Source organism: Caretta caretta, chromosome 20 (assembly GCF_965140235.1).
Source record: "Caretta caretta isolate rCarCar2 chromosome 20, rCarCar1.hap1, whole genome shotgun sequence".
NCBI lineage: Eukaryota > Metazoa > Chordata > Testudines > Cheloniidae > Caretta > Caretta caretta.
Genome location: NC_134225.1, coordinates 6,028,653 through 6,100,741, shown reverse-complemented (window position 1 = coordinate 6,100,741; position 72,089 = coordinate 6,028,653). Strand labels below are relative to the sequence as shown.

The following is a 72,089-nucleotide window of genomic DNA, read 5'->3' as shown; positions in this document are numbered from 1 at the left end:
CAATCCAGGGAAGGGAGCACAGTTCAGGGCCTGTTTGCAAACTTGGTCAGTCACTTAAATCTGTACCAAGACCCCCTAAATATCCATTTGGGGCACCTACAGGAAGTGCTGGCACTTACCACCGCAAAAGGCTTGTCTCATCCTGCTGTCCTTGACTAACGCCAACATGGAGATCATGTCCTTCAGGATCATTCCCACAAAAGGGATACACTTAAGTGCTGCAGAGAAAGGCCAGAAGAGAAGGAAGACAGACAATCAGCTGCTCTCTGCCTTCTTACAACACACGTAGAAACACTGTGGGGCAGGATGCTATGGGTTCCGAGGCCATTGGCGCTGCGTAAGCAGAGCAGAATGGCTTTAAAGCAGCCATTGAAAGCCAGTGGGGGATTCACCCTGAAGAGGGGAATCCTCCACAGGTGTACAGCTGTGCCCAATGCCCAACTCACTCCCAGAGCAAGGGGAGAGAGCACTGGGGCGGGATGGCAAGTGGGGTGGAGAAGAGCTCCACTAGACCTGATCTTCCACTCATTCCCATCCTTAAGGTACTTCACTCAGGGGCATAGGTTAGAGCTTGCACCTCCAGCTGGATCGCTCATGATCTGGAGGCCAGAACTAGCAACAGCAGTTAATCTTGTGTTTCTACACACACACACTCAAACAGAGCTCTGTTTAGCGGTAACATTTTTAGGTCGAGAGATAATCCCCTGTCCTTAAATGAAAAACAATCACTTTGAAAGAAAAGAGGGAAGTGACCATACCATAGGCGGATGACAGGTTGCCCAATGTCATGAAAATAAACTCTTCAGGCAGCTCCAGATGATACACCAGCTCTAACATGACATCACTGAAATAGCAGCGTGCCAGAGTCACTAAGGTGTTGCTAGCTGCCACTTTTACTTCATTTCTTGCTTCCTAAAACCAAAAACCAAAAGAGAGAGACTGAGGTGACTGAAGCCGGTTGCACTAGCCAGAGTTGTTTACATGAGTCAAGTCCTTATTTCTGTGCACGAGTTGTGAATGAACCAACCCAACTTTCTGAGGGTAGAGTCATTCGTCATAAATATTCCTTGAGTCACTTGAGTCACTTGGCTAAACAGTTTTCAGCCTTTGAGTTGCTTGCAAGCTGCTTCGTCAGCACATGTGTAACTTTCAGCATGTGAGTCGTCCCATCTTATGCATGTGCACAAGTGCTGTCTAGGACCTGGGCTTTGGTCTGGAGGAAGGTGTGGACCTCTAACAGAAGAATACATTTTCATTTCAGTATATAGTTTATCCCCCCAAAAGAGAGTTTGAATGAGTTAAAGCTTTGGATCCTTTGATTGGTATCTCGGGAGAACTAACTTACCTGAGTCTCTGTCATGTGGTTTGAGGCTAGGGTTATTATTTTCTTCAGAAGCCGTCTCTCTAGGCCCTGGGTGTCCTGCTGTAAGAGTTTCTCCAGGACATAGTAAATGTCTATTCTGTTTTGCTGGGGACAAAACATAAAGGAGAAGAATTGGGAAAAGTTTTTCTTGCCGACCAGACAGTACTGTAGCTAATCAGCCCCTGCCCTAATTGGTGGCTTAATTGGCGTAAAACATGCCCTGCCCTCCACAAGCACCGCATTCAGCAGCGCTTCAGAAGCAGCCGAGCAACTGACATTGTTTAATCTTCCTGGAGAGAAAAGAGCCAGAGGAAGCGCCCTTCACTGCCCCCTTCTCTAGTTTCATTTATTCAGAACAAACAATAAAAATGAGCACCTTGCCCTTGCTCTAGCCACTCCAGGCAGAATTTGTAAATGTGGAATATAAAATACCCAACTCCTGCAGTGAGTCCTCAACCGCTCCCGGGGGCAATGAGCTCAGCCCTTAGATCTACACGGACAGTAGCACGCGCGAAGGTGTCTTTTATGTGGCCCATCAGTGTAGAACTTCACAGATGAGACAACTATGGAGGAGTTGTAGGATCAGTTGGGACCGAGAAAAAATAAAGCGGGACACTGAGAAATTAAAAGCCTGAGGAGAGACCAAGATTCATTTCAGAAAACTGCAAACTAGCACCCCTGGAAAGGAGGTAGAAGTAACTGACAGAATGGGAGGGAGAAAAGTGGGAAGCAACAAGTGCCCTGGGGGTGACAGTGGAAAACAAAGTCAAGAGGTATATGCAAGGTGTGATGGCTACCACAAAGAGCCATGTGGGTCGGGTCTTTTACACACAGGGATTATGGCACAAAGCAGGAAGATAACAGTTCCTCTCTGTTCAGCTGAGCTGTGACTGCAAAAGTAGGAGTAATGGGATTAAGCTAAAAAAGGACATTCAATTTAGACTTTGATAACAGGAAAAATGCCCCAACTGTAAGACAGGGCTATTAGGTTATGACATAGTCTTCCTAGGAAAGAGGCGGAAGTTCGGTCCTTAGGGGCTTTTCAAATTAGTTTGGCCAAAACAGTGGAAAATGGCTGCTGGGAATGCTCCTGCATTAGCAGGGAAATGGACTGGATGATCCAATAGGTCTTTTCCGTCTCGGTCTCCTGTGAGTCTAGACATCTGTGTGACCTGCATGCCAAGGTCATAACCCACTTTGGAAGGTTCAAAGCCAATCAGATCTCTGAATGGGAGAGCTTAGGGGTCAGACGGGGTCTGCATCAGATCTCTTGATTGGCTATACGTTCCAGTGGTTCTGCTTTAAAAGGCATGCTTCTGCAAACTGCAATCATAACAGACAGCTCCACTGGGGAGAAGCCCCTTCCATTCATTTTTAAATGTAAGGAGGATTTTTTTAATTGAAAATTGTCACTGACAACTTATCAATACATAAGCACTACATAATTCAAGTAATTCAAGTAATTAATCACATGAATTAACATAATTAATCACTCTCCTTACAGTGAGTATGATAACACCCATTTTTTCATGTTCTGTGTGTATCTAAATCTCCTCACTGTATTTTCCACTGAATGAATCCGACGAAGTGAGCTGTAGCTCATGAAAGCTTACGCTCAAATAAATTGGTTAGTCTCTAAGGTGCCACAAGTACTCCTTTTCTTTTTATAATTAATCAAGTAATTCAAATAATTAAAGGAGTCGGAGGCCAAGACAAGCGGTTCAGTTGGCCTCCTAGTACTTTAATGGAAACTAAAATGCCTTCTGTGTTGGCCCTTAATAGGGAAATGGACTTTGTTGGATGCAAGTATTAATCAATGGAAAAAAAGGGGTCTGAATATTCCTCCTGGGGCAATTCTGCACTACTGCACACGTGCATAATTAATGAGCCCCGCATAGTTTTATTTTTTTGCACAGTAAAAAGCTTCTGCTGAAATGCTGCTGCCGTTCCATCTCTTGCCCACCAAAGGGTGCTGTGGCAATAGAACAAAGCAGCAACTCCCTATCAGCGAAGGAAGAGAGAGCGCCTGTCTTCTTCACAGCAGGCCAGGTCAGGAGACAGGGGCTATGGGGAGACAGACAGTGTGGGATGCTGGGGTGAGGTCAGTCAGGGGCTCATAAGGGCTAGTGGGGGAGGACAGACTGGGGCAGGGGCTGAATGGGAGTGGAGGCACAGAGTTAGAGGAGGAGGGAGGTTCAGGGCCCCATAGTGATGGGGGAGGAGGTGCAGAGCTACATAAGGACAGGGGCTGGTTGGCTGGGGTCACAGATACACATGGGGACAGGGGGAGGGGGTACAGGGACACATTGTTAGGATATAGATGTTCAGGCCTGTCTGTAAAGGCCTATCAGCTAAGAATTTAGGTGTATTCTTATCACTTGGCTAGTTCTAGAGGTATAAAAGAAAGAATGAAAATCACTGTCTGCCAGTGTAAGGTCCTTCTCTTACTGTGACAGTCTGAGGCCCTGTTCTTAAGCTAAGGCCTCTGGCTAAGCAGCAGAGGCAGCCATAAGCTGGGAAGCGACCAGTCACCTCTTCACATTCCCAACTAGTCACATTGAAATAAGGTGCTATTTGGCTGTTCGGAACACAATCCTGTCCTGATAATGCCTATTGCCTCCAGAGAAAGGGAAGGGCCTAGAAGATGTAAAAGGAAACTTAGTTTGATAGCATCCTGTCTGGCAAGAACTCACTTATCACTAGCAGGGATGTGAAATCCTCATTTCTGGGTTTGTTCTATCACTGTAGTCCCCATTTCCCCATTGTTTGTCTGTATAATCTCTGTCTGGTTCTGTGATTGTTTCTCTCTGCTGTATAATTAATTTTGCTGGCTGTAAACTAATTAAGGTGGTGGGATATAATTGGTTACATAATCATGTTACAATATGTTAGGATTGGTTAGTTAAATTTCAGGAAAAGGATTGGTTAAGGTACAGCTAAGCAGAAGTCAAGTTTTACTATATAGTCTGCAGTCAATCAGGAAGTGAGGGGGTGGGTGTGCGGGTGGGGGAAATGGGAACAGGGAATGGGGCTGGGGAAATTGGAATCATGTTTGGCTAAGGGCAGGAATGGGAACAGGGACACAGCTGTAAGGCTCTGTGGTGTCAGAGCTGGGAAGGGGGACACTAAGGAAGGAAACTGAAATCATGCTTGCTGGAAGTTCACCCAATAAACATGGAATTGTTTGCACCTTTGGACTTCGGGTATTGTTGCTCTCTGTTCATGCGAGAAGGACCAGGGAAGTGAGTGGGTGAAGGAATAAGCCCCCTAACACACATGGGGATGGGGGGAGTGGGTTTCTGAGTGGGGGTGGAGGGACACATGTGGACGGGGGTGCAAGGACCCATGGGTGTGCAGGAACACATGGAGACAGGGGCAGATGTGCCTTATTGAATGGGAGAGGTTAGGGGTCAGACAGGGTCTGCATGGGGGGAGCTGCCTAACAATTCCTCCCTGCCCCTCCCAAAAAAACTGTTCCATACTTTTCCCACCCATACCCACCAATGCTCCAAGTTCACACCCAGGCTCCTTCCCAGCAATTTACTTCCCTCCATTACCCCTGACTCTACCAAGCCTTTGCACTGCGCCTAAGGGGTGCTAGAAATATGGTTCTGTATTGAGTTTAAATGAATTATTACTCTGAGTTCTGTATTAACATGCAGAGTAAGGAACTGGTTTGTCAAAAAACATTTCCTGAATCCTTTTTGTTGACTGTATTCATACAGACATACTTGCTGACAGGTATTTTGAAATAAATAACCAAAAATCATTTTAACGGGTGTAATTATATTGTATTATTTTGACAAACAAAATATGCAGAATTTTGCAGAACTTCTAAAATATTGTACGCATCATTTTTATTTTTTTCTTGCAGAATTCCCCCAGTAGAAAATATATATAGATAAGGGTCCCTTCAATGCTATAATCTCAATAATATGTCATCATAACAAAGGAGTGTTGGCTTGGATTTAGAGCAGGGAGTCAGTTCACTTGGGTTTTATTCACATTCTTTGACTAACTTGCTAAGTGGTGTTGAGCAAGTTACTTAATTCCCTGTGACACAAGTCATCCGTAAATGGGGATCATGCTTCCCATTCTCACAAGGGTGCTGTGAGTCTTAATTCATTAATATTAGGGAAGTGCTTTGAGATTTTTGGACGAAGATGCTAAAGAAGGGCAAAGTATTATTAGAAGAGATTACTGCTAGTCCGATGGTGTACTTTTACTGTCTACAGCCCATGTACTCCACTGTGTGTAAAAGGACAATGCTCTCTTTATAGAGCATTGTATCATCCTGATCTGTAAGAACAGCATTTTGCATGATGAGTTTACGCCTGAGGAAAGAAGGGCGAATACTGATTCTCCTGATGGTGCGCCAGGCCAAGTTCTACACTGAATTACCCCCGTGCAGTCCCTTGTACCCCCATGAAGTCAGGCAGAATTTGGTGTGGACACCTGGAAAGCGGATGTAATTTCATGAAACTGCCCTACCTCATCCTTTTGCAGTTTCTCGAGCAGAACTGTCAGAACGATAGCCAACTTGGTCTCGGCTATAAAGGCAATCCTGAGGGCAATTTTGCCCTTATCTTGGTCATCCATATGTGCCAGGAGGGAAACAACCTCATTATAAACACCTGAAATTAAATAAAAGGATTCAGCTGGTTACCACTGATAGCAGAAATTGGTGCTGGCCTCTTTAATTCACTATCCAGTCAAGATTCTGCAGGAGCCCAAACACTGTGAGAAGTAGACCTGGGAATCCTGGAAATCCTCTTCCTTCCTCCTCATGACCAGGTTTGTTTGCTGAACTCCCCAGTGTGCTTGGGGGGAAATCATAATGAAGCAAATTTGCTCCTTTCAAGTAGGTCCCCACGTAAAATAATCTTCCTTTCCCTCTTTACTGTCAATTGATGAGTTTTGATAGCATACAGAATAATAATGTAACTCTAAGCCAAGAAATAGAGCTAAAGTTAAGCACATGCTGAAGAGTTTTGCTTAGTCAGGGCCTCATTTTCAAAAATCCTGAGCACCCAGATGTACCTGTTAGCTATGCTGGGAACTTTTGGGGCTTGGTATCTCTTGAAAATCAGGCCACTGTTGGAGACCTCAGTATGAATTTAGAAGCTTAACTTTAGGCCCCTTGTTTTGAAGAAAGCCTTTAATCTTCTTTTATTGTCGTTTAAATACTTGCAGAGAAGACTCATGGAACGGAGTTCATCCAGTTCATAGAATATCAGGGTTGGAAGGGACCTCAGGAGGTCATCTAGTCCGACCCCCTGCTTTGACTCAGGAGGTCATCTAGTCCGACCCCCTGCTCAAAGCAGGACCAATCCCCAACTTTTTCCCCAGATCCCTAAATGGCCCCCTCAAGGATTGAACTCACAACCCTGGGTTTAGCAGGCCAATGCTCAAACCACTGAGCTATCCCTCCCCCCTGTACAGTTGCCTGTAGAGGTCATAAAGGAATTCCCCCGCCCCCCAAGCCCCACCCCCACCCCCATGCACAATTGGCGAGGTGTACGCTGTGAGTGGGGTGGGGTGGGGTGGGGTGGGTCCCTCCAACCTTCATCTGAAGCATCAGGGATTGACCATAGCAGGAGATGGGACACCTGGTAGGGTGGACCAGTGCTCTAAAATGGTTCAGAGAATCTGTTTCCTTAGCTGTCCTGCTCACATGCTCAGGGTCCAACTGATCTCCAGAGTTGTGGGTGGGAAGGAATTTCCCCCTGGTCGGATTGGCAGGGACCTTTGAGTGGCAGGATGGGGCACTGATCACCTGCTAGGATAATCTGAGTATATCTGACCCAATCAATTCTCGGCCATTGCAAGGGCCTCAGGCATTGGTGGAACCTCAGTCTCTCCTGTCCTCTGCTGACGGCACACAACAGTTTTGTCTCCTACAGACTGAAATGTTTTTGTCCAAGACAAGTTTTGGGGTTCAGTGTAGGGTTGCTAGGTGAAATTTAGTGGCCTGTGAAATACAGGAAGTCAGACTAGATGATCTAATGGTCCCTTCTGGCCTTAAACTCTAGGAAACAATGAAATAGCTGGTGTATGAAAAAAACCAGGATTTGATCTCCCATGTATCTCTTCCCTCAGGGCAGAAATTCTCCAGGAGACTTAATATTTCACAAGAAATCTGAAATGCCGTATTTATCTGTCTCCATTGTAACAGCATTCCAAGCATGAAGGAGGAACTAACAAGATTTCCCCTTCCCAGGAAAGACTACTTGAGGTTAGGTGATTGCCCATCCGTTATGCAAATTGCATCCTTCAGTTGTAACACCCAGATGCAAACGGAATCATGACTGTAACCTACTCTGCCCATCTGTGTGGGATGAGGAGCACTAGTGTTGCTAAGAAATGTGACCCCATGCTTTGTTCTCTTGCATTTAAGATAGTAGCAGAGCTTCATTTAGACAGCTAGAGGAGAAGTCCTTCTGCCTTTTTAGTTCTAATTTCCCCTATCGCTGATGGAGTTGGCTCCATGGATGCAGAAGACACAAAATGAGGACCCATAACAAACATAAAACAACTGGGAGAAAAGAAGGAAGACCTCCCCCATAACATTCCCTAGAAACTCAGATTCTCAGGAAAGTTTCCAGGTCCAGAGGCTGTAGGCCAACTCCTCAACTGGTGTAAATCAACACAGCTACAAGGAAGTCAAAGGAGGGACACTGGTTTACAGCAGCTGAGGTTCTGCTCACACAAATGGAGAACATTACAGCTCATCTGTATGCCTATGCTTTCTAAATGTGTGTGTGAATATAGAATGGATATAGAGAATACAATGCTGACCCTTACCTCTGTCGGTTACCTCCTGATCACTCACAAATTTATTCATGTTTTAATCTTTCCTCAACACTTCCTCCAGTCCTTTCTCCAAAGAGCTCCAGTACTGATAGGCAGCTGGCCTCTCAGGCTGTCCTGTCCGGAATAGCCAGTTAAGATTATGCAAGCACTATTATGACATCGCTGTGACTGTGACATAGCACATAAACTGCTGCTGACCAGGTAGGTGCTGTGATGACATGGACAAGAGTCTCAAAGGTATTTAGGCTCCTAACTCGCACTGAAATCAATAGATGTGAGGAACCTAAATACATTTCAATATCTGGGCCCATCCATGTACGCAGTCCAATAGGTGGCTAAATTTGCTCCAGTGTAGAATTTCTCATTCGCTCGAAATCGTTTTGAATTTTGGTCCCGTCCCTCTCTCAGTTTGCCACACTTTCCAATATTGGTTTTACTGGAAAATCTGCTCCTGGTTGAATGGATAGAAAATAAAAGCACCGAACAAAGAAAGAGAAGAAACTGCCTTGGAGAATGCACAGTGACACTTGAGTGTGGGTGGTTGGTTGGAATGCACAGTGACACTTGAGTGTGGGTGGTTGGTTTCTTTTGCTTTTTAATTTGGTTGATTAAAAAGCTTGATGAAATCTTATTGGACTGTATTACAAATCTTGATTTTTATATTGTTTTACAATGAATTGAAATTTATTCTTCATTTCCATGTCCTGCCAAACAAATCAACTAAATTATTTTTTGTTGTGTTTAATACAGTGTGGTGTCATATGTATGGCCATATGTAGAGCCCACACTTGATTTTGGAGATGATGTTGCCTTTAAAGCATTCAGAGTGATGACACTCTTTGCAGTAAACCATGTGGAAAAAGAATTCCAATGACATGTGTCCTTTGCTATGTATAACTGATTTGGTGCCTTACCCTTTCTGATTTTGCCCTTACACGGACACACTATTCTTTTGTACTCCTCCTTAGTAATTCGTCCATGTTTCCCCATTTTGTAGGATTTCTTTTTGATTTTCAGGTCATTACAAAACTTCTGATGGAGCCCTTGGCCTCTTACTATTCTTCCTCTCTTTCCTTTGCATTGGCAGTTGTGCCTTTAATATTGTCTCCTGGAGAAACTGCCAGCTTTCCTGAACTCCTTTATGCCTTAGACGTTTTCCCCATGGGTCGCTACCTACCAATTCTCTGAGGATGTTAAAGTCTGCTTTTGGCAGTCCTTCTCCTGTCATTCTCATTCCTTCCTTTCCTTAGAATCATGAAATCTATCCTTCATGATCCCTTTCACCCAAATCACCTTCCACCTTCACATTCACAACCAGCTCCTCCCTGCTGGTCAGAATCAAGTCTACAGTGGCTGTCCCCCCAGTTTCTTCCTCCATTTTCTGAAACAAAGCATTGTCCCCAGTACATTCCAGAAACTTATTGGGTAATTTGGGGTTTTACCATTTCCTTTTTCAGCAGATGTCTGGGTAGGTAAAGTCCCCCATTACAATCAGGATTTGTGTTTTGCATATTTCTGTTGTTTGTTCTAGAAATGCCTCCTCTCCCTCCTCTTCCTGATTTGGTGGTCTGTAATAGACCCCTACCAGGACCTCACCCCTGTTTATTCCCTCTTTTATCTTTACTCAGAGACTTTCAACTGCTCTGCTTCTCACCTCCTTCTGGACCTCTGTAGCCAGACAGCCAGCCCCCCCCCCCCCTCAGACCAGCATTGCTGGAAACACAGGAGGAAGCAGGAACAGGGCACTTAACATATATTCCAGCACAGCTTTTGAAGCTGTGAAAGCACAGGTGTGCTGCTACAATGTGCCTCTGGGAGCAGATACAAGGATTAAGCTCACAGCAGGCAGAGGCCCTGTGACAGACATGGCTCTTAGCCCCTACTAAATAGCGTGATGCACACACACCAACATCCTAGGTGGGAAAATATTTACCCTGATAAAAGAAATGTCCAGTAGTCGAAACTTATTGTTTCTCTCCCTTGCAAGTGTAAACTACTCTTGCAAAAGCTGGCGTCACCCCGACAGACCAGCCTCAATTTGGCATAAGAAAGGAGAAAGAGAATAAAGGAGTACAGAGGTATAAGTAGGGGACCTACAGCACCATGATTTTTGAGTGCTTTTCACTATCTATCTGCTGGTCAGATAAGTGACAGCCTCCCAAGGCTTCTGCAGCTAAGAGGGTCCCTACGCCTTGTCCCTTATTCGTCTTTCCGCGGAACTGAGTGACCGATCCTGGCTTGGCACCGCTGGAATCGAGAGATGCAAGGAGGGTAAGAAGCACCCACACCTGATCTCCTATCTTTAGTGTACACGTATTTTGAAATAGAGCTCTGTACTTTGTTTTCTTTCTTTGGGATTGTGGCTTCAGTTTTGTAACTTGTTTGTGTGTGTAACATCTCTACATTTAAATAAGTAGGCACTAGCAATTTTGTAACCACATGATTAGAATCTAGCTTAATAAATTTTGGTAACCATTTATGCATAAGCCTGACTTGTTTTCTCTGGTTTACTGTAAAGCAGCCAACACAATTAAAGAACCTCAGCCGTTTTGGCTCTAAAGCCTGGCCATTAGGTGAGAGTACTAAGAGCCTAGCGTTGAGTTGTGCCGCCTCCACGGGGCAAACTCTTGGGGCACCTGTCAGTCAATCCTGGCTGCCCGCTGCGAAGGAGCTCTGAGCTCTAGCAGTTAAAGTCACGGGTGTGGAGAGGCTCTTAGTGCTGCCATTGGGGCACCTGTCAGTCAGTATTGACTGCCCGCTGCGAAGGAGCTCTGAGCTCTAGCAGTTAAAGTCACGGGTGGTTAGGACCTTGGGGCATCCGTCAGCCTAGCCCGGGCTGCCCGCCGCGAAGGGACAGTGCGTCCTAGCGGTTAAAGTCACGGATGGTATAAACGGGCATAGCTGGCACCTCACCAAACATCCTTGGCCGTCGGCTAACAACCTCAGAACAGGTTTACAATGCAATATGTCCTCTCTTTTTTTCCCTGCCTGTGCTTCCTCAACAAGCTATAGCCCTCTATACCAATAGTCCAGTCATGAGATTTATCCCATCAAGTATCTGTGATGCAGTTAAGCTCAGTTAAGATTTATGTTCTAAAACTCCCAGTTCTTACTGTTTATTCCCCATTAGTATTCCTCCTTGCTTGTGTGTACAGACATCTAAGATGTTAAGCAGATGCCCCCATGGATTTCCCTCTTGTTTCTCCTATAATTCTACTGCAATTTTCCACATCTACTTCTCCCCACACAGCTAGTCCTCTATTAAGGCCACCTTTTTTTACCTGGTGGCTTTTTTCACCTGCCCCCTCTGAACTTAGTTTTAAGCTCTTCTCCTAAGGTTGGTGAGTCAGTGCATGAAGATGTTCTTCTCCTTCTTGGTCAGACGGACCCCATCTCTTCCCAGCAAACCTCCTTCCTGCAATAGCATCCCATGGTAGAGGAAGTCAAAGCCTCCCAGAGACCCATCTTCATAACCCTATTCTGTGGGCATGCCTACCATTGAGTGTGTATTGAGCAGAAAGAACACTCAGTGCAGGAGACAAGGGGACTGAGTTAAACTGCAGATGTCAGGTTCACAAACTTCCATTTTCCGTGACTAATCTCTTAAGCTAGTGAGGATGGCCACGGTATAAAAATATTTCTGGAGATCAGCATGTGATTATTTGTATTGCAGTACTGCCTCACAGTCCCAGTCACAGAGTAGGATCCCATTGCGCTCGGACCAGCAGAAACAGAGAACAAGATGGTCCTTAACTGTCATTAATTAATTAACACATCTTAACAGCACAACAAACAGACAAGAGGATAATAAAGCAAGCAAAAAAGCCCCCTTTGACCAGGTACCAGCAGATAACTAATATAGAGCTACCTATTTCGGGAACTTTCTTCCTGATTCAGGGTTTGATGTGACTCAGCCCCTGTTCCATGCCATTGTGTAAACTGGGGACTCGTACATTTGCACAAGATGGAAAGTATCCAGTGGCACACCGTTGAGGCCTACTCCAGTTTTAGTACATAAACAGCAGGCCACTCTGCAAGAAGCTAAGGGCATGGTCAGCACAGAGAGTTTGCCTGTCTCTGTGCTGGTGTTCTGCACCCCTCACTGTCTACACCTGGCTCCATAAAGTCGGGCCTTTCAAAAATGCAGCATCAGGTAGGAGCACAGGTAATTGTAAGAATGCTTGCTCATTGCAGCTGTTACCATCCGGGCAAGGCATCCACATATAAGTCCACTACGGATGGACCAGTGATGGGAAGAGTGTTCATGCATGTGACAAGTAACACCATGAACTATGTAATGCCACAGAATAAATTAAGATCAAGACCAGAACAAGAGTATGTGTGGCAAAGCCATGACAAACACTGTGCAGGCATCAAGGAGCTCATAAATTAGCACATCATCACCCCAACACTGCCTCAGCTTGACTTAGAGCTTGGGCAACAGTAGACCCTCAAAAGAAGGAGGCCACAGCTTTACACCCGTGGTCACTGTGATGTTAACTGGCTGAATTTGACAAGAGCTGGATCAGAGGTTGACTTTGAGTGTATTTACAGGGGGCAAGGTTTTCACAACACAAGCCTTGTGCACACACACAAATAGTGTTCTGCAGCAGTGCAAGTTGAGCTGCAGCAATGAGCAGCGGGATCCTGCTTGGGCTCGTAATTCATACACTTCTCTCACTAATGAGGATCAACAGATCAACCCATACTGAATGCAGCTTGACAATATACCATCACTTAAAACACATTACAGTCAGAGAGGATGATAAATATTCCATTTATACACATTATGTACAAGGCCCAAAATGACTGAGGGTGCAAGAAAACAAAGCTGGTAAATACAGAAAATGCATTTGTCATAAATATAAAGGGAAGGGTAAACCCCTTTAAAATCCCTCCTGGCCAGAGGAAACATCCTCTCATCCGCAAAGGGTTAAGAAGCTAAAGGTAACCTCGTTGGCACCTGACCAAAATGACCAATGAGGAGACAAGATCCTTTCAAAAGCTGGGAGGAGGGAGAAAAAACAAAGGGTCTGTGTCTCTGTCTCTGTCTGCTGCTTGTGCTGGGGACAGAACAGGACTGGAGTCTGAGAACTTTTAGTAAGTAATCTAGCTAGGTATGTGTTAGATTATGATTTCTTTAAATGGCTGAGAAGAGTTGTGCTGAATAGAATGACTATTCTTGTCTGTGTGTCTTTTTTGTAACTTAAGGTTTTGCCTAGAGGGATTCTCTATGTTTTGAATCTAATTACCCTGTAAGGTATCTACCATCCTGATTTTACAGAGCTATTCCTTTCCTTCTATTAAAAGTCTTCTTGTAAGAAAACTGAAAGCTTTTTCATTGTTCTAAGATCCAAGGGTGTGGGTCTGTGGTCACCTATGCAAATTGGTGAGGATTTTTACCAAACCTTCCCCAGGAAGTGGGGTGCAAGAGTTGGGAGGATTTGGGGGGGAAAGACGTATCCAAACTACGTTTCCCAGTAAACCCAGTTAAAGTTTGGTGGTGGCAGTGGAAATTCCAAGGGCAAAGGGTCAAATTAATTTGTACCTTGGGGAAGTTTTAACCTAAGCTGGTAAAAGTAAGCTTAGGAGGTTTTCATGCAGGTCCCCACATCTGTACCCTAGAGTTCAGAGTGGGGAAGGAACCTTGACAGCATTACTGAAAAAACAGCTGCAGATTGACTCCTGCTAGCAAGAAGCTTCTGTACAATGTACAGTAAGATATTGGGCTTAACCCAACGCAGGGCTAGCCTGAATTAAAGTCAGTCAAAGTTTTGTCTGAGTAGGGTATGAGGCCCAGCTCCTCAAAGGTCTTTAGACTCCTAACTTCCACTGAAATCAGTCTAAATACCTACTGTAGAATTTGACCCAATAACAACAATAATAATAACAGTTTGCATTTCTAGAGAGATTTTCTTCTTCAAAGCATTTTACACACATGTTTTCTCACTCTCTGCTTCAAATAAAAGCCATTATTGACAGACAATTATATTTTTCCATCACAGCACAGACAAATAGGAGAGTGAAGAGAACACAGTTCATTAATGGGATTTTAAGCAGGTTCTCGTATGGAAAAAAAATTAAAGATCCAGCACTCAGAAGATGACTCTGCTTAGCTGTGTGCCTTGTGGCTTAAAGCAGAATTCCAAGAACATGACTTCGCTTTTTGAAATGGTTTCTCAATTAATGACAACTCAAAATATCTGCTTCCACCTAGTGGTGCGAGTTTGAATAACATGTGTTGTTTGTATTCCCTGTTTTCGATATCTTTGCCTAAAAGATAAAATACATCCGAATCTACTGAGACAATTCACACTTCTGCACAAAGCCACAACAGCACTAAGAATGTATATCTTTGTTAGCAAATAGGGAGAAGGAAAATTGTTAGCAAATTAGGGAGAAGGAAAAGGATAATCTCAGAAAGAGGCTCTCTCTTTCTCCTTCACTTTATTCTATCTAGGTTTTTCTATGGTTCTCATCAATGAAGTATCTGAGCAGCTTCCTCTAGTACATTAATAATATGACTCACATCTGTCATGGTAATATCTTTTATTGGACTAACTTCTGTTGGTGAAAGGACTGCACAGAGTTCTTCCAGAGTGAAGTCCCGGATGACTGGAAAAGGGCTAATGTAGTGCCAATCTTTAAAAAAGGGAAGAAGGAGGATCCTGGGAACTAAAGGCCAGTCAGCCTCACCTCAGTCCCTGGAAAAATCATGGAGCAGGTCCTCAAAGAATCAATCCTGAAGCACTTGCATGAGAGGAAAGTGATCAGGAACAGCCAGCATGGATTCACCAAGGGAAGGTCACGCCTGACTAATCTAATCGCCTTTTATGATGAGATGACTGGTTCTGTGGATGAAGGGAAAGCAGTGTCATGTTGAGGGAGCATTGAGGGAGCTGGGATTGTTTAGCCTGCAGAAGAGAAGAATGAGGGGGGATTTGATAGCTGCTTTCAACTACCTGAAAGGGGGTTCCAAAGAGGATGGCTCTAGACTGTTCTCAATGGTAGCAGATGACAGAACGAGGAGTAATGGTCTCAAGTTGCAGTGGGGGAGGTTTAGATTGGATATTAGGAAAAACTTTTTCACTAAGAGGGTGGTGAAAGACTGGAATGCGTTACCTAGGGAGGTGGTAGAATCTCCTTCCTTAGAGGTTTTTAAGGTCAGGCTTGACAAAGCCCTGGCTGGGATGATTTAACTGGGAATTGGTCCTGCTTCGAGCAGGGGGTTGGACTAGATGACCTTCTGGGGTCCCTTCCAACCCTGATATTCTATGATTCTATGATTCTATGATTCCTTCAGGTCCTTGAAAGGTTATTTCTTTCACCAACAGACGTTGGTCCAACAGAAGATATTACCTCAGCTAGGGTGACCAGATGTCCTAAGTTTATAGGGACAGTCCAGATATTCGGGGTTTAGGCGCCTATCAATCCCACCCCACCCCCATCATGATTTTTCATACTTACTATCTGGTCACCCTCTCCCTCACCCACCTTGTCTCTCTAATAGCCTCGGAATGACATGGGAGTTTGTTCTCCTGTCACAGACTGTCCCCTGAGAAAGCTCTATCTACTGCACAGACAAGCCTCCTCCTTTGAGTAGAAAACTTCATGGTGCCTGAGAAATAGGCCCTGTCAGCCACAACCCTAATCCCAGGGATTTACCTGATATTTTAGATATACTGGGCCCTGGCCACTGAGCCCCTGGAAGAGAAGGACTGCGACCTGGAACCTGACTTGATGTGTTCACGTTGCAGAAGTATGTACACAGCATCTGAAGGCAAGCAACAAACAACACTTCAATGGTCACTGAATGAGGGGCCTGTGGGAAAAAAAATAGTACAATTGTGCAATTAAAGACTGTGTCAAAATGCACGTGCACAGGACTCAGACTCCCTGAATCCTGGCATTTCCAAACTTTCCATTGCTCAGTTTTGCAAACTTACTAATTGTTATTTTAATGCAGATTTTTGTATATTTGTTGGGCGTCTAAAGATATAAAAATACAGACATGGATTCATATCATTGTCGTGCAAACATCCCCATTTCATTGTTTGTTTTTAAAGAAAAAAGTACAGGACTAGGTTCTGGCAATTTCTGTATTGAGCTGTAAAGAAAGGTATTTTTAAGGGGTTTGAACTATCGAAACAGAGGCACAGAGATTGTCTCACATAGGGAGGAGTGGGTGATGCAGTGCACACTTTCCCAAGCCAGCAGAGTTGCTGGACCCCAAGAGATTCCCCCTCTATTCCTGAGCCAACCTTGGCCAGAAGCAAGCAGACAGAAGGACAAAAGTAGCTCTCCATTTTAATAAAGGCTCTTGTAACTTCCTGGGTCAGCTGGTCCCTTCCATTCTTTAGCTGACTATTACTCAGGCTCTTTTCTTACTGGCGAACTTGAATTTTGATTTTTCTACGTCATGGCCAGTCTTTATCGTCTCTCTTGTAAACTTGAATATGCCAATCCCTGAGAGGACGTACTTTCTTGTTTTTTCCTGATTCGGCAATCCTAGCTCTGGGGATTGAGCTCCCATTTAAGGTACTTTTAATGATGACCCCCAGTCCTTTATTTCATCTATCAGGATGTTCAAAGAGAGCAGCTACCCTTCACTGAATGCCACTGCTCTGACTTTGGATTCCCTTGTAGAATGTGTGGGGCTGGGGTAGTTGTCTCAGCTGGATTCTTAATCCAGAGGAAAGACGCTCTCCCCTGTTCAATCAAGATCAGGAATGGCACATAGATTTGGGAGAAAAAGTACATTTTACTTTTACTCTATTTTCTTATTTCTCAAAAGGAACAATCAATATAGGTATTGATGTATCTTGTCTGAAATGGGACAGCTGCTCTTCTACTCTCGGGATGGATGCTATATCAATAGATAAGATAAAAAGACAGGCCTAACTGAGAGACTGAACCCATAGGAGGGCCAAATTCTGCTGCTCGGTTACATGAGTACGTCGCTCCCCGACTAGGGCCCAAATCTGTGTAAAGAAGAGTAAATCTGGTCCCGAGAGTGTATCGAACAACTTCCAAACTGTATAAGGAGGGTGGTTGAGTCTACACTATAAAGACAGTTCCAAATATGGACCGCAGTTCAGGAAAGCAGCCTTATTCATCCAAGCATATGAATGATGTAAGAAAATTCTGAAAATGTGGATCTTAGATCATGGTCATAATTTAAAAAAATTAATGGACACAGCGGACACCATTCACATTTGAAACATAAAGTAGCTTAAAACTGTCCTAGCTTGAAGTGGTTTGAAACTGCTTCAGGAAATGTGGTCCTCTTAGAAGTGTAGATGTGAGGTTGCACATATGGTAAAGCCATGTATACAGAATACATGCTGATTTTAATCCTACAAATGTCCTAAACACTATACAGAATATCTAATTGCTTATTTTTGAATCCTAATCAGAGAAAAATTAAAATGATTTGTGCAAATAATTGAATTCTAAGGATTGTATAACAACAAACACTCTTATTTTCTAGATCTACTGAGAGCTAGCTCTGAGAGAACAAAACAGTATTTTCAGTGTTTATGGTTCTTTACTGAAGCAGGTCTATTCTTTATCTAAGAACAGGAAAACAAAAGAATTCACAATATTGTTATCCCTTTTGACCTGAGCAATTAGTGAATATTTTGGGTCTTGTGAGTTGTTTCCATTAGGGGGAGAAATGGATGATGGAGTCAGGCATTTTTTTGACACAATCCTGCTTATTTACAAAGAATGTACACAAAGTTCTATTTCCCTAACGACAGCACGAATAGTTTCTTGGCTCACAATTCCAAGCCTCTTTCTATCCAGCAGTCTCCCATAAAGCGCGCACGCTCTCTCTCTCTCTCTCTCTCTCAACTTTTTCTGAGATCACACTACAAATACTTCCCTGGGGCTCCTTTGTGCTTCTGCGGTGTCACACTCCCTCTCTTCCTCCCCCCTCTGCCCCGAACTCCATACACCTGCATTTGCATTCAGACCCCAGTGAAAGCCCCTTCCACTGTACTGCTCAACTCCTATTCCAGCTTTACTTGATGGTGACTTCTATTAAGTCAGCCATCTATTCCACAAAAGAGCTTGATTGTTTTTACATTGATCGTGAATAAAGGACAACTGGTATGCCCAACAGCTTCAATAAGGCTTCCCCTTTCCCTGTTTTCATGTTGTTTTTATAAATCTGTATCTTGTACATGTCCACAAAACCCACAGCATTCTTTTATTTTTACTAACCTGAAACAGGATATTGAATGCATAATTTCAGTTACACCAATGTAAATCTGTGGTAATTCATTAGAATTATTTATCCTGGTGACAAAATATGTTAGCACGTCACTAGAGAAAACATGACACTTTTTGCCGGCATTGTTGCATTGTTGCCGGCACCGAGTGCCGAGAGGTTGGTTCGTTACCCGGTGTGCTACACCCAATAATCACAACGGGGTGAAGAAGCAGAAAAGTTTATTTGCAGCTGCAAAAAGGTACAGGGAGAATAAAATCTCCAATCCTGCACCCAGAGCAGGAAGTTACACAGGCTTTTATACATCCTTTTTCCCAGCATACCTATCCAACAGCAAGCTGCCCTAAGTATCCATATAGCCAGCCAATCCAGTTCCCAGCTAGTTCCCTTGTTCTCTGTATCATTTGTTAAACCATACATAAAGCTGCTTTATTCAGCATTGGTCTTCCATATCTGCCCTGTTTGGCCTTGTTTAGTTTCAGGCAGTCTGACTCTGCAACATATTGTTGCAGATCCTCAGCATAACTGCTGCGAGTGCCTCCAGGCCGGGGCCCAAGGACACTTGGGCCTAGTACACAGAGCTGCTGCGAGTGCCTCCAGGCCGGAGGGGGGGGCAAGGACACCTGGGCGTAGTGCGAGGGGGCTTCATCAACACTCGTGGTCTTCCATCCCCTCGAGATACCTAGTGGCCATGCCCCAGTGTCCCCACTGACCTCCCACATCTGAACTCCCAGCCAGAGCCCGTACCTGCTCCACCACTAGAGGCCCTGATGCAGCAAGCCACCCCATACAGCAAAACAAAACCACTTCCCACATGGCATTAGGATGGCAAACGCTAATAGAGAAAGAGGAGAACTTGCTGTAACAGGGGTTCTCAAACTTCATTGCACCACGACCCCCTTCTGACAACAAAAATTACTACGCGACCCCAGGAGGGAGAACCAAACCCTGAGCCCGCCCAAGCCCTAGCTCCCCCGGGCCAGAAGGGGCCAAAGTCAAAACCCAAGGGCTTCAGGCCCAGGCAGGGGGTGGGGGGAGCTGTAACCTGATCCCAGGGCTGAAGCCCAAGTCTCAGCCCTGCTGCCCAGGGCTCAGGCTTGGGCTTCAGCCCTGGGCCCAGGCAAGTCTAACTCCAGCCCTGGTGACCCTATTAAAAAGGGATCCCGACCCACAGTTTGAGAATCGCTGTGCAGTAACATGCACTGATTATTGGTGATACTTGGTTTCCTCACAAAGACATGCACAAGGTTACATGGAACTCATCAGATGGTTAAACCACAAACCAGACTGAGCACATGTCAGGAGACCGCGTTGTAGGTGGTCAGGCATAGTGGTCAGACTGGGAGTCATGCCTCGTGGTGAGTGTCCAAATGCCAAAGGCCAAAACCAAGAAGCAGGTCCAAAGATTAGAACTAGAGTCAGAATCCAAATGCCAGAGCCAAGAATCAAGTAGGGTGACCAGACAGCAAATGTGAACAATTGGGATGGGGGTGGGGTAATAGGAACCTATATAAGAAAAAGACCCCCAGATCAGGACTGTTCCGATCAAATCGGGATACCTGGTCACTCTAGAATCAAGAGAGAGTCGGAGTCAGGAATCAGAGCCAAGGGTCAGAACCGGATCACCGGGGGCAGGGAAGAAGGGAGCAGGGCTGGTTCTGAGGCAGGAGCAAGGCTGGGTGTAGGACAGGATCTGGGCTGAAGCTGTGGAGGAACAGAGCAGAAGCAGGGCTTGGCAAGAGCTGAGCCCAGGGAGGCAGAGAATCACTGAGCACCCAGCGAGCGACTGCTGCTGCTGAGTTTAAGAACCAGACAGCTAACTTCTTCAGCCAATCTGGCAGGGTGGTCCAAGCAGGACAGTGTTGGAGGATGGTGCCGTGGGGAAGGCGAGCAGAGCTTCATCATCATGGGCTTGCTTCTGGACGGCGCCGTGCCTTGTGGTGCCGGAGGTCTATCTTGCCTGGTGGGAAACTGCGGTGCCATCATGGCAATCAAGTCCTTGGCCACCTCAAACGTGTCCAGGATGGAAGGGAGCTCCTGCTCCTCCACCTGGCACTCTCTAGCAGGAGGGTCCAGTGGCACCAGACTTGACGGATCCCTCTGCAGGCCCAAAGTCGACAGTGCTGATCCCTGCATAGGACGCATACCGCTTATGCTGTCAGACTCAGTGCTCTGACCATGGGTGAGTGCCCTCTAGTCGTCTTCTTGTGCTGCTTAGGTGGCACCAGTGAGTGCGAGCCGTAGTTTCTCTAACAGAGGCCAGAGCGCTGCGCACAGAGGTGCTTAATGCCAAGTCCTGCTCGCCCAGAGCCGGCAGGGGACGGAGGGCTGCCTCCATAAGGAGTTCTTTGAGCCTGAAGTCCCTTTCTTTCTTTGTTCTCGGGCGGAGAACTTTGCAGCTCTTGAAGCGAGCTGTTTGATGTGCCTCCCCCAGACACTTTAGGCAGGAGTCATGGGGGTCACCCATTGACATGAGCTTGTAGCAGGTCCCGCACGGCTTAAACTCTTGGGATGGAGGCATGTGCCGAACCCCAAGAGGGCAGGGAACTGGGCTTGGGGGAACCCCCCACTTCTATCAAACTAATTACTGAAAACTAACACTAACTAATTAACTATTTACAGGTTAACAGAAAGTCCAATCACTGGGGAAACTGCTTGCGGAGGCAAGAGAGACACACAGCTCCAACGACCGTCACAGGCAGTAAGAACGAATTGAAGAGGTGGCGGGTCGGCAGGGACCTATATACACCGCCATGAAGGCGCAGCTCCGGGGGCTCCACAGCTGACCCGACGGGTACTGCTTGGGGAAAAACCTTCCGACGACTGTGCACACGGCATACGCACACCTACTTGGAATCGACATGAGCAAGCACTCGAAGAACTTGGCAGATTCCCCCACAATGAAACCCTAATGCAGGGCAGCTTTACCGTTAATCTGTGCGTTAGATTAGGAGTCAGCAAGCACCTGACAGGGCTGTAGCCATGGGTGGGCCTGAGTGGGCTGTGGCCCACCCACTTAGCATCCAGGCCCACCCAGATCGGGGCTGGAGCCCCCCGAATCCACAGGCTGGGACTCCCAACACTGGGTCGGTGTCCATCCGTGTCCCGCTCCTGCCAGCACCACATGCTGCTGCCCTGGTCTCCAGCCCTGCCCCTGCAAGGTACACCCCCGCCCTCCCCCAGGGAGCCTCCTGGTCAGGTGCCTGCTGAGCAGTAAAGGACGGCTGGAGATGGCGGGGGAGGCAGGTCTCCCGATCCCCAACCGCCCCATCATTGCCCGCCCAGTTTCCCTGTCCTAGCTACGCCACTGCCTGTAAAAAAGGAAAGTGCTCTCTTCAAATCACCACTCTGCCAGCAAAAATAGCTGAAGACTGGTTCTTATCAGCCTTCCCTTGAAACTTCAGCAAAGCCTGAAATACAGGCCCTGGGAGAATTCGTCTGAGAGGAGATCCCGACAAAGGTGTGGTGAAGTCAAGGGGTAGTCTGTCGTAGAGCAGAGGGTACAGTTTCTCAACCAAGAAACAGGCCTTCTATCCCCAATATTCAGCTAAGCTCTGTTCACGGTACCTCTACCACTACCCGACCGCAGAAAAGGTCTCATTGAAAAGCGGCTCTCTGACAAGGCCCCCTTTGTGCACTGGAAAGTGATCTCAGCAGGATTAGAATTAAATCCCATTTCCTTTACCCTTTTTAGGAACACTAGTACAGCTGCTTCAGTCTCCAGAGTGCTTTAGAAGCATTCCCAAGAGCACCGGTGTGAGACAAGTCATCCCGTCGTACTCGTGGGGGAAAAGGCGGGCACACACAGCCTGACACATTTCAGGCAAGTCACTTAATACTGAGAAAACTCTCAGGAGTCCTGCTAGAAGCTGCCGTTACACAATAATGCTGAATTTACTCCATTTGCTTTTCCATGACCATAGTGTGATGCCACAAACGCAGGATAATGACACCATAGCAGGCTCAAGTTCAAGGAGAGGAAGAACTGGGTTACACTCTATGCATATATTTTATTCTCATGCAGAGACCCAATAACAACAATTGTATCTAACTCACTGATCCCCACTCCTTCAGCATCTGACCTCTTCCTTGCCTGCCCACCCCCAGACACCCTAGTGCAGTGGAGGAAATAGACCGCAGGAGCTGGAGGAGGGCACCTGCATGGCGCAGCAGGTAAGAGCTCTGACTATGTGCCACGAACAGACCTCTGGTATGGAACTCGAGATGGGGGTGCCCCTCCACCCTCCCTAAATGGCAGTCCTGGCCAAGGCTCCCACGGCTTCCCCACAGCTGCTTGTGTCATTCCCACATCTTTGCAGTGCGGGTGCAGCAACAGGGGCAAGAGTAGCGCACTGGCTGTATGGAGGTGGGAGATCACCCTGGAGCCCCCCACCTCCCCTGAGACATGGACTCAGAGGTGAGGCTGCATCCGACCCTGACACAGTGCCAGGGCTGAGCCTCTCCAGAAACACGCAGGGACTCTGCCCATCTGCACTAAGTTGTAATGTATCTATAGCCTGAAAAAGAAAACTCAGAGAGAAGGGAAGAAGCAGCTGACAGGGATGGGAGAGAATGGGGATGGACGGATGGAGAGAATGGTATTGGTTCCCTCTAACTAGACAGCAGGGATGGGTTTGTGTCTTGGAGAGAAGACGGTTTCCATTCTTCTCAGCAGACTGGGAAACCATCAAATTAAAGAGGCACTTTGTAGCCAAGTCTAACAGAAAAATGCATGAGTCTCAAATAACATTCAGGGACAATACCTGAGCAGGAAGCCCTTCTCCTCCATCAGTAGTGAAGTAAAGGGGGTGGGATTTGGCGTTCCCACCATAACGCAGCCCTTGGACTCCACTGAGTAGGAAAGGAATTATTTGAAGCAAACTCTGGTTAGTAGGTTTAGTCCTCTGGTTATTAGATGTGTGGTTGTGACTATTGATAACACTTTATGATCATCTGGTGCCTTTTATCCAGAAGGATTTCAGTGCTTTACACATGGTATTATTTTATCCTTTGCTGAATTGCAGCCAGCCCTTGGATGGAACATGTCCGTCAACCTTCACTACATGTGGGATGAAGCGCAGAGTAATCTATCTATTTGAGACTGCTGTGTGGGCATGAGTGTATGCTTTCCTCGATTAGGCTTGTTTCACTCTTGTGAGCAAAACCCATAATTGGTAGTGTATTCTTGCACTGGGTTTTGTCACGTTTGCGATGGAGCACGCAATGAGACTGAGTACAGCAGTGATAAACTTTCTGTTATTACTAGGGCCCTACCAAATTCACAGTCCATTCTGGTCAATTTCACAGCCCTAGGATTTGAAAATAAGACAATTTCACATTTTCGGAAGTTTACCCCTGAAATTTCAGGCTGTTGTAATAGTGGGGGCCCCAACCCAAAAGGGGATGGGGGAGTGTTCCAAGGCTGCTCTAGGGGCATTGCAGGATTGACACCCTCACTTCTGTGCTGCCTTCAGCAGGGATGGAGACTCCCTGCATCCAGACCTACCCCCACAGAGCCCCCCCTGCGTCTGGATCTGTGCTGAGCTCCTCCTCCCTGCATCCAGACCCATGCCCTGACTAGCCCCCTGCACCTGGACTATCCCAAATGAGTCCTCCATCCCACTGAACCCCCCAGCACCTGGACCCCCATGCTGAGTCCTCAGCACCCAGCCTCCCCTGCTGACCCCCAACCACCTTCATCTGGACCCCCTGCACAGTCCCATTCCCCCTGCACCCGGAACCCTCACTTCTGAGTCCCGGCCTGCGACCAACACGCGCAAACGTCCTGTCCGGCCCGCCTGAGCTCCCAGCCAAGGAGGCGAGCCCCGGCCCCTCCCCCGACCGCCCTCCCCCCATCTCCGCCCCATCGAACTCCCCCGGCTCCCTGACTCTCTCCGCAAACCCCTGCCCCTCATCCAATCCTGCCCCCCGCTCGCCGGAGCCGGTCCCGGGCAGAGGGCGAGCGGCTGCGGGGGAGGGGCCGGGGTTCGCTCCCCGGCCGGGAGCTCAGGCGGCCGGACAGGACGTGGGCAAAGGACGTCTGGCCCGCAGGACCGTCCTGTCCAATCCCCAGCCCCTCCCCCGCTGCCTCCCCTCCCCCGGGGTGTGGATACGGGACAGGGAGTGGGGGGGGGGGTTGGGGTCCTGGGGGCAGTTAGGGTGCGGAGGTGTCCGGAGGAGGCGGTCAGGGGACAGGGAGCAGGGGGTTGGATGGGTCGGGGATTCTGAGGGGGGTAGTTGGGGGGCGGGAAGTGGGAGGGGGTGGATGGGGTGGGAGCCATGCTATTTGGGGAGGCCCAGTCTTCCCTACCCGGCCCTCCATACCGTTTTACAACCCCATGTGGCCCTCGGGCCAAAAAGTTTGCCCACCCTGCCTTAGTGACACAGTGGGCCTGGCTCATGGCTCTGAGAGTGAAGGCGCAGCCTGGCCAGTTGGAAACTGGTCCATGAGATCGCTGTGCTTCTCTGAGCCATGTGGCTCCTGATCATCGTCAGCTCTCAGACACGCCAGCATGACCCCCGGTCTGAGTCCTGTAGGCCGAGGAGAGCGCTAAGCCCCTGCTGTGCCCCGTGATTCTGCTGCAGAGAACGGCAACCTCTGGCCTTCTCAGTGCGGCTCTCCCCTCTCCTGCCTGGGACCTGACCCATAAAGCACACTTCCCCGGATTTGTATTAGGCGTGTTTTGCAGACTGAAACTGAGGCACAGAGAGGCCAAATGACTCTCCCAAAGTCAGACTTGATGGTCCAATGTCCCATTAAACTCTGCGAAATTATGTAATTGGAAAATGGCCTTTCCTGAGACCCTGCACTGGCCTCACCCGGCATCTCGCCAAGCCCAGACCGGCTGTATGTTCGCAGGCACGTTTCTTCCAAACCAGAAGTGGGAAACGTGATAGGCTGTGAGGCCAAGGCCAAGGGAACCATCGAGAGCTCAGCAGGGCTGAGAAGAGAGGAAGGAGCAAACCCCTCCCTTACTAGGGAAAATGAGGGCCAGTGAAACATGCCCAGTGCTAGGGAATATAAACGCCAGCTCAGGAAAGGTAAGGACACCGTGAGGCGGGGTCTGATCCTGTGCAGGGAAGAGCCCTGCTCCAAGAACACAGCCTGTCTCGGGTGAGTAGAGGAGTGCCATCAGCCTGTCCCACAGTCAGGCAGTGCCCAGCCTCCAGATATGAGCTACAGACAACTCAGAGTCCTGGCAGCAAAGTTGAGAGAGAGCATCTCTCTCAACCCCTGTCCTGCGCTGCTCTCCAGATCCCCTCACACACTGACGTTCCTCCTCTCCCATCTCAGCCAAATCCCAGGGGAATCTGTGCTCGGGGCCAGGCTGGGACAGAATCTGTCCTGCAGCTTTTGAGTCATGGGCACAAATCCACTTTCTGCTTAAAAAAGAATTCCAACTTTTCAGGGGCTGGGGCTGAGTCCCAAAGAGCTGAGCAGAAGGGCTGTGAGTTGCAGGCAGGTGGAGATGCTGAAGGGCTGCGAGCCCCAGACCCGGCGCAGACGCTGAAGGGCTGCGAGCCCTGGACCCAGCCTAGAGGCTGAAGGGTTGCGAGCCCTAGGCCCAGCCTAGAGGGTGAAGGGCTGCGTGTCCCGGGCCCAGCCTAGAGGCTGAAGGGCTGCGAGCCCCGGACCTGGTGCAGCTGTTGAAGGGCTGTGATCCTCGGGCCTGTTGCAGCCAGACATCCTGGGCCCTTTCCAGTGTATCAGCTGGGGGAGAGAAGAGGGGGTGCCACCTCAGTTTGGAAGGGAATTTGTTATTCAAAAGTATCTGCTCAAGATGAAGCAGTCATTGGATTAGGGTTGTTGGCTTGAGCTGCACAGCCTCAATTCTCCCTTCCTTTCTCCATCATCCCCAGGGCTACTGGCTCCGGCGTTGTCTCAAAATTAGGCAAATCATAGATTCATAGATTCCAGTGACAGAAGGGATCATCTAGTCTGGTCTTCTGGATAGCACAGGCCAGAGAGCTTCCCAAAAATAATCCCTAGAGCAGATCTTGTCGGAAAACACCCAATCTGGATTTTAAAATGGTCAGTGATGGAGAATCCTTGGTAAATTTACAATCCTTGGTAAATTATTCCAATGGTTAATTACCCTCACTGTCAATCATTTACACCTTTTTTCCAGTCTGAATTTGTTTAGCTTCAACTTCCATGTTATACCAATCGCCGGTAGATTGAAGAGCCCATTATTAAATATTTGTTCCCCATGTAGGTACTTGGAGACTGTAATCAAATCACCCCTTAACCTTCTCTTTGTTAAGATAAATAGATTGAGCTCCTTGCCTGTATCGCTATAAGTCATGTTTTCCAGTCCTTTAATCATGCTTGTGGCTCTTTTCTGAACCCTCCAATTTATAAACATCCTTTTTGAATTGTGGATACCACAACTGGACACAGTAGGGATCACACTGGTGCCACTACTGAGGTACAGTAACCTCTTTACTCCTACTCGAGATTCCCCTATTTAGGCATCCCAGGGTCACTCTAGCTATTTTGGTCACTGTATCACACTGGGAGCTCATGTTCAGCTACTTATTCACTTCTACCCCCAAATCTTTTTCAGAGTCACTGCTTCCCAGGATAGAGTCCCCCATCCTCTAACTAAGGCCTACAGGTTTTGTTCCTGGATGTATATGTTTACATTAGCCATATTAAAATTAGGGCTGTCAAGCAATTAAAACAATTAATTGCGATTAACTGCGCGATTCAAAAAATTAACCGCGCGATTCAAAAAAGAATTACGCGATTAATTGTGCTGTTAAACAACAATAGAATACCATTTCTTTTAAATATTTTTGGATGTTTACTACATTTTCAAATCTATTAATTTCAATTACAACTCAGAATAAAGAGTGTACAGTGCTCACTGTATATTTATTTTTGATTACAAATAATTGCACTGTAAAAAACAAAAAAAACCTATTTTTCAATTCACCTCATACAAGTACTGTAGTGCAGTCTCTTTACCATGAAAGTTGAGCTTACAAATGTAGAATTATATATATATAAAAAAAAACTGCGTTCAAAAATAAAACAATGTAAAACTTTAGAGCTTACAAGTCCACTCAGTCCTACTTCTTGGTCAGCCAATTGCTCAGACAAACAAGGTTGGTTACAATTTGCAGAAAATAATGCTGCCTGCTTCTTGTTTACAATGACACCCGAAAGTGAGAACAGGTGTTCGCATGGCACTGTTGTCGCTGGCGTTGAAAGATATTTTCGTGCCAGATACGCTAAAGATTCATATGTCCCTTCATGTTGCAATCACCATTCCAGAGGACATGCTTCCATGCTGATGATGGGCTCTGCTTTTGATAACAATCCAAAGCAGCGTGGACTGATACATGTTCATTTTCATCATCTGAGTCAGATGCCACCAGGAGGTTGATTTTCTTTTTTGGTGGTTTGGGTTCTGTAGTTTCTGTATCAGAGTGTTGCTCTTTTAAGGCTTCTAAAAGCATGCTCCATACCTTGTCCCTCTCAGATTTTGGAAGGCACTTCAGAATGTTAAACCTTGGGTCGAGTGCTGTAGCTATTTTTAGAAATCTCACATCGGTACCTTCTTTGCGTTTTGTCAAATCTGCAGTGAAATCTTAAAACGAACATGTGCTGGGTCATCATCCGAGACTGCTATAACATGAAATATGTGCAGAATGTGGGTAAAACAGAGTAGGAAACATACAATTCTCCCCCCAAGGAGTCCAGTCACAAATGTAATTGATGCATTATTTTTTTAATGAGCATCATCAGCATGGAAGCATGTCCTCTGGAATGGTGGCTGAAGCATGAAGGGGAATATGAATGTTTAGCATATTTAGCATGTAAATACCTTGCAACGCTGGCTACAAAAGTTCCATGCCTTCTCACTTTCAGGTGACATTGTAAATAAGAAGCAGGCAGCAGTATCTCCCCTCAATGTAAACAAACTTGTGGGTATGAGTAAACAAACTTGTGGGTATGAGTGGGGGGGCTGGGGGTGGGAGTCAGCACTCCTGGGTTCTATTCCTGGATCTGTGAGGGAGGGTTGTCTACTGTTTAGATCAGGAGATGGAGAGTCAGGACTCCTCCTGGCTTTTCATCTGACTCCTTGTGTGACTGAGGGCAATTCCCCGCACCCCCCCGTGCCTCAGTCATACGGGGATAATGACACCGACCCAGCTCCTGGGGGTTGGGGCTGGATTCATTCCAGTCTATACAGCACCTCTGAGGGAGGTGCTAGGAAAGGGCAGGACATAAGTAACCAACAGACACTAATGGGATGCACCATGTGATTCTCTTTCTGTCCCTAGCACGTGTGACTGTGGACCCCAACACAGCCAATGCCTACCTGCTCTTGTCCCGGGATCAGCGGAGCGTGAGGGTGGGCAACAAGAGGCGGGACGTCCCCAGTAACCCCAAGCGGTTTGACACGTGCACCTGCATCCTGGGCCGGCAGCGGTTCACAGCCGGGATGCACTACTGGGAGGTGGAAGTGGGGGACAAACCATGTTGGACACTGGGGGTCTGTGAGGAGTGTGTGAGCAGGCAGGGAATATTCACGCCCTCACCAGCGACTGGTTTCGGGACGGTGTGGCTGCACAATGGGGATGAGTATGCAGCGCTCACTTCCCCCCTGCCCGAGCTTATGCTGAGAGCGAAGCCTCGGCAGATTGGCATCCTCCTGGACTTTGAGGCCGGAGAGGTGTCCTTCTACAACGTGACTGGCAGCTGTCACATCTACACCTTCAGTGGCATCTTCTTGGAGCCCCTGCGGCCATACTTCTACCCGAGGGTGCGGGCAGGCAGCCTGAATGATGCCCCTCTGACCCTCCCACAGGGAACACAGCAGCCATGAGCCAGTCACAGCCGCCTTGGCACCTTGGGCTTTCAGGACTTACCAATGAAAGGCTTTCTTAACAACACATAATTCACCAGCGGACCTTACTGCCACAGGATATTGAGGGGGTCAAATGTCTAGTGGGATTCAAAAAAGGATGAGACATATATATGGATGATCCAAATATCACCAGCTAGAGAGGGCAGGAGACACCAGGACTATAAAACCATCTCCACAGGGCAGGAGCCAGCCACTGACTACAGGGGGGCACATTCCCCAAAGAGAAGGTTATTCCATAATTACACACTGCAGGGTCTCTGGTACCTTCCTCGAAGCCTCTGACTATGGAGACAGGATACTGGCTTTCGGGCGCTGCAGGGAGCTAGCACAGCAAATCCTGTGCTCTCTGGGTGCTGTTAGAGCAAGAAATTTGTCACTGAAGCTGATAATCAGGCACAGAGCAGGAGCACTGACCCACGATATATGCCCCCACACTGCTAGACCTTCCTGCACAGCCCCAGTAGGGGAGTCTCCATCCAGCATTGCCATTCCCCAGCACTGGAATGCAGAGTCAGCAGCATCTGCAGGGAGGCCCAGGGAGCAGGAGGGGATGGGTGAGAGGATCTGAGGGCCTTGCTCAGTTTGCAAAGAATCCAGCTGCATCATCTTTCGTAGGTGGTGTGGCTGGTGGAGACCTTGGGTCTCCGGCATGTCATGCTCCTGGCCTAGCCGCTTGGTTCAAGGTAGAGCATTGCTGCCTGTGTCCTGTAACCTCCAGCAGCCAAGCTCGTTGGGGCAGCCATGGAAACATTGCCTTTGGCTACCCTTGTTTTAAAGGGCTTGGGGAGCATGGACACGAGGATGGAGTCGCGTGTCTGTAAAGGGCGGGGCCTGCCAACACGAGCGAGCCAGCTCCAATCGGCAATTCGCCTCTGACCTATTCCCCCTTCTAGTGAAATACCGAAGCCTTCCTTCCGCTGGATGCTTCTTAGCCCAGTCCAGCCCATGGGCCAGAGCTGTCCACAGCCCTGTGCGTGTGCTGTCCCTGGTCTCACTGACGGTGTGCGTCAGCACGCAAACCCAGTGCAGACTGCAAAGCCTGTTGGCCCATAAACCTCAGCTCTCTAGGTCATTTTCTCCCACCAATAAACCATGCATTCCAATAGCCTTGTATAAGCTGGCAAAGCATCCCTTGTGATCTGAGAGCTGCGCACCCCCACCTTCTGGGGGAAGGGGGAGAGCTAGGAGATCCAGTCCAGCTGGAGCCGTGGTGCTCTCAGGACTCAGCACTCTCATGGGCCCTTCATGTTGCATGTGTGATTCAGGGACTACTATGACTGTCTGAGGGAGCTGCCCATTCCCTAGCCCTGTGTGCACCTCTCTGTGATGGGACTTCACCCCAAGAAGCCAATGTGCTGCATGCAGCTAAATATTCCAGCCCCCCTCCAGCCCCGGTAATGAAGGCAGAGTGAGAGGAATTTCACACACAGAGAACCCCCTAGACTGTTCCGAAGCTAGGCAGAGAGGGTGGGACAAGGGGGTCTCTGAGGCCCTCAGGCTGGGCCTAGCTCACTGCCATGCCCCTCTCAAGGAGTGGTTTTGTCTTCTTGACATATATTCACCCTAACCCAAATCATGACAGGTTTCAGAGTAGCAGCCGTGTTAGTCTGTATTCGCAAAAAGAAAAGGCGTACTTATGGCACCGTAGAGACTAACCAATTTATTTGAGCATAAGCATCCGATGAAGTGAGCTTTAGCTTATGCTCAAATAAATTGGTTAGTCTCTAAGGTGCCACAAGTCCTCCTTTTCTTTTTCCTAACCCAAATGTATCCCATTGGCTACAGGGAGTTCCAAGCTAGGACAAGTTCACCTTGATGTCTTTCTCCAGCGGGCGGATGGTTGCAGAATCTCTCCTGGGTTGCAGAATTGCTCCTAGCCAGGGCTGGCTTTGATGCAGCAGCCTGGGGATGGTGCCCCATCCTAGCTGGGCAGGGCTCACGCCCTCCTTGCCTGGCCAATCCCATCGGGCTCCCCTTGAATATGTCCAGGACGCGATGGCTGCAGCCCTGCAGCCGCTGTACAGCCATGGGCACAGTAGGCCTGTGTGTGGGTGTTCGTCTGGCTCCAGGGCTAGGGAGGGAGGAGGAGACCCGGGAAAGAGCAGCAGCAAGCTGTTCGCTGAGTAGACAGGACTGGGCTGGCAGCTCCAGGTGCATTCCCAGCTCTGCGGAGAGGGACGTCAAGGCTGGCTGGACTGATCCCTAGATCTAGATCCCTAGAGGGCAGGTGCGTGCAGGGGTCTGGACACAGAGAATGGCCGACACCCTGTTTCCTGGCAACTGAGGGCCTGGGCCCTTCCCCCCTGCAAGGTGAGACCTAAGGGTTGGAGAACAAGGGAATCAGGTGCCCTCCTGGCCGGGGAAAGGGACAAAGCCCAGAGGAGGAGGGGCTGGAGGGAGTTTCAGTTTGGGGCTGGCTGGGACATGGAGTGAAGGGCAGACGTGGTTGTCTGGCTCACTGCCCCCCAAAATGGACCCAGCTGAAGGGTCCGGTTCTCGACACCTACAAGCTCTGTATTAGACCATGTTCCTGTCGTCTAATAAACCTTCTGTTTTACTGCGGGAAGCAGCGCGGGGTGAGGGATGTGCTGGCCACGGCTTCCTGCAGCCCCCGTTGGCCTGCAGTGGGGAACTGCGGCCAGTGGGATCTGCGATCGGCCAAAGCTGTGGACGCGACAGGTAAACAAACTGTCATGCCAAACGTTGCCGACCCCGGTGCTACAGCAATCTCCCGCACAGCAATGGCTGTTACAAGACAGCATAAGTTAGAACATCCCAGAGTCTAAAGCTCAGGTGTATTTGAGGATCTGGGCCAGTACTTGGCTGTTTCTATAGTAATGACCCCTGAGCAAGCAGTGTAATGTACATGCTTATCACTGAGCTTGTCCAGAGGCTGCACGTCCATCAGAATGACTAGATGTCCTGATGTGTAATAAAAACACTTGGAGTCATAAAAAATCAACCCAGCCTACTTTACAGGGCCTGAGCCTTCTCTCCCTTACAGCATCTGAGCAGTAGGAGAATGGCTAATACGGGCCACTGTTCTGGTTGTTGTATTCTATTTATAAAAGCATAATACTGGCCAGTATTATAGTTGCTGTATTCTGTTATAAAACAAGAACAAAACATAGAAAAATAAAAAATACAATTTAATGTTTTGAATTAATTTGGGGAAAAGAATTTACAGCACAATACAAGAATTTAAAACATTTAAAACATTCCTTTCTTTCTCTCCAGTATTTTCGTGTCTTTTGTTCCAATTTTGGGTAGCGGGAGCGAGTAGTATAAGAGCCCTACCATCAATCAAACATTAACCCCACCCCTTGACCCCGTAAGCCCTGCACACAGGTCACTGGAAGTCCCACCTCTTGGGAGTATTACTTCCAGGGTCAAGGTGGACACATGTCCGGAAGCAAGGTGTGTCATGTGACCCCTGTAAGAACTCCTCCCACTGTCCTCTGCTGATCAGGATGGATTCTGCCCCCACAGGAACGCTTCGAGAGAAGATTTGACCAATCAGGGGGAGTTCCGGGGTTTGTGTGACCCCTCTAAGAACTCCTCCCACTGCCCTCTACCAATCAGCAGGGGTTTCAGCCGCTGGGGACCACCCCGAGAGGAGATTTGCCCAATTGGGGGGAATTCTGGGGCAGGGTGACCCGTCAGGAGGTGGCTCGTGTGACCCCTCTAAGAACTCCTCCCACCACCCTCTACCAATCGCGATTGGTTTTGGCCACAGAGGACAGCCCCAAAAGGAGATTCGACCAAAATAGGGTGGGTTCTGGGACGGGCTCAACCACCCAGAAGAGGGTCATGTGACCCCTCGAAGGACTCCTTCCAATGTCCTCTGCCAATCAGAGTGCAGAACCATCACCTCATAAGTCCCAGCGCTGGGAAGAGGAGGCCATCTCTTACCAAGAAGACGTGTTTTAGAAATTGTGGAAAGGCTGAGAGGAAACGTGGACTCCTTTACCACCCCTGTGAGAACTTCAGACTTTGTTTTAGCCCCGAGGACCTTTGGAGTTGTGTGGAGAAAGCGCTACAGCAGCGACAGTTCTGAAGAGGATGAGAGAGAAGCCAAGGGGATTCCTTTGGCCCAGCCATTGATGGATATGCCAGAATCCGAACCTGAAGCCCAACTGCTCATGAGACACCCCGATGAGCATGGTGGCCTCTCGTCATCCGCCACCCTGGAGGAGGAAGGCGATCATGGCTTGGGGGAGGCACTGGCAGACAAGGTGAATGGAAAAGACATAGCTCAGGTACATGAATGATTAAGAAGCGACGGTCGATGATTGGGTGTAATGAGGTTAGGAACCAGGGGTTGTGTAAATCTAAAAACAAGGAGTGGGAACTTACGCTTGTTTCTTGTCTGAAAATCTCTCGACAGCTTGACAATGCCTTTCCAGAGGACCCGGAGGCCCTGGACGGCGTTGCATCAAGCAGCGAAGGTGAACCAGGCCCGCCTTGTTTTTGCTCAGCACCGCTAGAAATTGTTGAAGATGACTCCGAGGAGGACGGCTACGAGGAGTTTAGGAGGAGGCTTGGCATGGAACTCGCTGAGCCAGTGCCACGTCACGAGCGTAAAAATGTTATGCGGACTATTGTACGCGTTGCTGTTTATGCTGTTCTTCATCACTGTCTTAGGGAAAAGCTTTTTGAAAATGGTGAGGGCTGTGTCATAGATGCCCCAGCCCAATGGCACCATGACTGTGTGACTTGGACTTCAATGGATAGAAACTGCAAGCTCTGGGACCTGTGTGCTGAGCTGTGTTTGGAAAGCTTATTGAACACTATTATTGCCATAGGTTATGTTATGCAACGTCTGTGCCTAACCCAAGAACATTTAGCGCAAGGGGTGACCTTGAGAAATGCTGTGCAATTCAGTGGAGACCCTGACCGTGTTTTAAAGAAAATGTCCAAACTGGAAGATGCCTGCTTACAGCGTTACATTGACCGTCTGGTCCACACAAAAAGTGACAGAACCCTGCTTAAGAAAAAGTCTATTTGTAAGAAATCTAAAAGGATTAATTGAGAGAATGATGAAGGGACAAACATGCAATATAAAACTTGGTCGCTGTACATTTTAAAAAATCGAATTAAAAGGGCTTTGTGATTATCTGTGTTTCTGTTAGAAGGTCTCTGGCCCTTAAGTGAGCTAAAAGTTTGAATGGAGCATCTGGGTTTGTTTTCAAGAAGCTGTATGACTTTTAAATGAAAAAAAATGGTTTGTGAGAACCTAGGTCTTGTGTCTTTGTGTAAAAGAGACCCATTTACAGCAAAAAGCTGTGAAGTGGGAGGGGAACAAATCCTAAAAATGTGTTTACAGTGTAACCCTTCTGCCCATCAGAGTTGGCCACAACAGGGGCTGGATTCAGTATCTAGGAGTTCCCTCCCAGTAACACAATGCAAAACCGGGTCAAGCCCCCACCAGCGGGGCACTGAAGCTTCCCTATGACAAGTTGAAATCACTGAATACTGTGTTAAGTAGTAGGGGGGCCTCAGAGCTGGGGCACCATGAACCCAAAGTGACGTCAGCTCTGCAGTCTGTAACCAAACTCCTAATAGAATCAAAATTACCTCTGACATTACACCATGGAGAGAAAGTGCAATTGGTGTTTGGGGCCCTCAGAAGGGGGCTCACATCACCAGGCACAAACCTCCAAACTCTCTCAATTCACTGGGTTTTGGAATCCTTGTCCCTTGCCTAGCGAGTGCTACTTAGTTGATGGCGAGTCCCTCCGTCATAAAAGGCCAAGGACAGTTCCACTGTCCTTGATTCACATAATCAGGATAACAGCACTTTATTCTTCCTGCCCCAATAACAGAGAAACTGGGGATCCCACAGCCGCCAAAGTGACCATTTGGGCTCCTGTGGGCTCATGCTAGGTGGGGTGAGTGTCCTGTGCAAACGAGATCAGCTCCTGAAGTCCTTTTCCACAACTCACCACCAGATGTCAGGGTAGAGCTCATCCTGCCTCTGCTTACAACACGAAAACAAAACAGGGATGGTTCAGACGTGTGTTTGAGTACAATAGAGTTGACTCATCCTGTTGAACTGAATGGTTTTAACCACACCCCCACTGACTAGCGAAGGTAACTGTGATTACTTACCCTTGTTGCTAGAGGGATAAATTTGATGGGTGTGCACCCATAGTAAGGGAGGTGGGTGGGTGAGTTCGGATTAATATGAAATGAAATAAAACCTCAGGAATTCGCAGATGCTATTGGGCAGTTTAAATATAATCCCTGGAGTTGGTAGAGCACTATTGGACAGTGAAAATGACCCAGGAACTGGCAGAACTCTACTGGACAGTTTAAATATGACCCAGGAGTTGTTTGAATGCTATGGGTCACTCTTTCTAGCAATTCAAAGCCATTAAAAGTTTAAAATACTCTATTTACCCAAAAAACGCAAAACAACCAACCAAAAAAATCCCACCACACACACACGGGTCTAACCCAAAACTGAAATGTTTGAAGGGTTCACAAATCTTCACCATGCTTTAGAACAATCATTTGCTCGAAAGACAAATTTTTAAAAGCTGTGGGTGCTTATTATGGTTGTGATACAACCATTTTATTTCAACCCCCCACCCCAAACTTTAAGCATGAAAGAAACATGTTTAAAAAACAAGCCCCAAAGACATTTACTGAGATCTGCAAAGGGTCCCCACTTGGAAATGGGTACAGTTACATTACGGATTGGTGATTTACTGTTTAATACTTTAAGAAGGCCCTACAGAAAAATGTATTTTAACTAAAAGGAAAAAAATGTGGCCAAAAGCAGCTCGGTTGTGCAGACAGCTTAATTTGTTGGATCATACTAAAGAAGGTCTATATTAAAATCACAAATGAGTTTGATTGCCCATAGTTTAAATTCCAGGGTCTTGCTAATTAAGAGGTCTCTTGGGTTTTGGTACTGTTTCTCTCCCTCTCCGTGTGAAAGTTGCAAGCTGCTAATTGTGTTAGTACATCCTAGACAGAGTCTGTTCTCAAAGCAACACTTTGTAACAACAGAAACAGCACACAGAGACTCCCCGCCCTTTTGTTGTATTTATCTGGCTTTGTTAACAATTGTGCTTTAAAATAGAGATAGAGGATGTATGTGGATGGATGCTTGGTGTGGATAATAACTGAATGATCAGGGAGGTGCCAGCCTAAGAATCCAGTGTCCGTCGGCCAAAGAAGGCGTCAACCAGAGGGCCCCCGGAGGGCAGACTGGAATCCACCCAACAGCCTCAAGGATGGGAGAACCGAAGAACAAGACGGAGCCGTCAGGAATGTGCCATCTGCTGATTGATTCAGCAACAGCATGATGAAGCAATTCCCATAGGGTGGCATAGGAATAAATTCCTATAAAAATGGACTCTAGAAATGGAAAACTTTGGGGTCTGATTCTGCAAACCAACTTCCAGGAGCGTCAGATGTGCATCTGACAAGGCCCTGCTCCCTCCTCGTGTCCAGGCCACCTGGCCAGTGGCTTGGCATGAGCAACTCTAACGCTGGTAACTATGATAACAACCTTGCAGAACCTCTCTGTGTGTGTGTGTATGAATGAATGTGTGAATAAATATGAAATTGAATGGAATGTTATAGCTATAACTAACTGCTTACTATGATTCTTTCTGTATGCACAATAAATGTGGCATTTTGCCTTTTCCCTTTTAATAAGATCCTGCTGGTTTTTATTTTATTCCCCCATCCCAGATCACAAAAGGGAATGTTAGGGAGGGGTGCCTAATGTCCTTAAGTAGCTATTATTTGAGAGTTGTAGCGATCAAATCAACCTGCTAGCTCCTATTTTGAAGTCTGTTTGAAACAAAGGCTTAGGATGGTGTAAATACCTCATGTATTTTGGAGACTCTTTCAACAGAAACTCTCTTGAATGGCTGCTGGACTGCAAAAGGAGCCATGCTCCCTGTTTTTAACTCTGAAAATATATATTCTATTATATCACTCGTTGGCCATGCTGTCTTAGTAAATAATGGTGCCTATGTTTTTTGCAGTGTGATCTGTTTAGCATGGAACCAATCACTTTAAACTGCATTTCATCACCGGGCCAAGGTAAAAACCAGTTTAACTGTAGTTTTGCTTAATAACTTCAGGTATTACACAGGTTGGATAGGGATTTGGGGGTAATACTAACTAACATTTTTGCTTGTTCTTTAATCCAAAGGCCCAAACACATATGGGGGTGGGGTGGGGGGTGGGGCGTAACTTTCTGCAATTGGCTTTTAAATGCATGTGGGTTTATTGAAAAGTATTTTGTTGCAAACTGTGTTTTAAACTCTCACTCTCTCTCTCTCTCTCTGTGTAAAAAAACATAGGTGGTTTTTTTTTTTAAGTATATGGCTGCAAACTGATGGTAATGGTGTGTTTCAAATTAACAGGGTGCTTTTTTAATGTGCAAAATGTGTTTTAAACTGGATTTTAAAAGTTGATTTTAAGTTACTTTATAAAAAAATGTGTTGGATAATGCCAAACAAAACATTGTCTGTTATGCCTGAGAATATTGGATAACATGGCTATAAAAAGCATTGCAAGATACACATGTCTGGCCTTGTTGAAACACATTTTGAGCAAGGCTAGGTATGCCCAAGAATTTAAATGTATTTTTTAGAAAATTCATCACCATCCGGTCGTTTTGCACTAAGTCTTTAGAATACAATTTTAAAATCCTGTCAAAAGATAAACCCTTGCTCTGATGATGTAAGAAAAACACTCAGTGATAGGCGCAGGCGACAGAGCGGGGGTCTTGTAATTGTCTATTGTGAAACACAATGCCTGTGGCATTTTTGTTTAAACATTTCATAATGCTTTTAGGAAACAACATGCTCTTCGGGGGGTGCCCGTATGAGTCTAAAAACTCTCCACGGTTACGCTCCGCCAGACACAAGGCAAGCCAGTGTTCACCAGGTTGGTTGTGTGGATGCGCGATACAAACCTAGGGGTCTCTGAGACAGCTTGTCGCCAGGGAGCCAAATCACAAGGGAACACATCTAAGAAATTCTTTTTTGTGTAAGGCACCTTGATAAGACACACGAGAGCTGCACGGTGTCCATGTTCACATATGGTCAAGCAGAACGTCTCTCCTCTGATTTCTCTCTATGATGTTGTCAAAAACCCCATGCACGATCAGATTGATGGTGATGGTTAAAGCCTTCCCAAAACGTATTTCTGCTCTCAGGTTCCCGGTTTTAATCAGGGAATAGTCATCGGTGCATTCCTGGTCGGGAGACAGGTCAAAGGCAAACAAGGTGTAACCCTGTGGAAACTCCTCACGGTCGATTAACAGAGAACGATCTGTCATGTGTTTACCAGTGTCTGTACCAGATTCATGTATTCTCTCACGCAGCATCCTGCCTCCAAGTCTGGTTGCAGAGGCTTGGTTGGTATCTGTTCACCATCCACATACAAGGCCACAAAATTAATATCATAATGTTTAAAATGAAAGGGATTTTTAGTGTAACTTCCACTCAAGGCATAAGACAAACCCTAGGACAAGCATTTTGGGTAACTGTCCCAAAAAACAGGTTCTCCTGGTTATTGACCCTGCTGCCCACGGGGATGCTAAACACTTTCATTCCCACACGGTCCACGGGATATTTAGCATTTGTGGTAAGCAGGGACTCCGCGTGCCCCAGACGAACGCTCAGGGCCACTCGTACTTTCTTCACAAAAAGCGATGCTGATACAATGCGCAATTTAAAGCCTTCGGCTGCACTGCCCATTAAACAGAAAGCATCTTATCTGCGCGTCAGTTTAAATTTTCACATCCACTCCGTTCAACAAATGAGACGTATCTGTTCTGATCTGTCTTTATTTCAATGGTAATGGTATCGATGTGGTGTTTTCTGACAGGAAGGTGATGAGGTTTATCGTAGGTGATGGTGACAAACTCATTGTTCCTTCCTCAAACAGGGACACAGTGTAACAGGGGAACAGAAAAGTCCCTCACAAACTGGTGTTCTACAATATCTGTGTGCAGATACAGGGAATTAACTCCCCCTGTGATGTCTGCCCAGAAGGGGAATTTTTGGACGCTGCGCTTGGGGCCCAAACCTAGAATGTTAGCTATCTCCCTGCTGGTAGAAAACATAAAAGTAAAATCAGCGGATTTAAGGCTAACTTTTCTACCCACAGGGTCATCGTTCATGACCACCTCAGGCGGTGGGGGATGACAAGCCACGGTACTGTTCATATGATCCAATCATTCGGGTATGGACGAGTAATAACCTCGTCGTAGGATAAAACTCTATGCCGTATCTTCAAAGGTGATTTCAAAAGGGGTGTCCTCGTTGATAGCGTTCCAGCTGTGCGGGTGTTGTATTTCCACTAACCCCACCTCCCAGGCACACGGGAGATCCAAGGGCTTAATTAGCTGTATTGTAAAGTTCGAGCTGGTGTTTTGAGGAAAAACTGCAGAGCTGGCATTGCTGGGCAAAGTCATGTAAAACCCGCTGTCGCTCATTTTTCGCTCCCTCAGTCTTTGCAGGAGGCATCTTTTTGTTTGTTTGTGTCTAAACGTCAGAATTGAGAAGCTTCCACCCAGCTGGTAAATTTATCGCCCCCCCGCAAACCATTTCACCAGTAGCTGCTTTTTTCTCCCTTTTCCTTTCTCTGCTAGAACTTTTTTGATCCTGCAAATCTTGTCTTGTTTGGGGTTTACTTTTTGTAAATCTTCAGGGTAAAAATATCCAGTAACTGTCTCACTCTCGTAATCTTTTAATCGGTATACAGGTCTCGGGCTCCTGGTTCAGGCTTCATCCACTATAAATATCTCATTGGTAAACGTCTGTTCACAACCTTTTTCAAAAGCTCCTTTGGTTTTAGATAGTCTCACGTGGTCGCCTTTTCTAAAAGGGGCAACAACCGGTTTTATTTTAAAACCGTTTCTATCAACCGGTTTCCATATCTTCAGAGAATTGGAAGGGTTAACATCGGCGGGTCTGGTACGTAGAGTTCTGTAAAAGCTCTGGTTGTAACTCTTCATAAAGTCAGGTAACAGGTCAATGTGGCGAAAGGCGTTATGGGCTGTAAAATATTGCCACATCCTCCACATCTTTTTCAAGTTCTGTTAAAATCGCTCCACAACCCCTGCTTTGACTTCATTATCAGTAACAAAAAGCGTTAACGCTGTGCCGTTTCAACAATCTGCTAAAAGGTTTGTTTCAAAATTCTTTCCACCGATTAGTTTGTCATTTTTGAGGCACGCGACCTTGGCTAAAAATAGCTTCCAAGGCCTTGGATTCCTCACCGCTCATCTTGTCTTTTAGGCCTAAGGCCCAGGCATATTTGGATAGAATGTCTATCACTGTTAAGATGTATTTAAAACCGCTGTTGTGTTTGGAGAAGCGGTGCATACGGACCAAATCTGCCTGCCATTGCCCGTCCACATCTGAAACAACGGTCCTGGTTCTTTTAAAACGTATTTGAGCTGGTTTGTGTAAAGCGTAAGCATCCTGGTGTGAAAGCCAAGCTCTGACCTGTCTTCTATTTAAAGTTTTATGATGCTTTTTGGCCACTTGAAAAAGAAGACTGACCCCGTCAAAGCCCCCAACTTTCCTGGGGGTTTAACAGATTTTCTTTAACAGAGCCGTCTGTGGAGACATGGCTGTTCCTGGGACCGTCTTTTACGAACACAAGTATGGAGGGGGACACGTTCATTCTGGCACATTTAAATAAGTTTTATTAATCGCCTGGTTTAACACAATCTTTTACAGCCGCCTGAAACAAAGGAGGCCATGATCCCTACCATGAGGGAGTCTGAGCTGGTTCATTCTTCCATTTTTGTCCTTTTCTGGATTTTCCTCTTGAGATCTGGGTCTCAGACAGGAGCAAAAACAGCTGATGCGCGATGGATTTACTCCCACAGGGCTACCGATGTGTAACTTCTCAAAGGCCTCTAGAAAGGCATCGTCGAGCTGTTGAGAGATTTTCAGACAAAAAACAGTGTAAGCACCCCACTGCCTGTTTTTACATTTATGTAATGCCAAGGTCGATTCCTAACCCCATCACACCCCCGTGATCGACAGTCGCTTCTTAATCATTCATTTACCTGAGCGCCGTCTTTCCCGTTCACCTTGTGACTCCCCCAAGCCACAATCGCCTTCCAACTTTAGGGCCTGGACAATGAGAGGCTGTCACACTCATCGGGGTGCCTCACAAAGGTTTGGATTTTGGGGTCGGGTTCCGACGTATCCATCAACGGTTGAGTCAAAGGGCCCTCCTCGGAACTGTCACTGCCGTAGCGCTTTCTCCACACAACTCCAAAGGTCCTCGGAGCTAAAACAAAATCTGAAGGTCTCACGGGGGTGGTAAAGGAGTCCATGTTTCCTCTCAGCCTTTCCACAATTTCTAAAACATGTCTTCTTGGTGAGAGATGGCTTCCTCTGCCCAGCGCTGGGACTTATGGGGTGATGGTGCTGCACTCTGATTGGCAGAGGGCGTTGGGAGGAGTTCTTAGAGGGGTCACATGACCCTCTTCTGGACGGTTCACCCAATCCGAGAACCTGCCCCATTTTGGTCAAATCTCTTCTCGGGGCGGTCCTCTGCAGCCGAAACCCATCGCGATTGGTAGAAGGTGGTGGGAGGAGTTCTTAGAGGGGTCACACGAAGCACTTCCGGACGGGTCACCCCACCCTGGAACTCCCCCCAGTTGGTCAAATCTCCTCTCGGGGTGGTCCCCAGTGGCTGAAACCCCTCCTGATTGGTAGAGGGCGGTGGGAGGAATTCTTAGAGGGGTCACACAAACCACTTCTAGACAGATCACCGCACCCCGGAACTCCCCATGATTGGTCAAACCTCCTCTCGGGGTGGTCCCCAGTGGCTCAAACCCCTACTGATTGGTAGACGGTGGTGGGGGGTATTCTTAGAGGGGTCACACGAACCACTTCCAGACAGATCACCCCGCCCCGGAACTCCCCATGATTGGTCAAACCTCCTCTCGGGGTGGTCCCCAGTGCCTCAAACCCCTACTGATTGGTAGACGGTGGTGGGGGGTATTCTTAGAGGGGTCACACGAACCACTTCCAGACAGGTCATCCTGCCCCGGAACGCCCCCTGATTGGTCAAATCTTCTCTTGGGGCGTTCCTATCAGGGCGAAACCCATCCCGATTGGTAGAGGACAATGGGAGGAGTTCTTAGAGGGGTCACATGACACACGTTGCTTCCGGTCATTTGTCTGCCTTGACCCTGGAAGTAATACCTCATTGTCTAGGGACTTCCAGTGACGGTGGGTAAGGCTTACGAGGGCCAAGGGTGGGGTTAACGTTTGATTGACGGTAGGGCCCTTATACTACTGGAGCGCCTTCTTCTGTTTGTCTCCCGCTTCATTCCCCAAGCACTCGGCCAGGACAGATGTCATTTAGGACCTCAGTTGCCACCAGCTGGACAGAGGGACTTGGGTCTTTCTTGAGGAACTGGAGAGCTGAAATGACAGAGGACAACATGCTAGTGTACAGACTGTCAAATCACAGCTAAGCGTGATCACAGAATCTTGAACTACCAGAGCTGAATGATCACATTGTAAAATGTGAAACTGGGCTCAGTCCTTCTATTGGGATGGAAAATACATGAGAGATGAATCTGCCTCACTTTTCATATTGTCACCTGTGCCTGAACTAGCTGGAGACTTACTATCTCTGAATACCACGCTACAGAAGCTCTCCAATACAAAGAAAGCTTTAGGTTCCTCCATTGGCTCCCTTCCATGCTCCCAACAAGTGGGGAGGCCCTGACTCGACCAGAAAGTCATCCACTCTGCTGTAAGTGGAAGAAGGTCCATTGTTTCAATAGCTTCCACTTTTAAGTTTATTTTCCATCTCTATTCAGGAGCCACGGTCTGAGCTCCAATAACCCTGGAATTGAACAGAGACCAGGTCCAAGCTGGTTTGTGCAGGATGCAGGGCACCTACTGGAAGAAAAATTGCTGGTGGGAACTTTGGGGGAGCAGAAAGTGGCTACAATTTCTCCTCACCTGGGCAGTCCACAGAGAGCCAATAACGCCCAAAGAGTGGATAGCACTGGCTGCGGAGGGGGCCTTGCCAGGACAACCAGGAGATGCACGGACTCACATCACACCCCCTGCAGCTGCCTCCTTCAGGGGAAATTAAAGCTGACTTTCTACTGGGCAAGACTGAATTTGTCCTTGCATGTGTGGCTGATGCACTTTGCACCAGTGGTATCGGTTACTGCTGCTTGTCAGCTAAATTCCTTTAGAACTCACGGATGAGCAGAACTTCAGCTGTATTTATTACTTACACATCAGCAGATGGTCCAGGTTCGGCCATTTCATACGCTGCCTGTCTGTGTGTTCCAGGATGATGCCTAAATACACAATGGAAAACAAACAACAACAATAAAACCTTCCCTTGTTGAGTGCAAAGTGATATTAGCAGCCCCTAGACAGGTCTTTGGCCTCTCCTACTGTGGACCTAAGGGTGAGCTGTGGGCAAGAGGATGCTAGTGCAGTTTAGAGTCCACACTGAAGAGAATGAGAAAGACTTTTTTTTTAAGAATGTTTACACAAAACCCATTTGCTTTAAAGAGTCTGTGTTCCTCTTGCCACTGCTGTCAGTTATTGGAGACATACTACGCTAGTGTCTTGGTCTAGTGGTCTGAGCAAAGGCCTGGGGCCAGGAATAAGCGAGTTCTAAGCAGGGATCCCACAAGGTGACTGACAGGTGGGACTTAGGCCACAATGCCTGCCTGTCTCACCTGGGTATGCTTGGGAAAAGAGGGCACAGGGCCAAAGCGGAGGAACCTTTTGCCTCCTTGACAAGGTGGTGTGGCCAGGAACCTGAAAGAGCAGGTGCTGAGGGCAGGTGGGCTGCATGCCTCCCAATGATGAAGTAGTAGTGAAGAGCACTGAGCAACACTGTGGGTGGGTCTGCACTTTGAGCGAGGGGGATCACTCCCAGTTCAATGGGACAGGCCCACACTACCTCGGACAGCGCTCGCATGCTAAAATTAGAATGTAGCAAAAGCAGCACGAGCAGTGGGAGGAGCTAGCCACCTTGAGAATCGACTTTGGGGTTTGGATGGGATCATACTTGGGGTGGTTAAACTTCCTCCTGCTCCTGCCATCGCAGCTACTCTCTATTTTTAGCACTCAGGGCTAGTGCGGGTATGTTTCATCAAGCTGGGAATTAGCCCCCCAGCTCCAAGTGTAAACATGCCCTATGAGACAGTGTCCCAGCCTCTACTACTAAATGACTGCACCGTGCTTTCCCTGCAACAATCCCAAAGCACTTTATAGCAAGTCATGATTTCCTCCGACCACCACACTGGAGAGGTAGGGATATTAACATCCCCATTTATGTATGGGAAGCTGAGGCATAGAGAGATTAATGGCAGCTCAGTGCTGCACAGTGGGATTTTTTTCTCTCTCCCTCAATGGGAATACCAAAAGGGACACTGGGCATCATCTCTCACCAGCTAACTTGACTGCAACTGCCCGGATCTCTTCCCATCTGCTAAAGAAGTACATGATGGTGCTTTTGTACAAGTTCTCCAGCAGCTCGGCATTCTCTTTGGCCTAGAGGAAATCAAGGACACATGAGCTCTCTCTGGCTAGAAGTGCCCTTTGACTGCCAGCACATGCTTTTACGAGCCACAGATAAATCAGAGAAAGAACAGGTGACTGGGTGGACGTGGTTTGAAAAATGGGGATCTGTGGCAGATTTACATTTCCCATCACCCTCAGTCATATATCCCACTCTGACCGCTATTTCCATTACCCATCACACATCCCCCCCACACCTCTACACCACCACATACCACTCCAGTCAAGAATCTCAGACACTTCAACAGCTCACTCACAAGGTGTCTGCAAATGTCCACCTGGAGCTCTTCAGGCTTCAGCTCGGCTGTGCCATCAAGGTGTTCATTCACGGCAGTTTGGAGCCTCTTCAGTCCCAAAAACGGGACACAGAGGTGAAACGTAGCTCTGCATTCCTGAAAAAAAGGAAGCGTGTCACACCATTTAATTGTTCCCTACTGAGTGCTTTGGTCATTCAAAGGGAACTCATCTGCTTGACTGCTCATCTATTCCGGGATAAAAAGGGATTCATCTGGATGTAATTGGCAGAAAACATGCAGGAATGACTAATAGAGGGGAGAGCTTCCACTGCAACCTGGAGGTAGCATCAATGTCTTTTTGGAACAGATCTACCTACGAAAGCTGCTTCACCAGGTCTCTCTTCTGTTCTGGGGAGGCAGGGGCCTGGGGTGCAGAGACAGACAGGAAGAGAGAGCTGTCGGGCTCAGACCCATGACCTATCCTGGATTCTGGTGAGGCAGCCATGGACCAACCTGGTGGGAACTGACTCAGCAGGAGGGCAATGAACTGAGGGGGGAATTTGGGCCTCCAGAGCAGGCAGGAATAGCAGAGCTCCCCTGTCATTGGGAGGAAGATTCCTTTGGCTTAGTAAATAAGTCACTCTCGGTCTTACCACTGAAACCCTGGGGTTCGGGTCTTGCAGGTGCAGCAGAAGTGTGACCCAGCTCTGTCGAACCTGCTCGGCGAAATAGCCCTTCCATTTTCTTTTGGTCAGGCGGGCCAGGATGCCAAATAGGACAAAGGACCATAAACGAAGAGCATCATCCTCCTACAGCCAAGAAAGCCCCACAAGTTAGTAACTAAGGGACAATCACATCACGAACCTCGCACAGCCATCTCTTCTACGCTAAAGTCGAGGGATTCCAACTACAGCTAGTCGGGAACACTTTCATGAACTAATTTTTGTTTCGAATTTGCTGATTCATCAAACTATTTTAGCGACAGTTCCATTTTGATGAAATTCCTCCAGAAGCTAGGCAGGGGTCCTTAGAAACCTGCCTGCTGTCTTGCCAGTGCACCCATTCAGCTCCCTGGAAGCCGATCTAGCAGGCTGACTGGGATCGTGGGCTTCCAAACCCGCAGCGTCTGGGACCCTGGCTCTCAAATTTGCAACTCCCTGGCACTTCTAGCTCCCACAGTTTCCTGGGTTCCCAGCACCGGGATAGTCTGAGAGCAGACTGCCCGGACCCAAGGCTTTCAATAGAGCTCGGCTAAGAAGAGGAATTCTGTTTCACAAAGAGTTTTGAAGTTTGGGGAGAGGGATTGCCACAAATAGGAACAAAACCAAAATTTGACATCTCAAAATTCTCTGCAAAACGGAATCATTCCAACCCTCTCACGTAGAAATGGTATAGAGCAGGCCCAATGCTCTCTATTGTACCTTGGAACCCCCTTTTCATGGTTATCTAGCTACCTAATCTAGTATTCAGACTTTCTTTGAGCTTCTCAGTGGCAAGAAAGAAGAACAAAAGGGGGAGACTGTGGGAGCAGGGATGTCATCCCCATCCTCCTAATGTTCTCCTCCTCCGAAAAACACCTCTCTTCCCTGGGGCCGAAACATCTCTTCACTCTGACATGAGCAATGCCCAGGGAGTAAATGGAGTCTAATCAAGATCGCTTGAACTGGGGCTGGAGAGTTCGGGTCACATACGTTGTCAAAGTAGGTCCGGATCTCTTGGGTGAGGTCTCTGAAGGAAGAACCTATGTCCTTCTCTTTCAGCTCCTTCAGGACTTTGGCCACTGCTTTCATGCTCTCGCCAATGACTTCAGAACTGAAAGGGTCACTTAAGGCCCTGATCAGGATGACCATAAGAAACTTCTTGTGCTTTTTCAGCTGGACAAACATACGACATTAAAGAACACTGATCACTGATCACACTTCTAATACATTTTCTTTAGCAGTTATGAAGCTGTGGGAATTTCATCTCCCCCTCCCACCCCCCCATCCCTCTCCCCGGAGACCTATAGCTATATTTCAGACCAGGTTCGAGCTACAATGAGCCAAACTTGGTGCCATAATACACCTGTGTCATCCTATTATTAGATTCCTAGTTACTTAGATTCCAAGGCCAAAAGAAACCCTTGTGATTATCCAGTCTGACCTCCTGCATAACATTGAACTTCCCCGAAATAGTCTCTGTTGGAACTAGAGTGTATCTTTTAGAAAAACGTTCAATCTTGATTTTAAAATTGCTAGTGACAGAGAATCCACTACAACCCTTGGTAAATTGTTCCAATGGTTAATTAAAATTACCATTAAAAATCAATGCCTTATTACCAGTCTGAATTAGTCTAGCTTCATTTTCCCCCATTGAATCTTCTTATACCTTTGTTTGCTAATGGGAAGAACCCATTCTCAAAATGTGTTCCTCATGTGAGTAGTTCTAGACTGTCCTCAAGTCACTCCTTAACCTTCTCTTTGTACAGCTAAATAGATTGAGCTCCTTGAGTCTATCACTAGCGGTATCTTTGCCAATCCTTTGAGAATTCTTGGGACTCTTCTCTGAATCCTCTCTAATTTATCAGCATCCTTCTTGAATTGTGGACACCTGATCTGGACACAGCATTCCAGCAGTGCTCACATGAGTGTCATATTCAGAGGGAAAAGAACTTCTTTACTCTTAGTCAAGATTCCTCTCTTTATGCCTCTAAGGATCATTTCAGCCCTTTTGGCCACAACTTCGCATTGGGACACCTTATGTTCAACTGATTCTCTGCCATGACTCAAGTGGTTTTCAGCATCATTGCTTTTTGGGATAGAGTCTCTCATCCTGTAAGTATGGCCTGCATTTTTTTTTGTTCCGAGATGGAGACATTTACACATGGTCATATTAAAGTGCACAGATTGTTTGCTTATGCCCAGTTTAGCAAAGGATCTAGCTTGCTCTGTATTGACTGCAAAGAGGTTACTCGGGTATGTGAGAGAGCAGAATTTGGCCTAGTGCATTGTGTGCAGCCTCTGTAAACTCCGAACAACTATTTTCCTTGGTTTCTCTCGTTATGCTGCATTCTAGTCAGTATTCTCTCTTACCTTCTCAGGCGCCCCATAGACTAAATTTCCCAGGCCTCTTACAGCCATCTGCCGGACAATGCTGTTCCTATCATGTGACTTTTCTTCTAAGATGTGTAAGACTGGCTTAAGGAACTTCTTCTCCCTGAGCATGGGATCACTCATTAGCTGAAAGAAAATCAACCTGTCCATTAGCCCCAATATGATCATTAAGATTGGGAATAGAATCTGAGCAGACATGTCATACACTAAAAACAACAAGGAGTCCTCCTACAGCCCCAGTCTTGAGGATACAGACAAATATGGCTACCCCTCTGATACTTGGCACATAATACACTGTAACACAAATGAGAAATTCCACACAAATGAGAAAGGTCTACAAAACATGGAGCTTTCCTTTTGGGCACTAGAATAGGGATCCACTCACCTCTTGAGAGCCTCTTAGTGGCTGGGTATGGTATCACAGTCCTTTTCTCACCCCTGGTGCATCCTGCCAGCCGTCCTCAGTGAGTCTTCTGTGGCTCAGGCCTCTGGCTGAGTCCCAAAGTCCAAAGGAACCCCTTCTGGGGTAGTCAAGAACAGTCCCATTGTCCTCACTAGGGTCTCCAGCCCCAACTCTGGGTCCTTTACATTCTGCCCTTTGTTCAAGCTCTCCATTAGCATTGTCCCCTCCATGGGGCTTATGCCACTGTTGGTGGTAGGGGAACCTGGGCCTGCCCCTAACTCTGGGTTCCAAACCATGGATCCTATAAACAGGAGCTAGGCACTGCTTGATTTCAGGTCATTGTCGCTTCTTCCTACCGGCCACTTTTAGCTTCACCCTCACCTCAGAGTTAAAGTTCTTCGGGACTCTCTTCCTGAAAACCCAGCTTAAGTAAAGGCTGCCAGAATCAAACTCTGGCTGTCCCCTGAATTTCTGTGGCCAGAGAGCAGCGCCCTTTCTTGCCCCTCCAGTTCCTGCCAGGAACTGACCTGCTAAAGCCCTTCAGCTCCTTTTAGCCAAGCCTGATGGGCTCGGATTGGCTTCTTTCATGAGGCCTCTCTAGACAGACCCAGACTGGGGGCTCTTTTCCTGGGGCAGGATGTAGTAGGACCATGGGGCCTCTTGTAAGGAGCCTTAAAGCCCAGGTACAGCCCATCACAGGCACAGAGAGGTTGTTTTTCTTAGAACCAGATAAGCCCCGAAGATAGTTGCTTAGCATAAGTGGGAAATATGATGCAGATGTTGGAGGAAGACTGTGGAAAGGGAGAATGCTCCAGCAGGTATCCCCACACTAGCCTAGGACTTAGGAGACCCAGGTTCCATTTCCTGCTCCCTCAAAGACTTCCTGTGTGACCTTGGGCAAGTCACTTAGCCCTTCTGTGCATCAGTTCCCTGTCTGTAAAATAGGAAACATAGTGCTTCCCTACCTCGCAGGAGTGTGGTGGAGATACAGACATTAAAGAGTTTAGAGGTACTCCGATACTAGAGTAATGAGAACCTAAGATAGACATTAATGTAGTTGTAGGTTGCTTGGTTGGTAGTATTAGGACACTCAGTTCATTCAGAAGATGTGCTGAGCTAAAACAAATTCAGGAGGTGTTGGTTAGGATCAGCACTAGGACTTGGCAGAAGAGGTCCAGTCATCCAAACTCTGTCCGTATCTCTCTCAGCCAGCACCTGTGGTTGTGTAGCTAGTATAGGCAATGACGGCAATAAAAACCACAGAGAGAGAGAGAGAAGGACTCAGAAAGGTATCGTGAAGTTCCTGGTGAGGTTTCCATATAAAGGAGGACCTATTCTACTGTCTAAAATGACAATTACTCCTATGAACTGAACTGTACAACTCCCGAAAGAAAGGCAGACAAGAGTCTAATGGTGAAACTGCTCTTCAGAGCCCTGTGTCTTACCTGGGCAAGGAAAGCTGTGCTGGTGACTCGGTGGTTTTCTGAGGGGGAATTCACCCAGGGGAGGAGGCTCTGTATGATCTCAGGTGTTATGAGTCCAGATCTTAGCAGAAGCCTGGAAGACAAAAGAAACCGCTCATGGGCTAGATTGCACACTTCAAAAACTCAGCTGCTCTGAGCATACAGCTCTGATATCTAGGAGTGGGAGCTGTGTGTTTCCACCCAGGACACCCCCGCACCCCCCACCCACAAAGCTATAAACGGGAGGTTCCCACTCAGCCACTCTATTGGCTACTCATTCCCAAGGATAAAATGATGCCTCCTAGATCTCTTACCTCACCAGCAGACACACTCCCTCATGGTGTGTCTTGGGGTTTTCCACAAGAGTCCAAGTCCTCTGCTTCCTGAGCGCTCTCACCAGTCTCTCATTCCCACCCTTGAAAAGCACAGATTCTAATGCTTTGATAGAAAGCCTGGGGAAAGAGAGGCACAGAACTGCAGCAATCAGGAGGAAGGTGCAGCTTGAACAGAGAGTCAGGAAGCCCCGGTTACTTCTCAGGTCTGCTGTTCAATCGGCAGTTCACCCATTGGCAATGTCCTGGACACCAGTGTCCCTGGAAGGACTTGATGCTGGGAGGTAAGTTCCAGTCTCATACATCTCATAGGACTAGTTTTGCTAGGGACAAAATTTTGCAGTCCTTTTTCATAGAATCATAGAATCATAGAATATCAGGGTTGGAAGGGAGCTCAGGAGGTCATCTAGTCCAACCCCCTGCTCAAAAGCAGGACCCATCCCCAGTTAAATCATCCCAGCCAGGGCTTTTTCTCTTTCTGCAAGGAGTATGGGCACTAGCAGAGTACAGTGATATGGAAAAGATACATGATCAGGACCCAGAAACAGGGGGCATAGAGTGTGGTGATCACTAATGGACATTTTGGGGTCATATCTCCAGATATGAGGTGACAGAGTGCTGAGGGTTTGCACTTGAGTCAGCACTCTGGTCACTATTCGTACTAATTCGGTTCCTCACAGAAGGCCTAATTGGATAGAGGTGTACCTGATTACGAGGTCAGATTGGGGCTAGTGAGTCAAGGAACCAATCATTCCATTAACAGGGAAACTGTATAAAAGGACATGGGCAGGAGCCCTTTGAGGGGAACAGACAGAGAAAGAAACTTGGGTGACCAGATGTCCCAATATTTGGGGCTTTATCTTATACAGGTGCCTATCCCCCCTCCCCCGTCCCCGTCCTGATTTTTCACACTTGCTGTCTGGTCACCCTAAGAGAAACAGAAAGACAAAAAGCTAGGAGAGCCTGACAAAGTGAGGTCTCTGAGTGGAAACACCTTACCCCCCACCTGACTTTTGGAGAAGAGCTTAGAAAGTTGAGATACAATATAAAGGTGCTATGTATTGGTAGGGGGATTAAATAGACTATACGTTGGTGTTTACAAGCAAAAAAGTCTCAACGCGGTCTGTGTTTGTGGAAGATGTGGGGGTGCAACACCCCTCTCTGTCACAGCTGGGAGCTCATCAGGGATTTCCCTGTTATCTATGCAAATGGAGAGCCTGTTGGAGAAGCCGGTGTAGAGGTTTGGCAGTCTAGGCGATGGAGGGAACACTGAAATGGGTGATGAAGCAGCAAAGAGAAGTGTAGAACAGGGGTTCTCAACCTTTCTGTTTCTGAGCCTCCCCCCACCCTCAACATGCTAGAAATACTCCATGGCCCAGTTCCAGGCCTCTGCCCTGCCAGGCATCAGAGTTTGGGGCTCCTGGCTCCAGATTTTAACCCCACAGGGTGCAGGGGCTTGGGGCTTTAGTGCAGGTGCTGGGCTCAAGGCTTCAGCTTTCTGCCCTGAGCCCCAGCTAGTCTAAAGCCAACCCTGCTTGGCAGACCCCCTAAAACCGGCCCGGTTGAGAACGGCTGGTGTAGAACAGTGGCCTCCAAACGTTTTGGCTCACGCACCCCCAGGGTGACCTGCCACAGACGCGCCACCGACCTGCCGCAGGCGGGCCGCCAGAGGGGAGCACCAGCCGTGGACGTGCAGAGCTGCCGCCGAAGGAAAAAAACGGCGCAGTGCCGTCCGGTGGCGCTTCTCCTGCCACGCCCCCGCAGGGATCATTCCGCGCACCCCAGTTTGGAGACCGCTGGTGTAGAAGACCCGACAGACCTTCCAACAATCCCAGCAGGCAGAAAAACAGCCTTTCCTCGCCCGGTAGGTTTAACAGCAAAGGAGTCGGCAGGAATTTATACGGGAGCAAGCCCAGGTCTGGCAACAACTCCCCCAAAGTTTGGTGAGTCCCGTGACAGGAAATGGAAACCAGGCACAGGAGATCAGACTGTAAAATGGGACCCGTGAACAACCCCGATGTGTTTTTGGTTACTCTTCAAGGAGCAGCAGTAAGACCTCCTAGGGACAGAACAATGTGGGCCCTTCAACTGACACCCTATTTAACCGGGGAAGCACATCTAGGGCTTTTAGTGATGAGCAGGCAAGAGATTATGACATGATTAAGGCAGCCATGCTGGACGAGGTGGGGCCTGTCCACAGAAAAGTACTGCCAGAAATGTAGAGTTGAAAGATGGATTGAGGGATTATGCCTCTGTGCATTTGGACAGAAATTAAAAGATTGGGCCACTCATTGGTAAGGCCAGATACTCAGACCATGGGGGAGATCATGGACTGCATGGTCCTGGAAGTTTCTTCAGAGTCTCCCTGAGCATACCCGAGTATGGGTTCTGTGGCGCCAGCCAGTTCATCTGGACCCCACAGTTAAAGTGAGAGGAATTTGCAGAGGCGGGCATTCCCAGAGTGAGTCAGTGGCTTAAGGGACTAGATTTGAGAAGGACCAGAATGCCTACAGCTGGGAAGGGCAGCAAGAAGAAGAGGGAGGAGCCTCAAGGAACTGTAGTGGGAGCTTGGCCTATGGCGTGCTTCCGACATGGACCTGAAGGACATCTAAAAAGAGACTGTCCGAAAATGGACTGTGGGTTTGCCCAGTTTTGTGGTTGGGACAAGACTCCCAGGCAGGGAAGAAAAAAGAAAGTACCTACCATATCGGTCTGGGTAGGGAGGAGCCACCAAAGGGACTAATGGACACAGCTTCATCCTGTTTGCTAATCCGGCAGGAGTTAGTGAAACCCCACTGGATACTTCCCAGAGGTAGGATCAAAACTGAATACCAGGTCCATGGGGACAATAAATTCTGCCCAATGGCAGAGGTGACTCTGAAAATTAAGGGGAAGTTTAGGCAGAAACATGTAGGGGTAGTGGATGGATTGCCCCACTGCCTTCTACTGGGCATGGACTGGAATCCCTTTCTAACAGGGACACCAAGGCAGGTATGGAGGCCCAGGAGGGTGGAAATAAAACCTGAAGGGCCAGGTAAAGAGGAAATATATGTAAAGGGGCTGGAGGAACCTAGACACGAAAGTAGAGACAAGAGGGAGGAGAAAGAAAACAAAGGTCAAGCGTAAAGGTGACTTAAGATCATCCAGTGGGGTCAAACAGTCATCAGAGCCCTTACCACCAGGATCTCAGGAGCAGGCATCCCTAGAACACTTTGGAGGGACTCAGAGCAGTCTGTGTCCATGGAAGAGGCCGGGGCACAGCCTACCACCCCGTCACATATAGGTACCTAAGATGGGCCTGCACATGGGCCAACAGCATGAGCAGAATATATACTCGTGTCTGCAGCGCCAGCAATCACATAGCTAGGTACCCATCCATCTGAACAAATTCAAGTTTTGTGGACAAAACTGAGGCACCCATCTTGAAAACCTGACCCACTGTGGCCACTACATAAGATCAGCCTTACTGGCTCAGTCCAATGGTCCATCTAGTCCAGTACAGTGTCTTCCAACAGTGGTCAATGCCAGCTTCTTCAGCAGGAATGAACAGAACAGGGCAATCATGAAATGATCCAATCCCTGTTGTCCAGTCTCAGTTTCTGGCGGTCAGAGGCCTAGGGACACCCAGAGCTTGGGGTTGCATCCCTGACCATCTTGCCTAATAGCCATTGATGGACCTGTTCTCCATGAAGTTATCTAATTCTCTTTTTTTTTAAACCCAGTTATACTTTTGGCCTTCACAACACCCCTTGGCAATGAGTTCCACAGGCTGACCGTGTGTTGTGTGAAGTAGTACTTCCTTATGTTTATTTGATACCTGCTGCCCATCCGTGAACAGAGCTGAGATCCTGGTTTCCTAGGAAAATTCAGAGACACTATAAAACCATGAAGTCTGTAATTTGAGCACCTTGTTGGCATGGAATAAAGAAACACAAGAAGAAGAGAAACTAATAATGTTGCGAGATTGGTGGGAAATGTACATTAATGTGCTACCAGAGCTGAAGTCAACTGAGGACTCAGGAATCTTAGTGTTAACTGGCGAGGGGCACAGAGTGGGTGCCGAGGGGCCTGGTACATACATTCTAGCTCACTAAAAGATTGCCCCATGAGTCTCAAATAAAAGCCCATGTCGCCAATATCATTGTGAAACGCATGTCCAGATGCTGTGTCAAGAGTCATGGATATGCATTGAAAATTACATTCTTCGGATCTGTGACTCGGGACTAGTCACCAGGAAAGGTGACAAAATGGTTTTCTTTCAGGCAAGAAATGTTTATCCATCTGTTTGTTTACATGTACATTAAGCATGTAGGGTTCACATTCAGTTGAGGAGGACTGTGAGAACATCAAAGAAAGAAAAGTAGCAGGAAGTAGACAGGGGGTGGGGACCCAATTTTGGGGTACACATCAAAGGTTTGCTCTAGTCTATTTGGGGGACATCTTTCACTTAGGAAGTAGATGGACCGCGAGTTTGCTTCATGAAAGAGGGGTCGCGATCAGGCTTGGTTGAGAACTTTGGGTGAGAAACATCTTGAGACAGGAGGTTAACCTGTTGGTTAAGTTTAGTTTCTAGGAGCAGCTTATGATTTCATTTGAAATGTAACCATTTTTTGCTTGCATTCTTACTCACGATCACTGGAATCTCTGTTCTTTGATAATCTCGGTTCTTCTTTTCACTAGAAATATATCTAAGTGCTGTGTGTTTTGCAGTACAGAGTATAAGTATCGAGTACAGAGTCTAAAGAAGAAGTAATAAACTGGTGTGTACTGTTCCATTGGGAACAGCAGGCCTGACAATTCTGTGGGAGTTCAGTGGATAAAGGGCTGGACACTATACGGAATGGTCAGAAGACTCGGGGGTGGGTGGGTGCCTGTCATTAAGCTGTACAAAGAGACTGAGGTCTGAGGAGGCCTGGGTGGCAGGGTTTGTTTTGCCAGAGCCTGGTAGTTTCAGGGAACTGACCCACAGCAGGCACAGACAAGACTTCCTCACTCGAAGGGCATGTGATGGTAAGGTGCCTCGTAACCCTGGGAACTCCTGGGGAGCGTCACACAACTCTCCTGGAATTCTCTTTGTTTCTCTCCCTTCCTTCTAATTACCGGCAAGGGTTGCCCTCAGGAAGTTGTAGCCCTTTTCGGATTTCGCTCGGGCTGCTTCTCGTTGGCAAAGGCAGCTTTTGTCCGAGGGTTTGGCTGACCTGCTGCAGGAGAACAGGAAACAACTCTGGGAGCAGTTCCCGCACAGCTTTGCTCGACTGCAGGGCTGACACCACCTCAAAGATGGCACATGTTGCCTGAAAGGAGAGCATGGTAAAAAAGGAGATCTCTTCCCAACACCATCACTCCCTCTCTCCCCTTCTGATATCTGCTGTACTAAATTCTCCCTTCGGCCAGTAACTTGAATGACAGCGAGCAACTTGCTTAACTCGTGGCTCACTTTCCCACATCCGTATAAATGTGTATGACCTCCCAAGGCATGCTGCGAGTCCAAAGGAAGATTTGCAAAGCACTGTGAGAAACCTGCTCCAAAGACTTTCTAATGGCCAGACAGTATTAAGGAAATCAGTAACGTAGCTAAAACTGCCGTATTTGTTCCACAGACAGCAGAGCCGGACTCAGGGAAACAGTCCATCAGAGGAGAAGTGCCCACACAGCAATATTATACCACACTTCCCGCTTTCCATCAGCAGGATTGTCACAGGGCACAGGAAAGCCTGAAAGACGTGTCTGTCATCTAACTTACTGAGAGAGGTTCAGCAGCTGCCAAATGCCTGTCAATTTCTGCCTCTGAGGTGATGCTGCCTTCTGTTCTTGCTGGAGTCTTTATCTTCTCTATTAGGGCTTGTAGGACTTGAGTGGCAAGCAAGGGGTCTCCTCCCAGAGATCTCCACAGCTCAGCGGTGTCACTGCAGTTTAACAGAAGTTACAGGTGAGCCCTGGACACTTTTGTGGCTCACCCTGAATGCGTCATATTTTAGTAAAGACCAAATGTTCTCCTTGCCTATGATGAGAGAGTTAGGAGTCCTGTCCTCCTTTAACTCTCTTTGTGTTTAAATATGGAGTTTCCAGGTACAGAACTAAGTTAAGTGACCTAGTCTTCCTGCATCCTAACCATTAATACTAGACTTCAGAAGGACAGGACACAGAGCGCCAACCTCACTTCCTGTTTTCTCCACTTCCCAGTCAATATGGAATCATGAGCATGTGGCTCCCAAAGATCTAGGGTTTGGAAGGCAAGTGGATGAAAGAACAGCCAGATTCCTACTCGATGGACATACAACTATGAGAATGAATATTCATGGCCATCCTATGTCCCCTTCACAAATGGTGTCCCTACCCTCTGTTTGCCAAAAGCTGGGACTGGGCAACAGGGGATGGATCACTTGACAACGACCTGTTGTGTTCATTTCCTCTGGGGCATGTGGCACTGGTCACGGTCGCAAGACAGACTACTGGGCTAGATGGCCTTTTGGTCTGACCCAGTATGGCTGTTCCTATGGTCTTAGATTCCAGCACTGATCACTGATAACTCAGTTAGGGATCTTTAAACGAAATGATGGATCTGCTTCCAGTCCACTTTTAAGTACCAAGGATGGCAACACTGCTCTAGCAGCCCCACCCTCACTGATACCAAGCAGAGGTCTGATGATAATATTGGCCCTAGTCTTTGCAATCAGCCAGGGATTTGCACCTGAAGCTGTCATGCTACCAGGAAACCAACAGCCACTGCTCATTTCCAGAGTGAGCTCAATTCAGGCGTCTAGAGAGGTAGATGTTTCCAACAGTACACTCCAGTTATACCAGTAAAGATAGGTCTTTAGGATGTCAAAGCAGCTATTCATGAATGGAAACAGAATGACACTTAATTTCTCTCCGCACCCCACCTTAACGTGTTCTTGGACCTTCCTGCAGAAAGAGCCAGGCTCTTAACCCTTAGGAATGATCCCAAACTGTCTGTGGCTTAAATGAAGCCCTACATCTCCTAGTAAAGCTGTGGGATCCAGGTTTTACCAAGATGAATGCAATAGGTAGTGGTATATACCTGTCCATCGGCAGACGTTTGCTGAGGAGGCTGGAGATCACTGCCTCTTGGTGATGGTGAGCTAGAATGGACACTGCCTCCACCAGGGACTGCCTCAAGCTGCCCTCCTGGATCGTAGGCATGTGGCGATATAGTATAGCCAGGATATCTGGCACCTGGAAGGAACAAAACCAGAAAGAAATGTCCCTTTTTCTTTCTCTCCATTCACTCTACAGAATCAAAACCTTGATTTAGCCATTTGCTGCTTTTTTAGAAATGCCTCACTTCAAGAAGCAAATGTTCAAATACGTCTGCGTAACTTGAACCCACACAAATTGCCCACACACGGCTGTAAAAATTAACACTGACACACACACAGACACACCAGGTAATTTAATGTGGTGGTGCCCAGCTATGCATTACATAAACCAGTTCACATGCACAAAAGGCGGCTTTGCTTGCCCAGATTTTGCAGGTGTGATTTAAGCAGCCAAATCTGAGCATTTGCCTCGAAGAATGCAGAGCTCATCAACAACCACAAGCACAAAATATGCAAGTGCTTTAAAGACAGTGTGCAAATGCCTGGGACTATGAACAGGGGACTACCTCTCATATTCATTCCTAGCCCTTCACATCTTCAAAACACTGTGCAAACATGGCAGTTCTGCTGCGAGGGTTCCCTGTCCTGAGGCCTTTCACCAGCCTTGTTAGAAGATTTGTGGAGTGCTCCTTTCATCTAGCCCTAATGCACTGGGCTCCAGAATAAGGCATATAAATAGTGGATCCCAAAGACACTAGAGTTTTCTCCCTCCCTCCTTCTCTTCTTAAAGGGTAGGTCTACACAGCAAAAAAATCCCACAGCACTGAGTTTCAGAGCTCAGGTCAACCTGGGCCTGTGGGGCTTGCACCATGGGGCTAAAAGTAGAGCTGTTCCTGCTCGGGCTGGAGCCCAGGCTCAGAAACCTGGCAAGAGGCTGGCAATAGCCCAGTGCTCTTTTTAATCCATGTAGCCCTTAACCATAGGCCTCCTAATACCTGGAGGCCTCCAAGTGCCAGTCATTCTGTCTTCTTGTCTTTTCCCCAGAGTCTGTTTTCTCAAGCCTTTCTTGGCTGAATACTTTGGCAACAAGCTAGACCAATAAACAACCAACCATCTTCCTTTTCCCTTGGATTATCTCGGTCTACTGCTATTGATTCTGCCATTGCCTATCTTAGGGTAGAAACAGAGATGGAATCGACTCTATGTCCGAGGGGGAGAAACAGCAAGATTTTTCTTCCTTACACATGAGGGCAAAGATCAAAAAGTCTAGAGTTCAGGCAGAAAAGCTCTCCAGTTCCCAGTTTTACCTCGTCCAGCATGGCACCTCCACACTCCTTCAGGATGATCTTCATCCACAGTCCAGCTGCCGTGGCACAGGTGGGGCTAGCAGACAGCAGACCACCCAATGTGGCCTCAATAAAGTCTGTGGCCTGTTCCGAGGGAAAGTACTCACTAACAACCTGGGAACAAACCAAAAACAGGAGAGACCGCAATGATGTTTGGCTCCAGCACTTTTAAAAATGGAAAAAAAGATATACCTGCATCAGCAAATGGTGAATTAGCCTCCTGTCTAGCTCGCCATTTGGGATTACAATTCTCTCTCTAGTCTATAGACTACATTTTTGTCTTCTACACTAATGATATCAGGTTAGAGGCAAAGACTCTGTTGCACAGTTAGCACAACATTGTACTGAATATGCAGGAGGTAAGTTTCCCGTTTGTAGTCTCTTACATACACTGCATCTTTTTACAGCACAGAGAAGTCAGTCAAGAGAGGCGTGCACACAAATATCGGTGAAGGCAAACCCACAAGGTGACAGAATGAATCCTGGGTGGTTTCTCAGCTTGATGTTCCACTAACACAGTTTTTCTCCTGGATGGCTGGATGGCAGGGCCGGCTCCAGGCACCCGCCGAGGAAGCTCGTGCTTGGGGCGGCAGATTGCAAGGGGCGGTGTTTCAGCCAAGCTTAGGGCGGCATGGGGGTCTTTTATTTCATTATTTTTTGTGCTTCACCGCTCTGGATCAGTGAAAAAGCAAGAGCCGGCCCTGCTGGATAGGTACATGTGTGTGCATCCACGTGCGCATTTTCATGGGCATGCAACATTCTGTGGAATCTGGTTTTTACGTGGCATTCAGAGCACACATCTATGAAAAGCATCTTGCTGGTTACTAGCAACCAACGCCCCGCTCCCACAGCTCCCTCCGAGTACGGAAAGGCATCATGAAAGAGCAAATGTCAAATGAACGGTGCCCGGTCACTCGCACATCCGCACAAGCTTTTTGAGTCAGTTACCCTGGCCATTTTGGAAGATGCCTGAAACAGAGCCTCGGGGTCTGGAGCTCTTAGTGCTTCACGGAGACATCTCAGCTCCTCCTCTGCTGAGCCCAGGTTTATGGACTGGCCTGGAGTGGAGAAAAGGAGAAAAAGTACTGTAACGATTAAGGAAACTGAACCCCTACTGCATGGATCTTCATATGGGAGGATCCATGTGCTATCATAGAATCATTGAATCATAGAATATCAGGGTTGGAAGGGACCTCAGGAGGTCATCTAGTCCAACCCCCTGCTCAAAGCAGGACCAATCCCCAACTAAATCATCCCAGCCAGGGCTTTGTCAAGCCTGACCTTAAAAACTTCTACGGAAGGAGATTCTACCACCTCCCTAGGTAACGCATTCCAGTGTTTCACCACCCTCCTAGTGAAAAAGTTTTTCCTAATATCCAACCTAAACCTCCCCCACTGCAACTTGAGACCATTACTCCTTGTCCTGTCCTCTTCCACCACTGAGAATTGTCTAGAACCATCCTCTCTGGAACTACCTCTCAGGTAGTTGAAAGCAGCTATCAAATCCCCCCTCATTCTTCTCTTCTGCAGACTAAACAATCCCAGTTCCCTCAGCCTCTCCTCATAACTCATGTGTTCCAGACCCTTAATCATTTTTGTTGCCCTTCGCTGGACTCTCTCCAATTTATCCACATCTTTCTTGTAGTGTGGGGCCCAAAACTGGACACAGTACTCCAGATGAGGCCTCACCAATGTCGAATAGAGGGGGACGATCACGTCCCTCTATCTGCTCGCTATGCCCCTACTTATACATCCCAAAATGCCATTGGCCTTCTTGGCAACAAGGGCACACTGCTGGGTCATATCCAGCTTCTCGTCCACTGTCACCCCTAGGTCCTTTTCTGCAGAACTGAAATATCTTGCTTGTCTCCATGGAGATATTCAAGAAAGCTAATCCCCATTCATTTTCAAAAAGCATGAGTTAAACTTCATTAAACACCTATGGGGACACACTTATTTAGAATTAAAGTGGCCTTCATTCAGGTTAGTTTCATCCATGGAATTCACTACAATTAATAAGGCCCATTTTAATTCAGAATCCGAGCATCCACACATGTGTTTAATGCCATTTACCTCATGCACTTTAAATATACACCTTTAGTTCATTTGGATTAACTTTCCTTAGTGTCCCTGTGTAGAAAAGCCCTAAGGAATTCAGTGTTTATCCACCTGTATGCAGACCATTTATTAGTTGTACAGTTCCCAAAAGTGTGCTAGGCTCTTTACACGTCAGAATCTTCTCTTCTAATGAGGTATTTACAAGATGCCCACCATTCTGTTATCTAAGCGACAACAGACAGGACAGAAAGAACTAGATAGGCAGACAAATGGACATTACAACAGTGAAAGAAGGTGAAGAATTCCTTATGCCTGCTAATGGTCTCCTCACCTTGTATACAGAGAAGGCAGCTGATACAGTCAACCACCCACTGACGGGACGTGGCCAGCGAATCACAGCTGTATGGTGCTATTCGTCCAATCAGAGATCCAAACCGATCAAAAGTTCCCTGAGTCTAATGAAAAAAGAAGGAAGAAGGAAGAATGAATGGTCTCCAGTTGGACTAGACTTCACTTGCCATCCTTATTGTTGAGACCAGTCAGCTCTGTGTTTTTGGGGAACCAGGGCGCAGTATCTAGCCTGTCTGACTCATGAAAGACACCCGCCGCCCCCACCAGTCTCTGTTTGAACCAAAACCCATCAGAGAAAAGGCTTGCAGAGAACAATGAAGAGTGTTGGGAGTCACACCTAGACCCCTCCTGAGAAGGGTGACAAGATTAAGACATCTCCATTTGCATACAAAATGAAGAACAGAGACAACTCCCCTAGCCTCATCTGCATGAAAGATGGGATAGGAATTAGCATGAAGAATGAGGAACAGAGAACCGCACTGAACTCTGGGACCAGAAAAGCAGGGACGCACTGCATCATGGGAATCCCTGCTCCAGATGCTAATGAACCTACGCCTGCACACACCTAGCTCAGCAATTATCAGACCAATTCTAGTAATAAATCTTTATTATCCTAAAATACTGAAGCAGCCTCGTTACCTTGTGAGCTCCCTGGAAAAAACCACCACCCATAGCCAAGAGTGATCAGCTCCTATTGTCTAGCCTAAAGAAAACCCTTGAAAACCCATCAGTTTACCCATAAACAAATCTAGTGTTCTCCCTTGAACCATTGTATTTTCTCTACAAAACCCCCTACCTATGCCCAAGTAAGGGTTCTGATGTATAGACCCAACCTCTGCTTCAGTTCCACTGGGATTCCATCTCCTGACTGACCGTGCGGGGGGCTCTGCCTGTCTCCAGCACTCAGGACCGTGAGCTACCAACACCACCTGGGAACCCCAACCAGTTCAAGCCTCATGGAGTGGGTGAGATATCCCCCCCCCACCCCCGCCCCTCCATTTTCTTTTCTTCCTCAGGTATTAACCTTTCAAATGTAACCATTATGTTTGTTTAGCCCTCCTTGTGTAGTTATCACTATTATTCAACAAATAACTTTTATGGTTCAGCTGGTTGCTTCTCTCTCTCTCTCTCTCTCTCTCTCTCCCTCCCAATTATACTCTGTATTTTCCGCTTCCCCCATTTACTCTGCAGCAACCCTTCTTTTACCTAAGCTAAAGATCCCGGTAGTGCCCAAAAATACTGTGGGGTTTGCTCATGAAGTGGGTTACTACCAGTACAATTGTAACGTGAAAGTGGGACAGGGATGTGTTAAACTTGGGGCACGTCAGAGGGGAGCAGCTGAAAGTGCTGCTTAACCCAGCCCATTGAGTACAGGGCCATATGAGAGGATCAGCTGGAGAGGGCTGATGGACCTGGTCCGCTCAGACTCGCTCTGCTAGTGCGTGCGTGCGTGCATGTTCATCTCGTTCTAGGCTGGAGGGACCCAGCCCTGGGGAACCGAGGTCCTGCAGGGTAGCTCCACTGGGAGGGGACTTGCAGAAGGAAGGAGGAGAGCTCCACACAAGTGACATAAGCAGCACATTAATAGAATGACAGACCCTCCCCCCCTTCCCCCAAGAAGAGTAACCCTGATCAATGAGCCTACCCCAAAGTAACAGGCACATCTGGTAACATTGTGCCCCTGATTCCTGTACTGTACTGGGTAATGCACTTTGGAAAAGATAATCCCAATTGTACATACAAATGGATGGGGTCTAAATTAGCTGTTATCACTCAAGAAAGAGACCTCAGAGTCATTGTGTACAGTTCTCTGAAAGCATCCGCTCAACATGCAGTCAAAAAAGTTAACAACATGTTAGGAACCCTTAGGAAAAGGATCGATAAGAAGACAGCAACTATCATTATGCCACAATATGAATCTACAGGACCCCCACACCTTGAATACTGCATGCAGTTTTGGTCATCTCATCTCAAAAAAGATGTGTTAGAATGGGAAGAAATACGGAGAAGTGCAACACAAATTAGGCCTATGGGATAACTTCTCACCCAAGGGAGATTAAAAAAAGAGCAACGTTTCAGCTTGGAAAAGAGACGACGAAGAGGGAATATGCTAGAGGTCTATAAAATCATGACTGGTGTAGAGAAAGTCAATAAGGAAGTGTTATTTAGCCCTTCACCTAACACAAGACCAAGGGGTCCCCCAATGAAATTAATAGGCAGCAGGTTTAAAACAAACCAAAGGAAGCATTTCTTCACACAATGCAGTCAGAAGCCAGGATACTGGACCAGAGGAACCATTCTTTTGCGGGAGGCAGGTTAGCCATTCTTATGTTTTATGTTCTTAGCTGGTTAAATAGAAATTTTCCTTTACCACCCTGGGAGCATAAGAACCAAGAATGCATTTGTGACACTGGCAGACCAGGCAACCTGTGTATGACCCATAATAACTTAACGAGAGGCACTTCCACTGTATCAAGACAAAAAGAAAAGGAGTACTTGTGGCACCTTAGAGACTAACCAATTTATTTGAGCATAAGCTTTCGTGAGCTACAGCTCACTTCATCAGATGCATACTGTGGAAACTGCAGAAGACATTATATACACAGAGACCATGAAACAATACCTCCTCCCATCCCACTCTCCTGCTGGTAATAGCTTATCTAAAGGGATCACTCTCCTTACAATGTGTATGATAGTCAAGTTGGGCCATTATGCTTTTGATTTTGGCTCCTTGGATTAGAAACATGGATACATTTAACACCGGCAGGAGAATGACATGCCTTCTCTATTCTGCAGTCTCCCATCTGGATCTGAATGAAGCTCCACCCAGATATCCATTCATCCCATAACACTGAAAAAATTGAAATAGTTCACTGTTCCACACACAATCTTACCGTAGCATTCTGATCACTGAGAGTGGATTTCACAATCAGAAGCTTTTTAACTCTTGTCTCAGGCACTGAAAGATAAGGAGAGGTGTACAGTACTTCTTTGTTCCACACACACTCACTTTCCACACTGGAATTAATCCTGGATTTCAAAGGGCCCTAGTTAAGAATAGTACCAAGCTTCTCTCCTCTACAGAATCAGTGGGGAAAACATAGGACCAGATTCTGGTCTTAGTTGCACCAGTGTAAATCTAAAGTAATTCCATTTCTCTAAATAGTGCCATCCTACTACCATGATGGAAATATTATAAAGGAGTTTGATAGACTGAGGTGACTGAAGTTAATCTGCAAAAAGAAAAGGAGTACTTGTGGCACCTTAGAGACTAACCAATTTATTTGAGCATGAGCTTTCGTGCTCCTTTTCTTTTTGCGAATACAGACTAACACGGCTGTTACTCTGAAACCTGAAGTTAATCTGTGTTTACACCGGCATAACAGGACTCAGAATCTAGTCTAGAGTGTATAATACTTAGGATTCTCGAGTCAGGAGTATTATTCTATTTTTATCTGATTATTGTTAACGTGCATTAGCCCCAAGTTAACTTCTGTATTTGAAGTTGAAAAAGACCTTGACAAATATCTTGGGCTACATTCAGCACTTAGTTGAACCTGTTGATTTCCATATGGGGCCATATGGGGGTAACTTAGGGCAGCATTTGGTCCCTTAGTGGATCTCCAAACCACTGGTGACTGTGTGTTCTAGAGCCTCTGTGCCCCAGTTGCAGAGGTGATGAGTCTGTTGCAGCCCTGCCGGGCCTACACAGCCTTGGTTCTTTAGCTCAATCTCTAGTAGCTCAAGCTTTTAGCTCTGGATGTCCTCAGCTCAACCCTCAGCATGTCGGCCAAGAGGGCAGCTGGCACAGTTGCTCCTGTGTTACTTACAGTCAGCCCCAACAATAGCCCTCAGGAGCTCTAAAGACATCACACGAACGGCCTCATGCTCAATCTCCTGCTGCTTGTGTAGAAATGCTAGCATGTCATCAGGAGAAGAACGGGCTGCAAGGGAAGAAATCACATCCTCACTGCCTGCAGAACTCTTCTTCTTACCGTACCTCACAAAGGTAAGGAAGTTACAAAGAAACCACAGTGTCACTCAGAGTGTCTTCCCCTTACCTAGCAGAAGTACACAATGGAACAGCTCTTTGTGGTTTTCAATGCTGAGCTGCTTAGCTGGAGAACAGATCTGTGGGAAGAAGGGAAATGGTCAAAGAAAAGCTAATCAGAAGCAATGGAAAAGAAAAATGTTCAATGAATTTCTAAGCTTCCGCTTCCTGCTTGTCCAACTAGAGGTCTGAACCCTAGGGAGATGGTCCTGCATGCACAGCAAGACTCAAAGACAATGACCAATACATTAGATAAGAGAAGCTAAAGTGTTTTGAGCAGCAGAGCTGACCTAATCAAGACACAGCCACAGTTTTTACTTTACAACTCTGACTCCCCCTGGTAATCGGCTTATGGTGAAATTGCTTTACAAACTGAGCTGGATAGTAGCTAAGAAAATGAGAGCGCTCCCTGCTTACTCTTGAGCCTGCAGAAATCAGTAAGGCATGAGGAGGTCCCCAGGCTCTCCACGATCATTCCATCGATTTTTCAGTGTTAATATGCTTCAGATCTGCTGTGCCTAAGCTCAAGGGATCCAAGCAAAACCACCCCTCACCTGGTTGTGCAGAGCTCTGCAGATGGCTTGAAACTTCGCTTTAGGTAGAGGGATCTTATATTCACCAGAGACCTCCAAGAGCTGGCTCAGACTCTGCAACAGAGGGCGAAAGTCAGATGGTGGGCACACAAAGGAGCCATATGTAGTGACTGAAGCAGATTCAGGGGATTCCTAGATTCCAAGGCCGGACCGGATTCTTGCCATCATCTAGTCTGACCTCCGGTCGGTATGACACAGGCCATAGACCTTGCCCAGAATCATTCCCAGAGCAGAGCTTTTAGAAAAACATACCAATCCTGATTGAAAAATCGTCAGAATCCGCCTCGGCCCTTGATAAATGGCTCTAATGGTTAATTATCTCACCATTAAAAATGTACGCCGTATTTCCAGTCTGAAAGTGTCTAGCTTCAGTTTCTAGCCATTGGATCAAGTGACACCTTTCTCTGCTAGACAGAAGAGCCCATTAGATAATAGGAGTCCCTCATGTAAGATATTATAGACTGTAATTAAGTCACCCTGTCACAGGATAGGTCCACCCCATCAGGGTGGTATCAGGTTGAGGAGGAATTGAAGTAGATCTGGAGTGGCCCAACTGGCCTAGTCTCCCTAGCCACCACAGCAGTCCAGGCTCCTAGGGCAGCATCGCCTAATGGTCGGGATCAGTGCAGCAGCCCTTGGGTGAGGGACCGCAGCCCAACAGCCTGAGTCACTTGGGCTGCCCTTCTCGGGATGGCAGTGCGGCCTAGTGGCCAAAGTCAATAGACCCACCCTTGGCTGCAGGGCAATGCGGCCTAGTGGCCAGAGTCGATAGAACCACCTTTTGTGGCAGGGAAGTGTTACCTCGTGGTGAGCCCTTCTCCACTGGGTCCTACCTATTCCACAGGGTCCCAGCCCAGGGCGCAGGGGTATCTGCCACCAACTCAGCGGGGATCCTTCCAAAGCATGCTGAGTCAAGCCCGCTACCTCAACTGGATCAATGCTTCGTCCACCTAGGCTGCTTCCCACCCGTTCTTCCGCAGCTGGGACTCTCAGGGATTCTGGGGTCTCTCCTCCATCTCTGGCATTGGGTGGCTGGGGGTCAGCTGCAGCCACAGTCCAGCTGGCCTCTGAATCCTGGAGCACTGGCAGTCTCTCTGCAGGAGCCTGCAATGCGCCTCTGCTCCCTTCGGCAGCCATCCCAGCCTGAGCTGAGCGGCTCTCTTTTGTATCCTGGGTCCAGCTGAAGCATGCCGAGCAGAGATGAGGGGGCATGGCCTCCTCGGCCCACAAAGCAGGATTAACCCCTGCTGAACCAATGCGGGGTAGGTAAACCCCATCACACAGCCTTTTACTTTCTGTGTATTAAACTAAAGAGATTGACTTCCTTGATTCTCCCTCTGTAAGGCACATTTTCTAATCCTTTCGTCACTGTGGCTCTTCTGTCAATTTATCAACACCCTTTTTGAATTGTGGGCACTAGAACTGGACACAGGATTCCAACAGTCGTCAGACAAGTGCCAGATTTAGAGGTAAAATAACCACTGTGCTCCTCCTTGAGATTCCCCTTTTGATGCACCCCAGCTTTAGCTTTTTTGGCCACAGCATGAGTTCATGTTCAGCTGATTATGCCCCATGACCCCCAAAATCTTTTTCAGAGTCACTGCTTCCCAGGACAGCATCCCCCATCAGGTATGTGTGGCCTAAATCCCTTGTGCCTAGACACATACATTTACATTCAGCCGTATTTAAAGGCATATTGTTTCTTTGCGCCCAGTTTGCTAAGTGATCTAGATCACTCTGAATCCATGAGCTCTCCTCTCCATTATTTACCACTCCCCCATTTTTATCTCATCTGCCAACTTTATCAGTGATGATTTTATGTCCTCTGCCAGGTTATTGATTAAAAAAAAGATGAAAATCGAATTCCTTCCTGCATCTAACACACTTTTCTCCTTTGCTGCTTGAAGCTTCCAGAATGTCTCGGATGCCATCTACATATTTTACTATGTTTACACAGTTGTGTAGTGCCCTGATGCTATCAAAGAAGTCCATGATGCATTGGTTCCCTCCAAATCATGGGTATTTCAATCCCCAAAGTGACCACATACTCCGTACTAGAAAGCTTCAACCAACATAGACGGTGAGTAAATATCACTACCAAGAAGTTAGAGCTGTCTCATGACTTCATTTACAACTGTGTAGCCCCACTGAAGACAGAATATGGCCCCTTACTTCTTGCTCATGTGGTACTGAGGGGGGATGAAATAGAGAGACAAGGTGAGTGAGACAATATCTTCAATTAGATTATCACACCCACCTTGTCGCTCCAATATCTTGGACCAACATGGCTACAACAGCACTGCATAGAATGGTAGATGAAACAGACAGGCAATGATTTTATATCTATTGAGTTATGCAATGCAAAGCAATGACCCTCAAGCCTCCTTATTATTAATTTTCAACCGTTGACAGTTGGCTTGGTATCGACCAGAGACAACATATGGTAGCCCCTGCTCTGAGGAGCTTGTGATCTAAAAGAGAGACACAGAGTTGACAGGATGTTTTGGGAAATCACAAGGAGGGAGTATCTTGTTGTGCAGGTGTTTTGTTTTTTATCTCCTTCTCCTCCTCCCCAGGAAACAGAGGATGCTTTTCAGAAGAGGCAGTTACCTACAAATCTTGTTGCCTGGGTCACCATGTGTATAAACCCAGAACTTGTGTGCATATTTATTATCTAACAAGTCACTATCTAGACCAGGAAACCCCACTGGCAGCAAATTCCTCCTGCAGGTCATACAGGCACACACAGAGACAGTTACCTTCATGAGTGGTACCTCACCTTGGTGACGTGAAAAACATCAATTTCCTCCTTATATTGCTCAAGGAGCCATGAGATCTCTTTAAATATTGGATTTTGCGGCTCCTTTTTGTGTAGCAGGATGCCCATCATGGGACCAAGGGCTTTGATGACGGCCTTCTTGAGCTGCATAGATGAGACACAGAATTTATGTTCCTATGAATTCATTCAATATCTTCCAATAGGCACACCTTTCCTACTTCTAATGAGTGCAGTTTCCCTTGTTCCACTGTCGGAACGGTCCTATCCCAATATTTCCTGGTAAAGAACCAGGACTCGTAGGGTTGGTGTCAGGATTATATTCTAATGCACCTCACAACTAGACCAGGTAAAATATTTCCCCAGATTAGTATGCATTCTAGGCCAACTCATCCCTGCTGTAACTCCACTGGGGCTGAATGGACTTAGACCAGGAATTAATTTAGCCCACTATCCCGGGTTCATCTGCACATTAGGTGCACAAAACTAGACTCCATGTACACTGGGTACAGACCGAATTTCCATGATGTGGTGACATTAGAAACGTATGGGTTTTCGATGTTTTACATGACAATCTGTTCCATCCAAAAGGACCTACCATTAAATGCCATCATCACAAAGAGTGCCAGACACACAGAATGTAACATCACAATTTCCGCTAAAGGTTTAGAAAGCCAGCAATTCTCACCTCCAGCTCCTCACAGCTCAGCCAGTTGCTGGTCACATGACTATATAAGGGAAGAATGTTCTTGCAGAATTGTGATTCACCCATTCTGGGGAATGGGCACTTTTCCCAGTTCATAAAATATACATTCACTGCCCTTGAGCATTTTTCCAGAACTGCACAGAAGGAGAGAAGACAGGCCATGTGAAAAGGACATAGTAATAATGAGGAGAAGTTGCTTTCTCAGAGAAGACACCCAGGCCTATCGTTTACTCCAGTACCATGGCAGCTACTATCAGGACTAGATGCTGAAATCCCATCTCAATTGGGAGCTATTTCTCTTTTCCCCATTCCATTTCTTGTTTCTTAAAAGGCTTTTTTCTTTGTACATCTCTCCATCTTTTTTCAATTACCATCATTTGAAGACTCTCGTCCCCTGCAGTTATTGTTTATTGAACCCGAACACTGTATGATTTCATCCTGAGTTACAGTTTGTCTGAAAGATGTTCAGTGCTCCTCACTGCCATTGGCTTTAGTGGGATTTGAAGGTAGTGGGGAGCACTTTGCCCTAAAAGTAGGTGCATCTAGTGTCCTTGCTAAGACGAATGAGGGCCCAATCCTGTTCTCTATGAAGTGGATGGCAAAATTCCCATTTCCCTCAAGGGCGCAGGATTAACCCCTTACTGAGCATCACCTGAAAAGCAAAGGAAGAGAGAAGTGGAGTAGACAGAGAAAGAGGGTGAAAGGAGATGATGATGATGATGATGAAGAAGAAACTGAGGAGAGAGAATGGGTGGAGGAGTGGGAAACAGGGGATTTTTAAATGTACAGTAATGAAATCTGCTCCCTTCACCTCCTCCCCCAGGAGCCTCCTGGCAGAGGGGCAGCTTCAGCCTTTGTGTCTGTTTATTTTAAACGATATGCGTGAGTCATAAAGGGCCTGAACTTACAAATGCTTAGCACCTCCTGCAAAGGAAGGAGCACTCTCAACTTCACTGAGTGCTACGGGAGCCAAGGAATGCAGCACCTGGTGCAATCCAGGGAAGGGAGCACAGTTCAGGGCCTGTTTGCAAACTTGGTCAGTCACTTAAATCTGTACCAAGACCCCCTAAATATCCATTTGGGGCACCTACAGGAAGTGCTGGCACTTACCACCGCAAAAGGCTTGTCTCATCCTGCTGTCCTTGACTAACGCCAACATGGAGATCATGTCCTTCAGGATCATTCCCACAAAAGGGATACACTTAAGTGCTGCAGAGAAAGGCCAGAAGAGAAGGAAGACAGACAATCAGCTGCTCTCTGCCTTCTTACAACACACGTAGAAACACTGTGGGGCAGGATGCTATGGGTTCCGAGGCCATTGGCGCTGCGTAAGCAGAGCAGAATGGCTTTAAAGCAGCCATTGAAAGCCAGTGGGGGATTCACCCTGAAGAGGGGAATCCTCCACAGGTGTACAGCTGTGCCCAATGCCCAACTCACTCCCAGAGCAAGGGGAGAGAGCACTGGGGTGGGATGGCAAGTGGGGTGGAGAAGAGCTCCACTAGACCTGATCTTCCACTCATTCCCATTCTTAAGGTACTTCACTCAGGGGCATAGGTTAGAGCTTGCACCTCCAGCTGGATCGCTCATGATCTGGAGGCCAGAACTAGCAACAGCAGTTAATCTTGTGTTTCTACACACACACACTCAAACAGAGCTCTGTTTAGCGGTAACATTTTTAGGTCGAGAGATAATCCCCTGTCCTTAAATGAAAAACAATCACTTTGAAAGAAAAGAGGGAAGTGACCATACCATAGGCGGATGACAGGTTGCCCAATGTCATGAAAATAAACTCTTCAGGCAGCTCCAGATGATACACCAGCTCTAACATGACATCACTGAAATAGCAGCGTGCCAGAGTCACTAAGGTGTTGCTAGCTGCCACTTTTACTTCATTTCTTGCTTCCTAAAACCAAAAACCAAAAGAGAGAGACTGAGGTGACTGAAGCCGGTTGCACTAGCCAGAGTTGTTTACATGAGTCAAGTCCTTATTTCTGTGCACGAGTTGTGAATGAACCAACCCAACTTTCTGAGGGTAGAGTCATTCGTCATAAATATTCCTTGAGTCACTTGAGTCACTTGGCTAAACAGTTTTCAGCCTTTGAGTTGCTTGCAAGCTGCTTCGTCAGCACATGTGTAACTTTCAGCATGTGAGTTGTCCCATCTTATGCATGTGCACAAGTGCTGTCTAGGACCTGGGCTTTGGTCTGGAGGAAGGTGTGGACCTCTAACAGAAGAATACATTTTCATTTCAGTATATAGTTTATCCCCCCAAAAGAGAGTTTGAATGAGTTAAAGCTTTGGATCCTTTGATTGGTATCTCGGGAGAACTAACTTACCTGAGTCTCTGTCATGTGGTTTGAGGCTAGTGTTATTATTTTCTTCAGAAGCCGTCTCTCTAGGCCCTGGGTGTCCTGCTGTAAGACTTTCTCCAGGACACAGTAAATGTCTATTCTGTTTTGCTGGGGACAAAACATAAAGGAGAAGAATTGGGAAAAGTTTTTCTTGCCGACCAGACAGTAATGTAGCTAATAAGCCCCTGCCCTAATTGGTGGCTTAATTGGCGTAAAACATGCCCTGCCCTCCACAAGCACCGCATTCAGCAGTGCTTCAGAAGCAGCCGAACAACTGACATTGTTTAATCTTCCTGGAGAGAAAGAGCCAGAGGAAGCGCCCTTCACTGCCCCCTTCTCTAGTTTCATTTATTCAGAACAAACTATAAAAATGAGCACCTTGCCCTTGCTCTAGCCACTCCAGGCAGAATTTGT

The 72,089-nt window shown here is 47.2% G+C and overlaps 2 long non-coding RNA genes across 2 annotated transcripts; one reads left to right on the top strand and one right to left on the bottom strand.

Annotated features, from left to right (window-relative positions):
* The first annotated feature begins 13,237 nt into the window (after positions 1-13,237).
* On the top strand, positions 13,238-16,198 carry LOC142069665 (uncharacterized). The gene is made up of 2 exons (XR_012665601.1): positions 13,238-13,276; positions 15,854-16,198. It is a non-coding gene; the product is annotated as an uncharacterized LOC142069665 (long non-coding RNA).
* Positions 16,199-42,275: 26,077 nt separating this feature from the next.
* Positions 42,276-44,801, bottom strand: LOC142069725 (uncharacterized). The gene is made up of 3 exons (XR_012665661.1): positions 44,727-44,801; positions 43,554-43,619; positions 42,276-42,720 (listed from the first exon to the last, which is right to left on the bottom strand). It is a non-coding gene; the product is annotated as an uncharacterized LOC142069725 (long non-coding RNA).
* Positions 44,802-72,089: the final 27,288 nt, after the last annotated feature.